Source organism: Sturnira hondurensis, unplaced genomic scaffold, assembly GCF_014824575.4.
Source record: "Sturnira hondurensis isolate 20B ecotype Veracruz unplaced genomic scaffold, ASM1482457v3 Scaffold0014965, whole genome shotgun sequence".
Taxonomy (NCBI): Eukaryota; Metazoa; Chordata; class Mammalia; order Chiroptera; family Phyllostomidae; genus Sturnira; species Sturnira hondurensis.
Genome location: NW_028087596.1, coordinates 143507 through 215595, shown reverse-complemented (window position 1 = coordinate 215595; position 72089 = coordinate 143507). Strand labels below are relative to the sequence as shown.

Here is a 72089-nt window from a genome sequence, read left to right as displayed (position 1 = left end):
TAAACTAAGGGGGGGAGAATGGTGGGAGAGGGAGTGTGCGGGTGGAGGGGAATGAAGGGGGGGAATAGAACAACTGTAATGGTATAATCAATAAAATATATTTAAAAAATAAAAAATATAAAACGACCACTTATTCTATTCAATCCCATCTCATTCACTAATGGGAAGAATACATCAGAAATGTGTTGTCTTATATCGTGTTCTTTTTGTTTTCTCACTTGTTATTTATGAAAGCTTGGCTTAGAATCAAGTGCTTTATCTACAAGACACAGATTTTTTTCACCATGGCTGCCTATAATAATCTCTCAATGTGTGGCTTTGCTGCTTCAGGACGCTGCAATGAAACGGGGAGCTCTGCTGGCCTATGGCTTAGCTTTTGTAGGTCCTCCACACATTCTCCTCTGCAGTATCCTATCATTTGACTTGCTGGGCTCATTCAGCTCACCCTCCAGTCACCCTGAGTTTACACTTCTTGAGAGGGCTGAGAGAGGCATATCACCTAATTACTTTTCTCTGTCTATTGAATACTAATAAACTAAAACAGCTTGAATTAAGACAAAGATAATAGTGAAAACAAACACAATTTTAATCTTGTTATTACATTCCACTATGTATGAATATCAGACACGTAATGTATAATCAGGGAAGCCAAATAAATCAGGATGGGCCCTGAAAAGTAATGATATCTAAATCTATCACCTGTGTTTCATGGTGATGAAGCATGTCCCTTGGGGGACTAAGTGACTGCTTCACTCAGCTGTTAACTGAAGTCATGATTACCCCAAGGAACATACTGGAGCACTTAAAAAAAAAGAGACTTTGCTCTTTCAATGGTTAGCTCAAATCACAGCTAGAAATTCTATGACATATGAGTGAAATCATATGGTTCTCAGCTTTTTCTCATGGATTTATTTCACTTAGTATAATATTCTCAGGATCTATCCATGTTGTTGTAAATGGCAATATTTAATCTTTTCTTATAGCTGACTAGTATTCCATAGTATAAATGTACCATAGCTTCTTATGACCTATTAACCAATATCGCCCCATAATTTTTTAAAAAAAGAACTATATTTATCCCAAAATAACTCATCTTCCTTATAGCCACATGTGTGGCCTTAATTAAATATTGACAAAAAGACAAATTTTACAACCCACTCAAAGACAAAAACTTTGAGTGGGTTGTAAAATTATAACAGAAGTTGAATTTTAGCTTTATCAATTCTCTCTTGTAAATGTCCAGGCACTGTTTGGAGGAGAGTGCGATCCTAATAACAAAAAAAGGGCTCACTGGGATGAATACTATAAAAACTCGGAAGTTTTAGGCCTGAATTACCCTGAAGGCAATTACTCCCTTGCCAATGGAATTAGCCTGTTCTTGTTTCAGAGGGAACAAATCTTCCCTTGCTTAAAGGCTCTGAAATAATCTTACCTGGGGTCTTGCAAATGTGTGTTTATTCTCAAGACTTTCTTGTTGCCATTCTGTCCACCACTAGAGTTATATCACAGCATAATCCAGGAAGGTAAGTAAAAAGTCTAACTAGAGAAGATACAGTTATTCATCAAAAAAATTTCAAAGTTTTTTGGATTTATATTGGTAGAAATCTGGGAGTATTAATTAGAATCAGATCTATTTCAAATTAGGATAACTAAGCACAAACTTAAATTCTATAATTTACAATAAATTCTATAAATACCACATATCATTTATAGTATATGCCAATAAATGGTACCTGTGGCTTGTACAGGGCTCAGTTCTTTGTTATATTATCTCACTGAATTTTCCCCAACCCCCAGTAAGATTGTAGCTATTTTACCCATTTTATAGATAATGAAACTGACTGAAGCAAGCTTAAATACTAAAAAAGGGTATATAAATACCGTTTGCTGAGTAGCATTTATATTTGAAAATATATGTAAATATTTTATTTGATTAAAAAAGTGCTTTATTTTCTTTTCTGAGAAATCAAGACAAGTTAATGATCTTGTCTGAGCCCAGGATAATTTATTCTTATATTCAAGATATAAGTTTGTAGGCTATCCGCAAAGGTAAAACAAAGCCAATATTTTCTAGCATTTTATGTTCTTATAAAATGTGACCTATGGTCTTTTATCATTTTTCCCCTTCACATTCAATGTTTTTTTTCCTCTCCCATCTCATCTTACAATAAATTCTCCCCCAAATGCCATGTTGTATGGACTAGGTGACATCACCTGACGACTTTGTCCCTGCCATTTCTATGTGCTCTTGGGTATTGGGTAGAATGGGTCAGTTTCTTAAGGGAAAGGCACATGTATAGACAACCAGGTTCCTATTTCCTCCTCTTCTCTAAAGGTGCTCAATATGTCAAAGAAAGCAGCAGTGACACCTGATCCATCACACACTTTGGAGTCTGAAAGACTTTGGATTCAATTCTACTGCAGCCACTTGTACCTGTGTGGATTGGGCCATCACTGAAACCCTGTGGGCTTCAACTTCTTCATCTGTACAAAAAGAACAATAATACTTGCCTCTGAATTTACTGTAAAGACATAATGTGATTCAAGCAAAACCTCTAACTAACATAGTACCTGAGAGATTTGTGTACCTAGTATTACTAATTGACTCTACCCTCTGGAATTAAAGCAGCTAGTATTCTATTTACTGTCTAGTTGCAATATAACTGTGTGTGTGTATGAAGGCAGGAGGGACAGGGAGAGAGAGAGAGACAGAGAGAGAGGATATCTGAGAAGGAAAGAGTACAGAAAGAAAAAGAAAAAAATATATATATAGGTAAGATGTTTTAGGATTAGAAGATTAACATATGTTTTTATTAAAGCAAAACATTTAACTAGTTAAGAAAGCTATGCCATTAAGCCTATGATGACATGGGAAAACAGCACAAACTTAAGGCAATTGTTGCATAATTGTGTTTCAAAATTCTTGGTACAAATGAGGGAACTAGAAATCTATACTTGAAAGTTAATTAAATTATTTTCATGTTCCATCTGCTCATATAATTAGTGCTAAATAAGACTTTTGAACCTCCAAAATACATGTTACTCACATTTAATTCATTAAAAATTGAGGGTCAATTCAGAAATATTATATAACTGTTTATAGAAAATAGTGATTAAAGGAAGGCACAACAAACATAAATAGTAGAAATTTACATAACAAACAGCATATGAATTTCCCTTTACCAGCAACATTCAAAAGTTGTTTGTTGTAAACCATAAAATGAAAACTCTCACACATTTGCAGAGCTTTCTGTTTAATTTAGGGTACTCAATGTGATTTTGGGGCTATTGACAGAGATTAGCAGTAGCTCTGGCACAGTTGCTTTGGCCTTTTTCCTAGTGGCCTTCTTGGAAAGAGATGCCTTCTGCTTCCTGCAGTCTGTGGTCCAATCAACCACTGGGCATCTGGTACAGCAGATGGGCTCTGCCTTCTACCTGGAATGGTGAAACAAGTACAACCAGCTCTTTCTCCACTTTTGCATGAACTTAGTTATATGTTCTACTTTCAAAGCATAAATATGTAGAGATTACTGAGGTGACTCTAGACACAAAACTTTCCTTGAAGAACTTTTTCCAATATACATCCAAATCTTGTTTCTGATGTTTCCCTGATCAGGCTGACATCTGCTCTGGCACAGATTGGATTACTTTATACAGAGTAATTCATTTTAATATGTGTTTCTTCTTCATTCTCTGTGACCTCTTTTATGTTCATACTCTGTTTTGTCAGCTACCCCAATCTTCGTGCCTTGTTGCAACTTTGGAACTTATTTCTTCCCTTAGACTTACTTTGGAATGATTCCAAGACTAGAGATTTAGTAATCATTCCAAATAAACTGAGGAACTTTTTTCAACTTTTTCAATATGCCCTAAATTCACCTTGAGAGTTTCTGATTTGATAAGTCCAAATGTTTGATAAGTCCAAATGTTGTCCTAGTCTTATGTCTCTTTCTGTCTAATTTCGTTCCAATTACTAACAATGAAATGACTACTGGATTATGAGAATATATCCTTTTCTTTTTATTTATTTTTTTTCTGTTGTTCAAGTAGAGGTGTCTCCGTTTTCCTCCCACAGCTATCCCCTGTCCCACCAACCACAACCTCACACCCTCAATTCTACCCTGCTTTGGTTTGTCCATGGGTCCTTTATGCATGTTCCTTGAGTATATTCTTTTCTTTTTTAATTTTTTTAATATGATGGTTCTTTTTTTAAGATTTTATTTATTTAATTTTATACAGGAAGGGAAGGAGAGAAGGAGAGAAACATCAATGTATGGTTGCCTCTCATGAGTTTCCTGCTGGGAACTGGCCTGTAAACCAGGAATGTGCCCTGACTGGGAATTGAACCGTGATCGTGTGGTTTGCAGGCCCGCGCTCAATCCACTGAGCTACACCAGCCGGGGCTAGTATATCCTTTTCTTAAATGTGAAGCATCAAATAACTGTGGTGTGATTCTAGTAGTAGCTGTATATTTTGTTTATGGCATTGAAGGGTGGGAGGTGAGGTTAAAGGGAATATATTATGGGTAAGAGATAGTAAAATAAGATGGTTTTAATATTTAGCTAAAGAATGCAATTGATAGAGACTGACTAGGCATATTCAATATAAATAAAACATAAATGGACAAACAAAACATCCTTACAGGCCAACAGTTTGTGATCTGTGGATATGCTCTCTCTGTGATCCAAAGATAGAATCACAAAATTCTCTAGGTAGCTCCTCAGGAGCTGTCTCTGCTACAGCTTTGGCAGAGGTTATGTTTTTCCCAGGGTAGCATTCATGGAATGACTGAGTTAGATGTGTAAAGGCTCATCAGCTCACCACAGCAAAATGTGGGTATGGGCATTCTTGCTTTAAAGATCCCCACCAAGTTGGATGAGGCTTTGTCCAACCTGTATATCATTTGAACTTCTTTCTCTGCATAATCATTCTTTCTCCCTCCTCCTTTTACAGGGGCTAGGTGCTAATAAACATCTTTCAGCATCTGCTTTCAGAGGACCTAACTGGCACACACAGCAAACAGGAGTATAAGATGAAGACAAAAAGAAACCACATAAAAATGTGAAATCTTAGTTTTATAATATGAAACTCCAAGTCCCATTCAGATTCTAGTATTGTTAGAATATAGTTAGGACATACTTGTGCTTAATGGAGCCTAGAAACAATAAACAATTACAATAAAATAAACCTGAAACACCTGGCCTATTTAAAATTTTATAAAGTAAGTTTCTGTAACAGAAATTTAAAATGTAAAAAGAATAAAATAAAGAGAAGAACTGAATTGTAGCTTTGATGAATTACTCTCTTTTCTGCTTTAGTCCAATTGAAGCCATCTGTCTTTCTCTCTTATGAGATGAAATCCTTGGTCTACAGTGAAATAGTCACAGGATATCTGCATCTGTCTCCATCATAATCTCCTTTCTTTTGTTTCAGATAAAGAGATACTCTTTCTGTCAGTGACTCACCCATCTGAATCCCATTTTTTTCCTCTGTAACTTTATTCCATCAATTTGTTCTTTTCTCCTTTTCCTTTAACATCCACTTCTCCATCTCTAAATATGTTCAATGCTCTCCTATGATAATTAAGTGCTCATGTGTACAGACATTCAAATGCAACAAAAATTAGATGTTTTTGGTTTTTTTACTTATCCATTTTCTAATTCTGATAGTCCTTTAAAGCATATATTAAAATAAACCAATTAAAACATTTGGAATACTATATTCCAAATTAATAAAACAAGATTCTCAAATATAACTCCGCATATTCAAAGGCATAAACCAATATTTTAGTGAAATTCAAGTGATTTAGGTATATTTTAAAAATAAACAGGGATTTCTAGCCAAGATGAATGCATAGGTAGATATATTGTTCCTCCTTGAACATGCAAAAGAAGGATGGCAATAAATTGAAACACAGTCCCCCCATAACTGCCAGAAAATAGAACTGTATGGAAATCCAACAACCCAGAAGTTAAATAAGGAACATTTATCCAGACAGGTAGGAGGGATGCAGACAGGCAGCCCAGGTAGAAAGGACACCTGGCAAGATGGTGGCTGGAGGACCTGGATAGACCCAGGCTGACAAGGCAGAAGTTGACAGACCGGGCAGTCCCAAATTTCTATGCAGATAGAACAACTGGGAAGCAAGACAGACTGCGCAACCCGGGGTTCCAGTGTCAAAACTGCTGACTGGAAAAACCTGTGAGGGTTGTGGCAGTGGGAGAAACTGCCAGCCTCATAGGAGAGTTCGTTCGAGAGACCCAGTGAGTCCTAGACCTTACACAAACTCACCTACCCCAGAATCAGCACCAGAAGGGCCCAGTTTGCTTGTAGGTAGTAGAGGAAATGACTGAAAGCTAGCCAAGAGCTCAGCAAGAGTCATTATCCCCTCTTGGATCCCTCTCCCACATACAGTGCTACAGTGCAGCAATGTAAGTTGCCCCACCCTGGTGAATACCTAAGGCTCTTCTCCTTACTATATAGTAGGCACACTGAGACAAATAAAATGGTCCAAATTAACAAATCAAAGGTCCAGAAAAAAATACAACTAAGTAATGAAGAGATAGCCAACCTATCAGATAGTAATCAGAATGCTTACAGAATTGATTGAGTATGGTGGCAAAATAGAGGAAAAGTGAAGCCTATGCAAAGTGAAATAAAGGAAAATGTGCAGGGAACCAATAGTGACTGGAAGGAAACCATGTCTCAGATCAATGGTTTGGAGCATAAGGAAGAAATAAATACTCAACCAAAATGCATTGAAGAAACAAGAATTCATAAAAAATGAGGAGAGGCTTAGGAACCTCCAAGACAACTTTAAATGTTCCAACCTCTGAATCATAGGCCTGCCAGAAGGAGAAAAAGAAGAGCAAGAAATTGAAAACTTATTTGAAAAAAATAATGAAGGATAATGTCCTAATCAGGCAAGGGAAGTAGATTTTCATGAAGTCCAGGAAACTCGGAGAGTCCCAAAGAAGTTGGAACCAAGGAAGCGCACACCAAGTTACATCATAATTTCATTACCCAAGATTAAAGATAAGGCGAGAATGTTAAAAGCAGCATAAGAAAAGGAGACAGTTTCCCACAAGTGAGTGCCCATAAGACTGTTGGCTTATTTCTCAAAATAAACCTTACAGGCAAGAAGGGGCTGGAAAGAAGTATTCCAAGTCATGAAAGGCAAGGGCCTTCATCCAAGATTACTCTATCCAGCCAAGCTGTCATTTAGAATGGAAGGGCAGATAAAATGTTTCCCAGATAAGGTCAAGTTAAAGAAGTTCATTATCACTAAGAACTCATTATATGAAATATTAAAGGGACTTATCTAAGAAGAAGAAGAAGATTAAAAATAAGAACAGTAAAATGACAACAAACTCACAACTATCAACAACTAAACCTAAAAAAAAAAACCCTAAATAAACAATTACAACAGGAATAGTATCACAGAAATGGAGATCTCATGGAGGGTTTTCAGTGGGGAGGAGGAGAGTGAGGGGTAGGAATGGGGAAAAGGTACAGAGAATAAGAACCATAAATGGTAGGTACAAAATAGAGAAGGGGAGGTTAAGAATACTATAAGAAATGTAGAAGCCAAAGAACCTATATGTATGCCCATGGATATGAAGTAAGGAGAGGTGAACTATGTGTGGGAGGGGCAGTGTAGGGTGGAGAGGAATGAAGTGGGGGAAATGGGACAACTGCAATCGCATAATCAATTAAATATATTTTAAAAATCCTTCTGCATAACAAAGAAAACAATAAACTGTGAAAGTAATACCCAGAATGGGAAATATATTTGCAAACCATATGCCTAAAAAAGGATTGATATCCAAAATATATAAGGAACTTCTACAATTGAGCAAGAAATCTGAAAATGACCCAATTTGAAAATGGGCAAAGAATTTGAATAAGATTTCTCCAAAGAAGACACACAAGTGGTTAATGGGTCTATCACAATTTACTCAACATCATCAGTCATCAAGGAGATGCAAATCAAAGCCAAATTGGATATGATTGCACACCTGTTTGCATGGTTACTATTTAAGAAAATAATAGGTAACAAGTGCTTGTAATATTGTGAAGAAATTGTAACCCTTTTACACAGCTATGGTTAATACTATGGACTTTCCTCAAAAAATTAAAAATAGGACTATCATGTGACTCAGTAATTTTACTTTGTTTTATGTATCCAAAAGTTGAAATCAGGATCTCAAAAGTATATTTACCCTACCATGTTCATTGCACCATTTTTCACAATAGCTAAGAGGTGGAAACAATCAAAATGTCTATTAATAGATGAATGGATAAAGTAAATAGTTTTATATATTCAATGAAATATTATTCAACCTGAAAAAATAAAAATATATACTACATGGATAAACCTTGAAAACATTGAGCTCAGAGAAAGAGACACAAAAGGATATGTACTACATAATACCACTTATATGAGGAATTTAAAATAGTCAAACTCATAGAAACAGTGAGTAGACTGGTGGTTGTCAGTGCCTCTGGCGAGGGGAAAGAAGCAAGTTGCTATCTAACCGATAATAGTCCCAACTATGGTAAGTAAATAAGTTTTAGAGACCAACTCTATGATATTATGCCTATAGTTAACAACACTAAAGTGTGCACTTAAAATTTGTTGAGGATAGATCTCATTATATATTTTTACTACAATAAAAATAAATACAAAAGTAAAAATAAAAACTTAATTTCTGTCTGTATGAATTGCTTCCCCTCTAGGATGGGAAGAGTTATGGCATCCATTTGCAACTATATAGTTTGTTGCTCTTCTTGTGTGATAATGATATGTGAGGGGCTCATTATTGATTATTATTTGATTTTAGATTGGATTTTTAGCAGCAGTGGTAGTTGAATTAGTCTTGGTCAAGGGGAGCCTAACTCAAGCATAGGACCTGTTCCTTCTACCATGATTACCCTATTCAAGGACTTGGTATAAACTACATGAACTTGTAGGAGAAAAAAATTTTGTTCCCTTCAGTACCTAGTCCTTAGGTAAGGGAATCTAAAATTAATAGAACTAGCTTTGCCCTGACTGGTGTAGCTCAGTGGATTGAGTGTGGGCCTGCAAACCACACAATCACGGTTCAATTCCCAGTCAGGGCACATGCCTGGGTTGCAGGCCAGTTCCCGGTTCCTGGCAGGGGACGCACAAGAGGCAACCATACATTGATATCTCTCCCTCTCTCTTCTTCCCTTTCCCTCTAAGATAAATGAATAAAATCTTTAAAAAAATAGAACTAGCTTCATTCCAAGATCTGGTCCTGAGTTGGTCACTCATGCATTTGACATAGTGTTTTTTCCTGTGAGGAGTTGCCCATCAAAAATCTATTTTTTCAGCCTACACACCCTCCATCTGGATAACACTGGCTGTTTCATTTCAAAGTCTAACAATCCATTGCCTTAAAATTTTTATATCAATTGAGAGGTATAGCTCAAGAAATGTTTAATATATACATATTTCTTAGAAAAGACAAACATATTACATTATATAATTCACCAGCCATAGATAGGATTTAAGTCACAACGGAAAAAATATAAATTACCTCAGGAAATTTTGCTCTGCCTTTATTTGAAATACATAAGAATTATTATTCCTCCCTCATCTCTAATGAGTTTAATGAGTTATTTATTGAAAATATCTCCCCAGACAGCCCAGCATGGTAGGCAAAATACAATCATAGGCATCCTAGGAATATTACTGAATTTATAAAGCTCAGTATACCTCAGCCTAGATTTTATATAGCTATTTCTTTTTTGGAATGAGCAAGGAATAGACCTCATCATAAAACAGCTAAAATCAGGGTATTAACTGTGCATCAGGACAGAGAGAGTTAATTAATTAGGTGAAAGTAAACCCTCAATGGTGAGTAAAAGTTGAAAAGAAACTTAGTTTTTATTTGGCAGAAATGTCGGCATCTCATTATATCTCATCATAACACAGATGCTTATGATGAAATGAATTGTCCATGTCAAATTTAAGAACACAAACTAAAGCTACAAGATAATTTTCTCAATTAGTTTTTTTAATTACACTTTTACAAATTACTGAATCTTAACATGTAAAGAAAGTGATAAATCCTTATTCTTGAAGGTTTTCTAGTACAGTTATAACCTTGGCTAATGAGATTAGGTGGTCTCATTGTTATGTAGAGGTGACTGAGTACAAGTACAGCTTACTTCTCTTGAAATCCTTGTTCATGCTACCTTCAACATCCCTAATATTAGCAACTATAATCCAAGACACAAGAGAAGCCTTAAATCATGCCTTGAAAGAATATACCTAAGTGTAAAGCAGAAGTATATAAAATGAAGACAGCCATTTATTATTTTGGTTCCCTTTTGAATCTTCTTTCAGTGAATCATTTGGAGAGACTGACTCAGAACTCTGTTTTCCTTTTCTTCTAAAGTAGAATTAAGGAAGAAAATAAAGAATTCTTTAATTAGTGGGATTACAGTATATATTTTATGGCCATCAGATTAGACAGTATAGAGCGATTATGTTTTTATCCAAGGTATTTCATTTAAAAACTGGACTAATATTAATTTTAATTGATTTTTAAGATATTTATCCCATAGTATGATTGAAGCTAGACTTACTTTTATCATAGAGTAGCAAGTAAAGGGAGAAGGGAAAATATTGAGTCCTCTAATTTATCCAGCACAATGCTTCATAGTAGAATAAGACTCCTCACTGAAACTTTGTTTTGACTGAATTACATTAACATGCTCCCTTATCTGGGGAGGAATTATTTAGATCCAACATACAGGAACAATATGTAGCAGTTTGGAATAGAAGAAACATGATCTTTTAAAGTCCTAGAGATGTGAATTCAATCCCTATTCAGATGCTTTATGACTATTTGCTCAGAGAAAAAAGAATCATTAATGTAATATGAGCAATACTTTCCTTATATGTAAATTAAATAATAACATTCACTCCATTGGGATATGCTCATATTAAATGACATACAACATATAACATAATCTTTAAGATAATAATTCGTAAACTAACTCAAGCCTGAGAATTGATTGAGGACTGCAACTGTTTTATGTTTCAAGGTAGACTTTTGTTCACTTATTCTAGTACTCTTTTACTATATACAAATAAAATAAGAATTTAGTGAACTTTGCAACTTTGTCAGTTCTAGGAATACCATGGTTAAGTAGCCAACATCACAGGTCTTTGAGAATCAGAATATTCTGATTGCTACTCTGACTCTGTTGTTTATTATAATAATTATGCTTTTGGCAGTTGAGTGCAGCCACTTGGCCTGTGGGACCCTGGGATCCAATTATCCCCATTGCCTTTAGGTTTCCCAGTTCATTTCCCAGAAGTGACAACAGCTCTGTCACTTCTGACCTATAGAGAAGAGTTATCACCACAGCTCTTCAAGGATATTGTGCTGAGAACATAACAAGCACCAGTACTGTTATAAGCATTTTGTTTTTATCATATAAATTACAGTAAGAATTGTTCATGAAATATGTATATTCCTATTTCAAAATATGAATAAATTTCATTGTAGATACAATGTAGATTATATAGCATAATATTTCTTTAGAGTGCTTGTTAAAAATTCTAATTGTAGAAATTCAACTTAATTGTTCCAAAACAGTGTGTACAAGCAGAATCTGCATTTTAGCAGGTTTCCATTTTATTTTTGTGAAAGCTAAAATAATATTCTTATTTTTTAGAATATTTTTGTAAACTATATTGCTTTTCTAATTTAATTACTTGGGGCAGTATCATCTTGACTTCCACAGTCCTCAGTTGCAACACTTTCAGATATTGTTTTCATTCCAGAATTGATAAAGATTAATTGATGACTGAATCACTCTGTCATAGAGATAAGGCAATGAAAAATGTTATATATTTGTATTTACACAAACTTGTATATGAATATGTATATGCATATGTACATACAGTATATATGTTTTGTGTAAGTTTTACTCCATTATTCTAAATATGGAATTGGAATAAACATCCTTAACTGAGATTAACTAAAAAGAACATCTTTTATCCATGTGAGATTTTCTTCTTCCAGTTCCTATTCCTATGTTGTCTATTGGTCTTTTCTTTGCTGTGTTTTATTTATGTTTCATATAGCAAGATGTTCACTATCTTATAGTGAACCTCAGGATTATACAGAGAAATCTTATGTTATCATTGACAGTTGCATATATTTTCTTTAATTTTAACATCTCCAGATTGCATCATTAGTTTCTGGCTCATTTTGAATAAGATACATTGATAATTCTGAACACATGTTATTTCTAAAGCACAAGCCATAGAAAATAGAATGTTTACAGAAATGCAAAGCATATATAAAAATTCTCTTCAAGTCTTCAAGTATAAATTCAAAATAAAACACTGTATCGAACATAAAAAACGTACCACCATTCCTTTGTTACTGTTATTGTAGTCTTTTGTTTTATCAATTCATATGCAAATTAAATAACAGACTAAAATGGACTTCAAACTGAAAGCATGACAAAAAAATGGTTGGGAGAGTGACTTGGTTGGAACATCATCTCATACACAAAACGATTGGAATTCAATCCCCAGTCAGGGCACATACCTAGGTGGTGGGTTGGATTCCCAGGTGAGGAGCATACAGGAAGCAATTGATCAATGTTTTTCTCTCCAATTGATGTTTCTCTCTCTCTCTCTGCAAAAACAATAAAAAAATATCCTCAGATGAGGATTAAAAATAAATGTATTATGTCATCTGCTTTAGAATCACTTACAATTACTTCCTTGCTTATATTTATAAAAATGTAGATAGAAGCAGTTATCAAAATAATTCATTGTGAGGCAGTATGTTGAACATGTCATTGCTTCCTTGTTGACCAAATGTTACAATACCAAAAATATTAATCATAATCTCACTGACTTAAAACCATTTTGAGTGCATTTCAAAACAGTTTATAGAGCTTCTGGTTTAAGTCCTACCAAGTAGGCATTAGAGAAGTTCTCAGTTCCATCTTCACAACAACAACAACAAAGCTGACAAATTTAAATCTAGTGACTTTTTTTGACCCATCAGAGGACTGAAATAACAGGGCAAACTCTTGCCAGTAGAAGTGAGTTTTTTCAAGGGATCACAAGGGAAGCATTCTAGGAGGCCCACCTATGGGAAGTTGAGGCTTTGTGTAAGATTTATTGTAGAAGAAAAATCAAAGGACTGCCCCTGGGACTGTTCCCAATGTCTCATCTTTATCTATCCCACTGTGGAAGAAGTTCAATCTTGTCTTCATCAGGCTCAGAAACAGAGCCAATGTCCAGAGATATGGTGCCATGTCAAAGTTTAATCCACATCAAAGCTTAGTCTAGTTCTGGGCTGTCTGGCTGACTGGCACTACTTTATCCAGTACCCAGGCTTGACTTGAAGCAGGCTTGAAGTCCATAAGCTACTGGCATAGGATGCAAGGGCCACATGGTTGCTATGGAGAGAAAATGCACAACATGAGAGTGAGAGACTTTTAAAGGCTGCCTTAGGGGGCACCTCGTTTAACATCTAAAACCCACACAAATTCTAATGGTAAAGAGCCAGAAAAGATCCCATTCGTGACACTATTAGGGGGAGGAAAATCTTGCAATACATCCTCTATAACAGGGATCCTCAACCCCCCCGGGGCCACAGACTGGTACAGGTCCATGGCCTGTTAGGAATTGGGTGCACAGCAGGAAGCGAGCTTGAATCATCCCAAAACCATTCCCCCCTATCCTGGTCCATGGAAAAATTGTCCCACAAAACTGGTCCCTGATGCCAAAACGGTTGGGGACTGTTTCATAAGATTCTCTGTAATCTAGAAAGACATTTTCCATAACAGAAGTTTACGTATCAAGGAGAAAAACTGATGATGTTACTTTGTCAGGAGAAAGGTATTTATCACTCCTCTGCCCCTCCCAGGCTTTGTGTTCCTCTTAAGTGGGGAGCCAAAAGCTAAGAAATGCTGATAAAAGTCACAGCCCATGGATAGAGGCTCATTTAAAGGCTGACATCTAATCATCAGGTTATGAAAGGCTTCCTCTTCCTCACATATTACCATCATATTGACAAGGTTACAGTTAAAGAATAAGCAGAACACAGAATCTCTCTGAGGAGAGGTACTTAGAAAAACCCAAAATCAACAAGGACTATGAAAGCCAGGACATTAGAAGAATCTGAAGCATATGGTAACACAGATATAGCAGGTGTTAGACACGATACAACTAAAGCCAATATATGTCCAAGAGTCAACAAAAAAATCCTACAGATTGCTATTATTGCTTATAATTGGATCTTAATTTTTTCGATATAGATAAATCCAAAACAAAACATCATAAAAACACATTTTAAGGAACAGTTTTGCAGTAATGACAGGAGAAAAAAGTAAGAATTTCCCAAGAATCCATATATATATATGGATTCTTGGGAAATTTTATTTATAGGACAAGCATATAAATAAAAGGTAAGAAATGAAGCAATAGTGCATATAATCCTAATAGTCTTATCTTACCTGAAATTGAATATATATATTGAATATATATTGAATATATATATTCAATATATATTGAATATATTGAATATATATTGAATATATTGAATATATATAATTTCAGGTAAGATAAGACTATTAGGATTATATACACTATTGCTTCATTTCTTACCTTTTATTTATATGCTTGTCCTTCCCATAAATCTTTATGAAATAAAAAATTAAGCTTTCTTGTGCCAAGGCACAATATTAACAAATTACTTCTACCTTCAAAGGAAACACATATAAACTACAAATAAAAAGTCATAGAATCTGAGCTTTAGAAAAAACTCACAAAGTCAGCTGACTGATGTTTTCTTTTTTTTTTTTTTTTTTTGATGTTTTCTATCATGGGGCAATACATCCTGGTGGTAGTTGAGAGGTCTTCGGGACTTACACTTATGCGAATAGCAAAAAATTATGTTACTCATTCAAATTATTCCATTCTTCTATTAATTAAAAGTTATACCAGACCCTGAGTAGTGTGGCTCAGTGAGTTCAGCAAGGTCTCACAAACCAAAGCCTTCAGATAAATTTCCAGTCAGGGCACTTGCCTGGGTTTTGGATCAGGTTCCCGGTTAAGGAGGTTAGAGATATGAGAGAGGCAACCTATTAATGATCATCTCATGAATCAGCATTTCTCTCCCTCTCTTTCTCCCTCCCATCCAATCTCTCTAAAAATAAATAACTAAAAGTTTTCGAAAGTTAAACTGGGGAAACCAAAAATATAAACATAGTAGAAAACAAAATGTGGAGTGTTTATATGTTAGATGTGGGAACAATCAAAGGTAACTCGAAAAATATAGCCCTTATTATTTTATAAACTAAATACTATATTAGTTACTATAGCCTTAAAATAAAAATGCCAAATATCTTCAAAAATAAAAAAGTGATTGAATAGCAAAGAATTTAATACTTTATAAGTTAACATTCTACAGAATTGAGCCTATTTTTCTAATTTCCTAATAAATACACAATATCTTAAAAGAATTAAAGGAAATAAAGAATTAACAAAAGAGTATCATGGAGAAAGATATATTTCAGTTGACTAAAATTTAAAGATATATAAATTATTCTCACAAAATTTAAGATGAATTACAACAGTTATGCCCAGAACAATTCTGGTTTGTTCATTTTTCCAGCCTTAAATACTAGTATTATGCCATTTAACTAAAAGAATTAGCAACCTGGAAAGCACCTGTTGTTTGTTGATTTGTTTATGATGGTCATCTGACTGTGTGAAGTGGTATCTCATTGTGGATTTAAATTTCATCTCTGTGATGGCTAGTGATGCTGAGCGTCCTTTCATATGTCTCTGGACCCTCTGTACATCCTTGCAGAAGTGTCTATTCAGGTCCTTTGGCCACCTTTTTAATTAGGTTGCTTGTCTTCCTAGAGTGGAGTTGTGTGAGTTCTTTATGTATTTTGGAGATCAAACCCTTGTCCAAGGTACCATTGACAAATATATTTTTCCTTATGATTGTTTCCCTTTTCACTTTGCTGATGCTGTCTTTGCCTGTGCAGAAGTTTTTTGTTTTGATGAGGTCCCATTTATTTATTCTTTCCTTTATATCCCTTGCTCTAGGGGCCATACCAGTGAAAATATTACTGTGTGGAATATCTGAAATTTTCCTCCCTATGTTCTCTTCCAGGACTTCTGTTGTGTCATGACTTGTTTTAAGCCTTTTATCCACCTTGAGTTTACTTTTGTGTATTGTGTAAGTTGGTGGTTGAGTTTCATTCTGTTTGCATGTAGCTGGCCAGGTCTCCCAAACCACTTGTTGAAGAGATATTTTTTTCACTCCACTTTATGCTCCTGCTCCCTTTGTCGAATATTAATTGACCATAGAGACTTGGGTTTATTTCTAGGCTCTCTATTCTGTTCCATTGGTCTATGTGTCTGTTCTCATGCCAATACCAGACTGTTTTGATCATTATAGCTTTGTAATATAGTTTAATATCAGGTACTGTGATTCCTCGAACTTTGTTCTTCTTTCTCCAAATTGCTGCGGCTATTCAGGGCCATTGATTGTTTCATATAAATTTTTGAAATGTTTGTTCTATATCTGTGAAATATGTCTTTGGTATTTTAATAGGGATTGCACTGAATCTGTAAATTGCTTTGGATAGTATGGACATTTTGATGCTGTTAATTCTTCCAATCCACGAACACATTGTATGTTTCCATTTGTTTGTGTCTTCCTTGATTTCTTTCTTCAGTGTTGTGTAGTTTTCTGCATACAGGTCTTTTATCTCCTTGGTTAGGTTTATTCCTAGGTACATTGTATTTCTCGTTGCTATAGCAAACAGGATTTTTTTCCTGATTTCTTTACATGTAATTTTTATTATTTCATAAGAAACAACTGAAATGTGACAGATATTGTTAATATGTAAATTTGGTTCTCCATCTATCTCAGAGATGTGACATAATCATTAGCAGCATTTTTAAAATCAGTTCATCCTTGGATTTATGTGAAATTTATATAAAGGATAAGTTTTTAGTCTTTAATCAATCTTCCTATATGTAATCCACTGATTCTTTATTAAAATGTTCTTTAAATACATTTTCTGCAACACAAGCGAAAAGGTAAATTATTTCAATGCAGTATGTTGTGCACTTAGAACTACTATGAATGAGAAATTCTCCTCAAGTCTTTGTACTACAGGTAAATATATCAATGGAAATATGGTATTCAAAAATCTAAATTATTGTATTAATTTGCTGGAACTACTGTAACAAAGTACCTCAAACTGAGTACAATAACAGAAATGTGTTGTTTTACAGTTCTCAAGGCTAGAAGTTTGAGATTAAGGTGTCAGCCAGTCAATTTCTTCTGAGGGGTGGAATAAAGATTCTGTACTATGTCTTCTGAAAAATTTTGGCATTTCTTTACTTATAAAAGCATAACCCCAAAATTTCTCTTCATGTTCACATGATATTTTATTTGCATATATCATGCCTGCCTCCAAATTTGCCTTTTAAGGATAATAGATGTTAAATACAGTTAACATCTAGGTGGTTACTCTTTGAAATTATGAAATTAATAAAATACTAATAAAATAATGCATAATTTTAATAATTTATCCACAGAGGGTGCAATTCTATTTATGTATATAATTTTCTAAGGTCCAATATTTTAAAACAATTAATGGTAATTAACATGATCTCCTGAATTTTATCTAATTATAAAATAACTCACAACTAATTCTAAATTATAATAATTCTTCCTAGAGTGAGATTCATTTTGTGCTTCTGGAAGGCAATGACATCTACAACAGAATATATTAAAGCAAATGAAAAAGCAAATTTTATTCTATGTGTTACTTAGTTCGTTATATTTTTAAATGACTGTGCCAACCCATGTTTATCAATAAGAGATATGATGTGCAAAAAATGAATAAAAAATTATCACCAAGAAAAAGCCTGTTTCACAAGCATAGAAATTGTTGTAGCATAATTAATGTGCATTACTTCTTCACTATGTGCCATACTCAAAGTATTAAAACATGTGTTTGTTTTGCTGATTAGGTTCCACTAATGAATGAGATCACATGGTATTTGTCTTTCACTGCCTGGATTATTTCACTTAGCATAATACTCTTCAGTTCTACCCATGCTGGTTTTTTTTTAGATTTTATTTATTTATCTTTAGAGAAGAAGGGAAGGAGAGAAGGAGAGAAATATCAATGTATGGTTGCTTCTTGTGAGTCCCCTGCTGGGAACTGACCTGCAACCTAGGCATGTGCCCTGACTGGGAATCGAATCACAATCGTGTGGTTCGCAGGCCCATGCTCAATCCACTGAGCTATACCAGCCAGGGCTTACCCATGCCGTTTTGAAGGACAGGAGTTCCTTCTTTGCTTCCACTGCATAGTGTATTCCATGAGACTTAGAAATAAAGAACAAATGAACAGTTACCATAGGGGAGGGCGGAGGAGGATAATGGGGAAATAAGAGGAAGGGACAAGCAAAGGAACGTGTATAGAGGATTCATGGACACAGACAATATGGGGAGGTATTGGCTATGGGATTGGGGGTAGGGGGTAGGACTGAGCATTGGGGGGAAAAGCAGGACAACTGTAACTGAACAGCAATAAAAAAGTATTAAAACATAAGGATATAATTTAATATTATTAAACACTATTTCTCTTGTACTTTGAGTTAGAGAAAAAGAAAGGAATAATTTCTGTTGCTTTGGATGAACTGGCCCCTTTGGATTTCTGTCCCTTTTGAAAAGTTGTATTGTTCTTTAGAATATTATATGCATTTATTGAAATTCTAATAATTAATTCAGCTCGTTAAAACTAATTTTTAATAAATTTTAAAGATTTTGTAGAGATTGTTACATTAATCCATCTGTATCTGAATTCTGAATATGAGATTACTACTTATGAGTAGGTATATAAGAGGAATTTTAATGTCCTCTCAGTTAGATGCCCCATCCTAATCAGAGAGTTGGTGAATATGTTACCTTATATGGTAAAGAGTACCCTGCAAATATAACTAATATAAGGATCTGGTGATGGGAATATAATTGTGAAATACCTCGGAAATGGGCCAATATAATCACATGTGCCTTTGTAAGTAAAAAGGGAGGCAGGAATATCAATTAAAGAAGGAAGTAGGATGATGGAAGCAGAAATTGGAGTGATGTGATATCTGGCTTTAAAGATGGAAGAGCACCATAAGCCAAAGAATTCAGGCAGCATCTAGAAGCTATAAAAAGAAGAAAATGGTCTCCCTGGAACCTTAAAAAAGAATGCTGCCCTGCAGAAACGTTGATTTTAACCTCATGAGACTCATTTTAGTCTTCTGACCTCCAGAACTGTAAGAAAATAATTTTGAGGTGTTTTAAGCCACTAAATTTGTGGCAGTTTGTTACAGCAGTAAAAGGGAAGTAGAACAGGTAATTTTTATGATTACAAGAGACTTAGATGAATAATAAAACCAACTCTTTAAATGATTTTTAGAACCATGTGACATAGCAATTGTGTCTCTGGACATTTATCCCCCAAAATGAAAATTATGTTCATAAATAAACTGGTACATAAAAATTCATACAAGGCTTATTTTAATAAGAAAATACTGGAAAGAACTCAAATTTTCTTAAGTGTGTGAATGTTTTAAAAAAGCAGCTGCAATCTTGCAACAGAATACTGCTCAGAAATACAGAGAAATAAGCTTTTGGTATACTCAATAATCTACATTGTATGATGCAATTCTAAGTCTATATAGAAGACATATATAAGGAAACTATAGTGGGGCATAAATTTAAGTAAGCTTTCTACATTTGACTCGAGTAAAATGATGACACCTGTAGAGAGTGATATGCTATACATATATAATAATACCTAGAGCAAAGACTAAATATATCATAAAGAGATGTATTCAGAAACACTGTAAATATATCAAAATGGAAATTTTAAAAATATTTGAGTAATTCATAGTAAGGCAAGAAAGAGAAGAACAAATAAAAATCAGAGAGAATGAACAGATAACCAAAAATAAAATGCCAGGCTTAATCCCATACACATAAATAATTACAGAAAATGAGTATTGTGCAAATATATTAATTAAAAAACAGAAATTAGAAGAATAGATTAGATAAAACATAGCATAATTACATACTCTCCAAAAGAGGCTCATATCAGTATAATGCTATAGATAGGCTTAAAGTCAAAGGAAAGAAAAAGATATACCAGTAATTTCAACTTTAATCAAAAGAAAGCAGAAGTAGCTATATTAATATCAGATAAAATAGACTTTGATGTAAAATAAATGATCAAGGACAGAGAAATACATTACATAATAATAAAAGGTCAACCTAACAAGAAAATAGCAATCTTAAATGTACATGCAAAAAGCAACAGCTGCAAAGTGTGTGAAATTTAAAAATCATAAAACTAAAAGGGGAAATAGAAAAATCCATGAGTACTGGAGACTCCAACAGTCCCCTTTCAAGAGCTGATAGAACAATATTTAAAAATCTGAAACATTTTATAAGGATCCCAAAATATAATCACCTAACACTATCGACTGACATATAACATTCCACCTCATCACAAAAGAATCCACACCTTTTCAAGCACTAGCAGAATATATGCCAATCGTGTTTGTATATCAGAAGACTCAACATAGTAAACGTGACAATTCTCAAAATTTTTATGTCCCAGCAAAATTTTTTTGTATATATATACACAAATATATATATATATATATATATATATATACACACAAATATATATATTTTGTGTATATATATATATTTACTTTTATAAATATATGTATTCAAGATTTTCTTGCTTAAATATATAACAAAATTATATGTATACAAATTATACAGAAAAGCAAAAATCCTGAATAGGATTTTTGAATTTAAAAAAGAATAAAAAAATTTTGAAAAAGGAGTGTAAAATGGGAAAAATCAGATTACTGGATTTGAAGATATCAGTAATACAAAACTGATATTGCTGGGAGCATTGACACATAGATCAAAGAAAGAAAAGAGAGAGCCACAAAATGGACCCACACAAATATGCTCAACTGACTTTTGACAAAGATTCACAATCAATTCAATCGAAGAAAGGTAGATTTTCAATAATGATCCTAGAGCAATTGGATATCCATGGGTTCATGTTAGATGATAATGGATAGATAGATGATTGATGATAGATAGATAATAGACAGATGATAGAGATAGGTAGATAGATGATAGATAGATGGATAGCTAGATGATACATAGATGATGGATAAATCCTTGACTTAAACCTTATAACTTTCCCAGAACTTAATGGGAAAAAGATCATAGATTCAAAATATAAAACTATAAAACTTTAAGTATAAAATATAGGAGAAAATATTTTGAACCTGCAGGAAAGTTCTTAGACATGACAGAAAAAAATTCTATAAAATAAAAAAATTGATTAATAGGAAATCATCAAAAAAACTTATACTCTGTGAAAACTATCAAAAGAATGAAAAGACTAGCTACATATTGGGAGAAAATATTTTTAAACTAGATATTTGGCAAGGGCCTTACATCTAGAACATAAGGAACACTCAAAATTCAACATTAAAAGAAGCAAACGCTGCACTAGAAAGTAGGCAAAAGATATGAAGAGATATTTCACCAAAGATGATATATATATATGACGAATGAAAAGATGTTAAATATTACTAGGCTTACAAATCATAAATTAAGGCCATGATACAGTATCATTATATACATTTTGGAACAAATAAAATAAAAAACAGCAACAATACCAAATGCTGATCAGGATATGAGAAAACTTGATTTCTCATATGTTGCTAGTGAGAATGATAGAGAGTGATAAAGCTACTCTGGAAAACAGTTCAGCAGTATCCTTAATTAAATATACACTAAACACTGCCCAACAATTGTACTCCTGGGCAATACCAGAGAAATGAAAACAAGTTCATAGAGAAACCTGTACATGACTGTTGATAGCAGCTTTATTTTTTGCAGATAAATTGAGACATAATTGACAAATAAAATTATAAGATATTTAAAGTACACAGCAGCTTTATTTGTAATAGCCAAAAAATAGAAACAACCCAGAAATCCTTCAACAGGGAAATGGTTAAACAAATTATGGTATATTCACACCATAGAATATACTCAATAATAAAGGGTTCCTAAATATTGATACATGTAAGATTCAGATGGAGCTCAAAGGGCATTATGCTGAGTGAAAAAGTCATTATCAAAAGGTTGCAGTTGTGCTCCATTTATATAAATGAATGAAAAGGAGATCTACAGGAAAGAGAGATAGACAGAAAGAATATAAGAAAAAAATCCCTTATAGAATTTGTTTCCAGTTTGTGGGCTTCAGGTGCCTGTGGAAGCCATGAGCTTATTTCAACTGGTTGGTTAATACAAATAATTATCAAGCACTGCCTGTGCACTATTATAACATTTCATATGCATATATGAGTTTTTGAATTATAGGAATGTATACTTCATATGAAGTGTATGAAGTATATGAACTTGACTAATAGTATGCATGTTAATTTAAAAATATGGCTATACTACTATTTGATCTTTTACACAATACTACAAATGCTACAGATAAAATATCTCATTTTCCCAATATGTTTTCTCATACACAGATAGGTTGGAAATTATTACTTTATATCACTGACATCAATAAATGTATCATGTTTGTAATGGTTCAATTTTCCAGATCAAATCTATGCATTGCATTCAATGTGAGGTTGAGGATTACAAGTAATAGATAATATCTGAGTTCTTAATCATCTATTTATAATCCTATACTATATTGTCCTAGAGGGACAGAGAGGAGGGGGGAGGGGAATAAGGGAGAAACCAAGGGGAAGGGCCCCGTTAAAGAACAAGTATAAATGACCCATGGCCATGGACCACAGGGTGAGGATTGATTGTGGGAGTGAGGGTGGGTAGGGCAGGGGAGAGCAATGAGAAAAATTGGGCAGCTGTAATAGAACAATGGTAAAAAAAAATCTGGAAAAAAAGCCAAGAGCCAAAAATATTTTCTGCTCTCTCCAAATTGTACACCATAGACCCGTGGTTTTGTCGCTCAAATTCTATGCATTATCTACATTTAAAGGATAGATTAATTAACACACACCTAAGTGGGAAAACAGACTTTTAGAGTTTGAGGATCAAACTAGAAGATAAAAATGAGGGAGGCATATTGCAATAATATTGTTGAGTCAAGTAACATGTCTTTATCTGCTATTGTTGATCTTTTTTAATTTTATAAATTTCATTAGGAATATTGCTATTTATCTATTCAATTTATTGGGTGATATTGGTGAATAAGATTATAGGTTTCAAGTGCACAATTCTATGATACATGATCTGTGTATTACATTGTGTTCCTACCAACCAAAGTCAAACCATCTTCTGTCACCTTATATTTGATCCCCTTTACTAATTACTATCCACCTCTTCTCCACCCCCTGGTAATGAGCATACTGTAGTCTACGTCTCAGTTTTTGTTTGTTTGTTTTGTTTAATCATTTGTTGCTTTCGGTTTTATGCCCCACATTTGAATGAAATTATACAGTTCTTAACTTTTCTGTATGAATTACTTTGCTTAGAGTGATATTCTCAAGTTCCATCAATGCTATTGCAAATGGTAGTATTTCATCTTTTCTTATGATTGAGAAGTATTCCATGTACCACATCTTCTTTTTCCAATCGTCTTTTGAGGAGCACTTTAGTTGTTTTCATCTCTTAACCACTGTGAATAATACTACAATGAACATAGGGCTGCATATATCTTTGTAAATAAATGTTTTCAATTTTGGAGGTCATACTCGAATAGGGTTTGCTGGTACATGTGTTAACTCTATTCTTAATTTTCTGAGGAGTCTCCATACTATTTTCCACACTGGCTCTACCAGTTTACATCACTATCAGCAGTGAACGTGAACGAGGGTTTCTTTTTCTCAACAACCTGTTCAACACCAGTTATTACTTGTCTTGTTGGTAATAGCCATTCCAACAGGTATGTTGTGGTGTTTCATTGTACTGATTTGCATTTCCCTAATAGCTAATGAAGTTGAGCATCTTTTCTTGTATCTGTTGGCCACATGTATGTCTTCTTGGGAGAAATGTCTGTTCAGGTTCTCTGCCCATTTTTTTTTAAATTGGATTGTGTGTTTGGTGTTGAGTTGTATGAAAACATTCCCCCCTTTAGTTCATGACCATGTGTCATAAGTTCTTTAGCTTCTACATTTCCCATATTATTCTTGCCTTCCCCCTGTGTATTTTCTACCTACCATCTATGCTACTTACTCTCTGTACCCTTCCCCCCTCTCTCCTCCTCCCACTCTCCTGTTGCTAATCCTCCATATCAACTCCATTTTGGTGGTTCTGTTCCTGTTCTAGTTGTTTGCTTAGTTTGTTTTTGTTTTTGTCTTAGGTGTGGTCATTAATAATTGTGAATTTGCTGTATACACTTTAGTATACAGTTCTTTATATGTTTTAAATATTAACCTCTTGTTGGACCTGTGGTTTGCTCCAACAAGGGACAAATATCATCTCCCATTCAGTTGGTTGCCTTTTTTGTCAGTTTCTTTTTCTGTGAAGAAGCTTTTTAGTTATATATAGTCCCAGTCATTTATTTCTGCTTTTATTTCCCTTGTCTTTGAGGTTAAATTAATAAACTCTTGTCTCATACCAATTCCATAAGTTTAGTTTGTATATTGTCTTTCATATATTTTAGGTCTTATATATTTAGGTCTTTGTTCCATTTTATTTTTTTATATGGGGACAAATTGTAGTCTAGTTTTAATCTTTTGCGTGTGGCCTTCCATTTTTTTTAACAACATCTATTGAAGAGGCTTTTGTTTCTCCACTGTACATTTGTGGCTCCTTTGTCAAAATTATTTCCCCAGGAACAAACATATGAGTTTGTTTCTGGGCTCTCAATTCTGCTCCAATTCTGTGTGTCTGTTTTTCTGCCAACACCATGCTGCTTTGATTATTGTCATTTGTCGGACAATTTAAAGTCAGGGAGTGTGATGGTTACAACTTGGTTCTTTTTTTTCCCCCTCAGTATTGCTTTGGCTATTTATTTGTTTGTTTGGTATTGTTCTTCTTTTGTCTTTTCCTGAAACCTCAAAGGTAAAGTCAGTCTTTGCCTATGGCTTAATGAGCTAGCATTTCTACATTTTACTTTCCTTAGTGAGGCTGGAGTTCTGAGGCTATAGTCTCTCATTTGTCAAAAGCTTTTTCAGGTAATTATGATGCACATAGTTGCAGTTAATTTAGTCTTACTTTGGTGACTTCTATAAGCTCCCAAAACATATGTGTGTATTTAAACAATTTCAAAAGCAAAACTGTAACATTTCTCAGAGATAAAGAATTATCTTATCTCCAAAGTAAAAAGAGAGTGCTAAGGATCTTTCTGTGTAAAGTACCTTGATATTCACTCAACAAAACAAGAGATCTCTTTCTCCAAAGGTCAGTTATACCCTCAGGAGTGATTCTCCTCTTTTCATCTTGATTAAGTTTTTCATGACCTTCCCTTCTAGAAAAATCAACAGAGTAATTTTTATTACCAAAATGTAAAAGATCAGATAAATTTAGCCATTTCTTCTTCTAAAGGCAATATTAGAAATCAAATATTAAGTATGAAACAAAAATTCTCTATGGGCATGTCTTTGTTTTGTCTAGTTGATATATTTCAGGTTTATCTGTTTTATTTTTGAGTCTCCAAGTAAAAATTTATACATAGAAAGAAGTTTTAATTTTCCAAATTAGTCTGTAAGGTCAGTGCAGTTTTAAAAGATTTAAAGTTTCATGTGGAAGAGTAAATGTGAAAGTGCAGCTGAGGCTTTTTTAAAAAATAAGAACAAATAGATTTATGAGTATATATAGAATATCAGCAGGTAATAAGATGCCACTTCAAGTAAGTGGGAAAGAACAGTCTAATCAATAGATATGTAGTGATCTATAAATTTGGCGATCTATCTGAAAAATAAAATCCTAAATATCTCCAATTTATATCACATGACATGGAAAACAATACATATCATCAAGCACTATAGTGGATAAATATTTGTCAAGAAGGTTGAAGCTGGAAAGATCTCTTAAAGTGAGGCAAGATGTGTGGATGGATAATGGATAGGTATATTTGCCTACAATATCATTTGTAACTTTAACGCATAAACTATAACTTAAGCAAAGTTTAAATTTAGGCAAATATAGAACATATTGCCATGCATATAATAGGCAGTAACTTAGTAACAAGAATTGAAAATATTAAGGAGATTAAATATGAAGAGAAAAAAAAGACAAAAGATTTGGAGAAGAATTTAACAGAAGACAATGTGCAAATACCCCCAACATATATGAAATATGATTACCTCACTATTTTTTTAATATATTTTATTGACTATACCATTACAGTTGTTCTATTCCCCCCTGCATTCTCCTCCACCCGCACCCTCCCTCCCCCACCATTCTCCCCCCCTTAGTTTATAACCACGTGTCTCCAGTTCTTTGGATTCTATATTTCCCCCACTATTCTTGGCATAGATGGTAGGTAGAAAATAGATAGGGGGGGAGACCTCACTATTAATTAAGTTAGATCAACAGTGAGTTACAATGCTTCATTCATTTGGTAATATACTGATCATGCATCTTGCATGCCTTTTCAGATTTTCTTTACCACCTAATTTTTTCTCTCTGGCAACACAATAGATTTTTTAAATTGACACAAGGAAGCTTTTACCAAAACCAGTAAGGTCCAACATAGAGGCACCTCTGATATCCCTTCATTGCTCAGCAGCAAGTATCCCCTCTAAACCATATAAATTGGTTTACTCTGGGCTCTCTGATGCTGCTTCCTGAGTGGCTGCCAGATAGCTTAGCTCACCTTTCTGCTAATATAAATAGCTTTCTCTCTAGTAATTATCCAATGTTTTTCTAATTTTGTAATAGTCATGAAGCTCAGAACTCATAATTTTGTATATAACTTGTGATTGCTTCATTTTTCTTCTCACCCTATGATAACATCCTAGCTAAAAAAAAATAATATATTTAGAGTGATGAACAGTTGGAACTGTTTTGGCACTAGAAGTCAAGTCACTTTTTATTATAAGCTGTTAATTGGAGTAAAAATTTCAGGTCTATATCCCTTAGCAGATATTTTCATTACTAGCACCTTTGTTACAGCTTGAACTAATACACTTAAGAATTGTCATGATTAGAATTTGGTCATATATTTGACTATTATGGATGTTACACTTATTTGGACCTTTATTTTCAAAACATTCTTGGAACACTTGTAATTACATTACATGTTACAAGTGTTAAAGGGGTAGGTGGCTTGTAACAAGTCTGGGGCTCCTTTATAGAAAGTCAACATAAAGCATTAACTGAAATGAGGTAAGCATGACAATAAATGAATGAGGTAAGGTGATGTGTATGCATGAGTCTTTGAATGTGCATGTGTGTATAGATTTTATTCTAGACAGAAATGGTTTGTTGAATGTTACTTGATTACTCTGATACCGAATTCAATATATAACAAAGTCTTCTTTCCCCCTCCTCTGCCATAGGCAGTTGTCATTCTATTCTCTACTTCTAGGAGTTTAACTATTTCAGATTTGTCATACAAGTTGAATCATTCAGTATTCATGTAATACACACACGCAAACCCAAACAAAAATCTATAGACATAAAAACTTTGGAGGAGATTGTGGTAATGGCTACATGAGTTTATGCTTATGTCCGAACTCATTGAATTGTATAAAGTAATTGTGTGCAGTTTTTTATATCAATGATATCTTAATAAAGCTAAAGTAAATATAATATTTTAAAATGTATTAATATATTATATAAATAATATCTTTATTTACATACAAAACAAAATCTTCTTTGTAGAGAGTACCTGGATTTTTAAAAATATGTTTTATTGATTACGCTATTATAGCTGTCCCATTTTCCCCTTTTCATTCCCCTCCACCCTTCACACACTCTCCGACCCACATTCCCCCCTTTAGTTCATGCCCACGTGTCATAAGTTCTTTAGCTTCTACATTTCCCATATTATTCTTGCCTTCCCCCTGTGTATTTTCTACCTACCATCTATGCTACTTACTCTCTGTACCCTTCCCCCCTCTCTCCTCCTCCCACTCTCCTGTTGCTAATCCTCCATATCAACTCCATTTTGGTGGTTCTGTTCCTGTTCTAGTTGTTTGCTTAGTTTGTTTTTGTTTTTGTCTTAGGTGTGGTCATTAATAATTGTGAGTTTGCTGTCATTTTACTATACATGTTTTTTATCTTCTTTTTCTTAGATATGTCCCTTTAACATTTCATATAATAGTGGCTTGGTGATGATGAACTTCTTTAACTTGACCTTCTCTGAGAAGCACTTTATCTACCCTTCTATTCTAAATGAAAGCTTTTCTGGATCGAGTAATCTTGGATGAAGGTCCTTGCCTTTCATGACTTGGAATACTTCTTTCCAGCCCCTTCTTGTCTGTATGGTCTCTTTGGACAAATCAGCTCACAGTATGATGGGAACTCCTTTGTAGGTTACTGTCTCCTTATCTCTTGCTGCTTCTAGGATTCTTTACTTAATTTTAATCTTGGCTAATGCAATTATGATGTGCCTTGGTGTGTTCGTCCTTGGGTCCAACTTCTTTGGCACTCTCTGAGCTTTCTAGATTTCCTGAAAGTCTATTCCCTTTGCCAGATTGGGGAAGTTCTCCTTTATTATTTGTTCAAATAAGTTTTCCACTTGTTGCTCTTCCTCTTCTCTTTCTGGTACCCCTATAATTCAAATGTTGAAATGTTTAAAGATGTCCCGGAGGTTCCTAAGCCTCTCCTCATTTTTTAAATTCTTGTTTCCTCATTCTTTTCTGTTTGGTTGTTTCTTTCTTCCTTCTGGTCCACTACTTTGATTTGAGTTACAGTTTCCTTCCCATCACTATTGGTTCCCTGTACATTTTCCTTTATTTCACTTAGCATAGCCTTAATTTTTTTCATCTAATTTGAAACCAAATTCAACCAGTTCTGTGAGCATCCTGATCACCAGTATTTTGAACTGTGCATCTGATAGGTTGGCTATCTTTCATTGCTTAGTTGTGTTTTTTCTGGAGCTTTGATCTGTTTTTTAATTTGGCCATTTTTTTTTGTCTTGATCTGCCTATTACAAAGTGAGAGGTAGAGCCTTAGATGTTCACCAAGCCAGGGCAATCCACCTTGCTGGATTGTGATGCTGTATGTGGGGTAGGGGTCTGAGAGGGAACAATGGTGCTTGCTCCACTCTCTGAAGAATTTCAGACACTTCTGCCGCTTCCCTAAAGCATACTGGGCCCTTCTGGTGTCGATTCCTGGGTGGGCGGGCTTGTGTACATTCTAGGACCCTGTGGATCTCTCCAATGAGCTCTCTTGTGAGGCTGGGAGTCTCTCTGGCACCTCAACCCCCCAGGTGTTTTTGAATGGTGCTTTGAGCGTTTATTTTCCTGAGCTGAGACCCTGGATTGCGTGCGTGGTCTGACTCACTCCCCAGTTTCACCTGGTTTATCTGCATGCAAATGTGGGACCACCAGGTCTGCCAGCAGCCTTGCGTGCCATGCCCCTCCACAGTCCATCACCTCACTGGGTCCACTAGCTGCTGCCTTGGGTGCCTGAGGTCCACCAGCCACCGCTTCTTTTGCCATGACCCCTTTCCACCCAGCAACTGACTCCACCCCTCCTGCTGATCTGGATGAATGTGTCTACTCCAACTTTGGTTGTTGGACTTCCATAGAGTTCAATTTTCTCTCAGTACTGGTTTGTTTTTTTGCATGTCTAAATTTTTGTTGTCCTTATTTTTGGTACTGGAGGAGGCACAGTGTGTCTACCTACGCCTCCATCTTGGCAGGAAGTCCAAGTACCTGGATTTTATTCCCACATATATTCTGCCACTCTAAGTAGTCTAATGCTCTTCCTCAATAAAATCACTTTAGGAAGCATAGAAGCCCTTAAATCTACTTATTTATTTTTTCATTTAGTTTAACTTTTTCTGTTGTTGCTAACTCTTTAACCAAGCCATTACCAGGTGACTAGTGACTTGCAGTGTTCCCAGGCCACACCACTAACCAGAAGGTGAACCCAGGACTCTGAGGGCAAGATCGAACTGTGGGACTCCCAGGGCCCAGCAGGACTGGCCTAGGTGCTGTGTGACTATCCCAGTGCTGAGGCCTGGGGAAAGGGGTCTACAGAGACTGGGGTAAGGGGAAAGTTTATTTTGCACCCCAAGTCAGTTAGGATCCCACCCCCTGTCTTTGCACTGCTAATCTCATTGTTGCAGGAGGCAGTGTGCATATGCCAGCATGCTGGGGTCAGGCCTTCTGTTCCCAGACCACCTTTCTAAGGCATTCTGTGCCCCCTATGGGGTCTGAGCAGCAGCTTGGCTTATAGAAAAGGGACACAGATTCCACAGCATCCTCAGTGGGTCCCAGCAGCCAGAGGACACCAACAGTTCTCCTATTGTCTGGCACCTCTCAGCACTTTAGGCTGGCAAACCAGGAGAAGGGTCCTAGCTTGGGCATGTGGCCTGGTGGATACACACTTTGCAGAGAAAGCAACAGGCTTCAATGGTGTCTTCATCATTGGCCATCAGCCAGAGCTCCTGCTCTTGGGGACTGAAGACCACTGAGGTGAGCAAGTCCCAGTGACAGAGCTTGGCCAGGAAGATGTTTTGATGGTGGTTTCATATGTAGCTATGCTGGCCCCTGCTTCATTGGTCACAGAGTACCTGCTACAATCTGGGGAGTTAAAGAAGCATTCATTGTTGGACTGTAGGCACCATGGGCATCCAAAGCCAGCTTCACCTCTGGCATGGTCTTCAGGTCAAACACCAGCAGCTTGATGTCCTGAGCCATGGGTGGCTGCTGCATGTGTTCAGCCACCACTGAGCCACTGGGCCTGGTGTGGCTCTTAGCTCGCAGGTACCTTTCATCTGAAGACAGGTTCATTCCAATGATGTGTCAGTCACATGGTCCAGGGTACCAATGATCACCTGCTGTGGCAGGATGTGCTTGATGCCCCCGATCTGGTGTGTCATGTAGATGAAGCAGCTCATGATGAAGATGAGGAGCTTTATTGGGCATTAGCAGTTCTGCTGGCCAGAGGCTTATAGTGGCCCTGGGCCAGCAGCATAGCCACCTTGGTCTCCAGAACACACTCAGCTTGCTGCTGCTGCATTCAAGGGTTCAGGAGCAAACTCAGGAGTCATCACAAGCCCTCCTTGGCACACTGGTTGGAGCCAGACTTTTTTCCTTGATGTTGTTCTCATCTTCCCTGCCCAGGTCACAGATGTTGTGGGGGTTCCACCAGTGTCCAGCAGGAAATCAGGGTTGTGAAAGTAGCCACAGTCAGCCACTGTGGACATTGTTGTGGTTGAGTTTCCAGAGCCCCTTCACTACACTGATATTCTAGGAAAACACATCCTGGAAAGTTGATGTCTCAGATGCAATGCAGTGTCCCCAAGATCAGATTGGTCTCTGTAAGCCAGTAGCCAAACACATCCTCGGGCTTATTACTCCACTTGGGACAGATGCAGGAAGTGATCTAAGGTGATGACCACAATGTCCCCAAAGGAGAAGTTAACAACATCCTAGGCAAACCAACAACAATGAGTCATCCTAATTGAACTGGAAGGACTGGGTATAGCTCCAATAGGGCACTCCAAGGGCTGAGTGTCTGTGTCTGTGCTGTGTAGAAGCAAGATGTTCAGGTAATTGTTTCAGATCTTCACCGTGCAGTCCTTGGAGCAAGAAGCAAACTGGTAGCCAGAGTGGCAGAAGCTGAAGTGCAAGACAGGGTGGGTCAACGTACTCCTTCCATCTGCACCTCCATGCAGAGCCCCATGTCATTAAGCTGCCTCAACTCCTGGTACCAGGGTTTCAGGAAGTTCACAGCCACCAGGCAGTAGTGATAGAACTGTTTTCCACATAGGAATTTGTCCTACGGCATGGTCCGCCATTCATTGTGCACCAGCCCCAGAAGGCATCAGGTCTGCAGGGCCCAGGCTCAGCAAGTTCTGATAGATCAGGATGTTGGGGAGCAGAGCAGTGGCATGGTCACCTAATCCATCGTGAAATTCTGCCCAGGCAACCCTTGGCTGCCCCCACCCATATGGGCTACACCTGCTTAAGGTGCCTGACTTTGGCCCAGGGGCCTATTTCCCCTCACCCTTAAATCTATGTAGAATTTCCTTAGAGCAATGCAACCACATTTATGGATAAAGTCAGAGATAATGATTATTTACATATTTGCAAAGAATTTGTAACAGAAAAATTTAAAGTTTTTCTTCAAGCTTTCTCTAATAAAAGGCATGCAAGTCCTCCAGCCAAGATTAAGGCATAGGCTGATATGCTCTGCCTCCTTCCACAACCCAGAGTAGGACAACAACAAATGTAAAAACAAAAACCAAACAGAACTGCCAGAAAATCAAACTGTATGGAAGTCTGAAAACCAAGGAGTTAAAAAAGAAATGTTGATCCAGACCAGTAAGAGGGGCAGAGACAAGCAGCCAGAAAACAGAGGACTCATGGCAGGACAAAGGCTGGAGGACTGGGGCAGACTGGGGCTGGTGAGGCAGCAGCTGGTGGACCAGCTGGTCCTATACTTGTATGCAGATAAACTGGGAGGAACAACTGGGGAGCAACCCAGAGTTCCACTGCAGGGAATTAAAGCCTCAAAACCTGTGACTGAAAAAATCTTTAGGGGTTGTGGCAGCAAAATAGACTGCCAGACTCACAGGAGAGTACATTTGAGAGACTCACAGTGTCCTAGAACATACACAAATCCACCCGCCCACCCACCCAGAAATCAGCACCAGAAGGGCCCAATTTGCTTGTGGGTAATAGAGGAAGTGACTGAAAGCTGGCCAAGAGCTGAGAAAGCAGCATTGTTCCCTCTTGGACCCCTCCCCAACTCACAGCGCCACAACCTAGCAATGTGGGTTGCCCTGCCATGAAGAGTACCTAAGGCTCCACCCTTTAGAATGTAACAAGTATACTGAGACCCCCCAAAAAAATAAATAACCCAAATGAAAGAACAGATCAAAGAAGAAATATGACTAAGCTATGAACAGATAACCAACCTATCGGATGCAGAGTTCAAAAACTGGTAGTCAGATGCTCACAGAAATTGTTGAGTATGGTCCCAAAATAGAGAAAAAGGTGAAAGCTATGAAAAGTGAAATAAAGGAAAATGCACAGGGAACCAACAGTGACAGGAAGGCAATCTGGATTCAAAGCAATGGTTTGGAGCAGAAGAAAGAAGTAAACATTCAACCAGAACAGAATGAAGAAATAAAAATTCAGAAAAGTGAGGAAAGGCTTAGGAACCTACAGGACAACTCTAAATGTTCCAACATTGGAATCATAGGGCTGCCAGAAGAAGAAGAGCAAGAAATTAAAAACTTATTTGAAAATATAATGAAGGAGAGCTTCTCTAAACTGGCAAAGAAAATAGACTTCCAGGAAGTCCAGGAAGCCCAGGAAGCCCAGAAAGTTCCAAAAAAGTTGGATGGGTGGAAGCATGCACCAAGGCACATCATAACTATATTACCCAAGATTAAAAATAAGGAGAGAATCTTAAAAGCAGGAAGAGGAAAGGAGAGAGTTACCTACAAAGGAGTGCCCACAAGACTATCAGCTGATTTCTCAAAAGAAACCTTGCAGGTAAGAAAGGGCTAGAAAGAAGTATTCAAAGTCATGAAAGGCAAGGACCTACATCCAAGATTACTCTATCCAGCAAAGCTATCATTTAGACTGGAAGGCAGAGAAAGTGCTTCCCAGATAAGGTGAAGTTCAAGGAGTTCATCATCACCAAACCCTTATTATATGAAATGTCAAAGGGACTTATCTAAAAAAAAGACAAAAAATATGAACAGTAAAATGACAACAAACTTACAACTAGAAATAACTAAAACTGAAAAAACTATAACTATGCAAACAAGTAGAACAGGAATAGTATCACAGAAATGGAGATCACAAGGAGGGTTATCAGCAGGCAGTGGGAGTGGGGACAATGGGAACAAAGGTACAGAGAATGAGAAGAATAAATGGTAGGTAAAAAAATAGACAAAGGCCAGTTAAGAACAGTATAGGAAATGTGGAAGCCAAAGACCTTATATGTACAACCCATGGACATGAACTAAGGGGTGGGGGGATGTGAGTGGGAGGGAGGGTGAAGGACAGAGGGGAACAAAGGGGGAAAATGGGACAACTGTAATAGGATAATCAATAAGATATATTTAAATAAATAAATAAATAAATAAATAAATAAATATTCTACTTTAATAAAAGGCATGCAAATCAGAAGAGAAAAACAGCTTTATATGTAATCATACAAAAGTATTTCATCCTTAGTTCTAATCCAGACATGTAGATGTTTAGGGAATTATTAAATGTTCTGTCTCTCTCATATATATAAAATGGTGTTATGATACGTGGGAATGTTATAAATAACTAAACTGACATGTTACCTGTAATTATCTCCAATATCATCAATGAAGTTAGCTGAGAAGTGAGTTATCAATGCTTAGGTCATTTTAAGTGATATGGTAAATTAATATTAATACTTCTGTTGTTATTATTCAAAAGAAAAACAGACTAGTTCACCAAATATTGCTGTAACATTTGGGAGGCTGCAGGCTTGCCAAGTTTATACTGATTACAGTTTGCTTTTATAAAAATATTATAAGTATAATTAATAACAAGAGTAGGTTCATTAGTATACTATATTATTATAATATCAAGTCATATTGCTATCCTTAAAATTCTGTTCTGCTTCAGAAAACTAAAAATGGAACTGCATTTTGACCTGGCAATTCCACTGCTAGGATTATATCTTAGGAACTTTGAAACACCAGTCCAAAAGAACCTATGCACCCCAGTGTTCATAGCGGCACTATTTACAATAGCCAAGTGCTGGAAGCAACCTAAGTTCTCATCAGGTAATGAATGGATAAAAAAAACTGTGGTACATTTACACAATGGAAGAAAGGAGTTCCTACCCTTTTCAACAGCATGGGTGGAACTGGAGGGCATTATGCTAAGTGAAATAAGCCAGGTGGTAAGAGACGAATACCATATGATCTCACCTTTAACTGGAACCTAATCAACAAAACAAACAAGCAAGCAAAATATAACTAGAGATGTTGAAATTAACAACGATCTGAAAGTAACCAGAGGGGAGGTGGGAAGGAATAATGGGGGCGGGAGAAGGGTTTTCAGTAACAACTATAAAGGACACATGGTCAAAACCAAGGGGAGGTGGAAGCAGGGGAGGGGGGTAGGGATGTCTGCAGTAGAGGGTGGAGTAGTGGGGGGTAAATGAAGACAACTGTACTTGAACAACAATAAAATATTTTTTAATCTGTTTTGGATATGTCTGTGTAGAGTCAAGTTGTAAACATAAAAACTGGATTTCAGCCATTTAGCATCTTGAATTTATATGATCCAGTGATTTGTGTTGAAGGGAACAGATTTTTATCAACAAGGTTCCAAACTTGACAGGGGCTGTGAGCACTCCTGCTCAGAACTCTCCTCTCTCATGAGACCTAGTACTTCCCTTGCTCCCAAAAAGTCTACAAGACAAAAACCATGTCCAGATATTCCCCATATCATTATCTGTTCTTAAGCCAGTCACACGAACTGATTTCCATCCTCTCCAGAATGTACACTCTGGATTTCAGAGTTGCCATCCTCTTGTAGCAGCTCCCTCCTTCAGGATCTGGGGTGTGCTCTCCTTAGTTTCCATGTAGCAGTTCAGGAAACCATGTGCTGTGTTACACTGTCCCTGAGGCTGGAGCCCAGGGATGCACATGTCCCAGCATGGTACCTGGCTCCAGGACTGGGCTCCTATCCTCTGCAGGGTCTAAGCCCCTAGTGGGCCCCGCCTTTCCTAGTTTCACGAATGCTCCCATCTATGTGGGGAGTGGGGCCAGATGGCCCAGAATTTCCAAATGCCAAAAACCCAGAGATAGAAAGCTTGCACCAGGATTCAAAGTCCCATTCCAAGAGCCCCCATACCAAAATAGTGATGTCCTTCAGAATTCAGAAGTTTGCAGCTCAGGATTCTCAATGACAATTGAACTGCACCTTTCATGAGTCTGCGCGCCACAACCCGAGTCCTTCTTGTAGTGTCTGTTTCTCTCCTTCAGAGTCACCTTTATTCCAGCCATCAGCTCACCTGTGTATCTGTGTTCTTGGTCAAGCAGGTCCCCAAGAGCTCCACCAGTTCTGCTGCCTTCTTCTACAGACAGACCTCCAAACAGACCTCTTGATATCATGGCAGACCTTGTGTTACTCAGTCTGCTCCAATTTCAAATGCTTGGCTCAGAACTTCCTGCATGGCTGAACATCCAGCTCTTCCTATGGTGCATTAGCATCCACCATTTTTGTCAGTTCTGCAGTGGCTTTGACTGTCTTTTGGCTGTTATCTTTGGTCAGGGCAAGAGTTCCCAGGCAGGCACAGGTATCCAGAGTGGGCACCCACCCCACAGCTCAGCAGATGCTGTATGAGCTCCACTCCCCCACCAACCATATCACTCTGCCAAGTCATTCTGCTCTGCACAGTCTTACAGTCACATATACAATTTACCCCAAGCAGCTTCTGCAGCTCCTCCTTTCAGGAAAGCATAGGCCATTTATCTGTCTTTATTATGTAGTGCCTTAACTGCTGTACTCTTCACTCTAAGGGCATTACCTGCCCCCCTTTGCAGGATTTGTGGGGGATGGTGGGGTTCCCCTATTTTCAGAAGGCCCATGCTCTGTACCCCATTAAAAATACATAAATTGCCTCTGCCTGCTCTCTTCACTTTAAACTAATTATTGGCACAAAGGGAGGGTACTGAGTGATATGAAACTGAGTAAATGAAGCCTTTATTTGTTATCTTAAAATAGCTCTAATGCCTTGGACATAATTGGAGGTTTATGACTAGATCACAGCATTGGGAAAACATTACCAAACCTGCCAAAAAAGCATACAATTCATGCCTTTTCCCTTTATTATAACAAGTTGGTTTTATAACAATATTAATTCTCTTCTGGTGAAGAAGCACTTGAAGAGAGTCATTGGAACTGACTAGTTTTTGAAATCTCTTAACCTTCAATCTTTCAATTTACCTTATTACCCTCGGTATATTAGAACTCCAAATAGCTAGGGAATAGCTATCAACATTTAAATGGTGAAATGAGTGAGCAGTTTTGTAAAATGGAAAAGAGAATGAAATATTAGTATGTGAAAAGAATTAGGATGCATGTGTCCACAATTGAAAATGCAGAATAACAAACATTTATCAAATATGAAGGCATGAGATCCATGTTTTAAAATGTCACATTTCTAATAGCCTGGAGAATTTATTACAAATTTCATTAAATTATCTCTCAGCAGGTTCACAAGCAGATTTTGTTTGCAAACAAACTTTTTTTTTTATCTCAGTGAGAATACAAAGATCCAAAGGGGACAAAAAAATTCCCCAAAGTGTTTCAGTGTAAAGTAAAAAGAAAACAAAAACTAATTTATTCAGTTTAAGAATGTCAAACAAAACATATATTTTATGTATATATTTTATGGTATTAGTTTAATAAGAGTGAAATTTGAGATATGTGTGTTTCCACTGGGGAGAAAAAAGTTTGCAGAATGAGTAAAGAAGTGAGAAACTTAGGTTCTAAATTTAAGTTTTTATATTGACACTGAAAAAAATTGAAACCTAGAAATAACATATGGTCCATATACAGTCACTAAGCTAGTAGACATTAAATCTCTTTTCTACTAATCAATTTCTTTTTCAATTTTCCTATGTATAAATTTAATGTCTTAACAATTGACACTGTTTTGTTATGATGTTTGTTAATAATTATCCCCCTTTTATCCATATTATTGATTTCAAACCTGGAATTCATACACTGATGACTCTAGGTTTCTTAAGGAGGAAAACTAAGCATGACTCTTACACATTCCAAAAAAAATTGGTTTGCCTAATTCCAAAGCTGTGGTCATTCCAGCCATGTCTAGGAATATTGGGGTATCTTGTTGTTAAATATTAGAATCTGTTTTCTCAAGCTATGCCCTCTCTCTCCTGTCTTCTGGATCTGCCTCCTTGATGGTTGGTGAGGTTTGTGACCGATGCTCAGAGCCAAGGAGGCTGAGGGTGTGCACAGCCATGGTCAGAACTGGCCCATTGTGTGGCAAACTGGGGCAACTCCTCCATACTGATCAGTTCCCCTCCACCAAGTAGTTGCATGTTGCCTCTCACCTGTCCTCATCCCTTTTCACATGGATAGCAAGCCTGGGTTAGCAGGTCTATTGGAAATGACCTTCAGCAACCAAGGATGTTGTAGATTGCTCTGTCTGATTCTAGGAATTGTATCTCGACCCCTTGTGGATAAGGGTGAGAGACAGTCTTTGGAATTCAAGCCACAGGAGACAAAGCTTGTCTCTAGTAGTAAACGCTGCCTCAGTTTCCTCTCCCTGCTCCCAAAGCTTGACCGGAAGTCAATGACAGGTAAGACCCCTCACAGTGGAGGGCAACCCAAGCCAGACTTGATCACTTGGGAGGCCTTCATGGAAGGACTCAGGGGGCTGCAACAAAGAGCAATGGGCTCATACACCCTGGCTTTGACAAAGCCCGAGTTCCCATGTTCTCTGGGAGAAGTGCTTCCTGGCTCTAATCCCCTTAAGCCTGAACACCTGATGGGGAGAGGTGCATCTAATTCCCTTGCTAGAGCGTGTCCTGGGGAAAAATTTGGCACCACAAAGACTTCCTGATAAATCTGTGAAATCTGCTCTGCTAAGAGTGCTTTCATTCATATGTTAAGGGTTTGAGCAGGAAACTCTAAAACTCCATTCCTGACAGACTCTGACTCATACTAAGCCCTCAGATTTCTTTGAAATGTTATCTACTGTTTGATCCTTGCCATCCTGTGTTCCTGTGTATTACAACCCAATAAAAGCCCCTGGAGGAGGGAGCTCAATGCCTTTTCCACCTGAGAAACTGGCCACTGCTCACGGCCTTTTTCGTCTGGAAAAATGGCCACTTCTCCTCCCCAAGCAGATCACATCATGTCTCAGTCATGATTACTCTCATCCGTGGCAGCTGGGGGGACTTGTGAGGAAAGTCACCTCCACACAAGATGTTTGTGCTTTGTCCTGTTCTGTGATGAATGGGAATGTGCAGATTTCAGAAAGTCAGCCCTTCCTGTTTGAAAACGTGAGACAGAACCAAGACAGATCACCCAGGACAGAAATGACTCTGTTGGGGTCAGACCCCATTTGTACTGAGCCCTGTTCTCCACCTGGACCACCAGCACATATTTGTCTAGTGAGCTTCCAGGTGCATCCGACCTGCTATTTCCCCACCCAGGTTGGGTGGCCTCCATAATGGCAGCAGCATCCCCCAGGGCCCTGTCATCAGCATATTACAAAGGCTCCAAGTGAACATGTCTACAAAGGCTCTGTGTAGATGACTCTCTCCTATTCTTTAAAGAGGATACTGTACTGTAAGCTTTTGACCTCATGCCTTGCATAGTAAAAAGAGTTTGTTTTTTTGTTTTTGTTTTGAGAGAGTTGTTTTTGTTTCCTTTTGTTTTTATTTTGGCCTTTCTTCTCTTTGTCTTTTCATGTAAACCAGATATTTAAAAGGGCAGGTGATGGCTAAAGGTGTAATGTGCAGCTTGTTTATATATTATTTGGGGGATGCTTGTACCTTGGATGGGAAATGGAATCTTGGGTTCACTGGGCCCAAGATTCACCCTTCACCCTTCCCCTCTGGTTCAGTTCCTATTCTTTCTCGTTTAAAATGTGTGGTTGTACTAACACTTTCCATATGAAAGAGCTCTCCTTATTTAAATAAAAAAGTAAAAAATTCTATTTTTCATTGGATTTTATTTCAATAGCTACTTATACTAGATCACATAATTTGAGATAAAATTAAATACAGAAATTAATTAATATGCTATCATTTTTATTTGCATTAAAATAAACAGTGAAAACTTCTATTTACAATTAAGATAGGAAGCTATTTCCACCAAACTAAAGTAGAGTATACATTTTTTTCAAGCACATGTGGGACATTTTTCAAGGCAGGATGTATACTAGAACATAAAATAAGCCTCAATATATTTATAAGGATTGGAGTTATACAGAGTATGTTCTCTGAGCGCAACAAAATTAAACCAGAAATCAATAATAGAAGGAAGTTTGGACAATCCACAATATTTGAAAATTAAACAAACATTTGTAAATATCTCATAGGTCAAAGAGGAAATTACTAGGCAAATTAGGATGTATTTTAGCTGAAGTAGAATGTCAACAATACATTACAATTTATAGGATGGACCTAAAGCAGAGGAAAATCTGTGTATTTATATGACTATATTAGAAATAAAAGCAATCTCAAAATCAAGAACCTAAATTTCCTTCCTAAAAATTCAGAAATAGCAGAGTAAATTTAAAAAATAATGGCCTTTTGTCCTGGCTGGTGTAGCTCAGTGGATTAAGCATGGGCCTGCGAAGCAAAGGGTCACCGGTTTGATTCTCAGTCAGGGCACATGCCTGGGTTGCAGGCCAGGTCCCCAGTGGGGGACACGTGAGAGGAAACCACACATTGATCTTTTCCTCCCACTTTTTCTCCTTCCCTTCCCCTCTCTCTAAAAATAAATAAATAAAATATTAAAATAATAATAATAATGGCCTTTTTAGGGTGGTAGACATGTTCTAAAACTGAATTGTGGTGATTATTGCACAATTTTGGATGTTTACTAAAAATGGTTAAAATAGATGGGTTTTATGTTATGTTAGCCATAACTCAATAAAGTTGTTTAAAAATTAAAAAAAAGAAAAACATCACTCATATGCTAACATCCAGATAATCTAAAAAATCATAACTTTTCTAGAGCCCATCAGAAATATGAAGTCCAAAGTTAAACTGGTAAACTGAATTCCAAAGTATAATATATCCCTCCAAGGAATATGGAAACATAAACCATTCACTTTTGACAGATGACAGAGCAGGTGAAAGCCATAAAAGTAGGAAAAAAGAAAATAGGTAAAATTGTAACATATTCTTTAGAACAATGTGGGCTGTTGTGACTTTTTAGAATTCTTGAAAGTTCCAAGCAGAAGAGGAGTCCTCATGCACTTGGAAGCTCTTTCCCAGATGACAAGACTGACAGATGATTGCTTTTACTGGATACATCACAGGTTAGATTTAGAATACCTGTAATTTCTATGTTCAAATAAACAATTGGCAAGACAGAGACTTTTAACTAGAAAACTAAAATCCCTTTTTAAGATTTTTTAATTTGTTTTTAGGAGGGGGGAGGAAGAAGAAAGGGAGGGAGAGAAACATCAATGTGTGATTGCCTCTCTCATGCCCCCTACTGGGGACTTGGCCCACAACCCAGGCATGCACCCAGACTGGGAATCGAACTGACTATCCTTTGGTTAATAGACCAGCACTCAATCCTCTGTGCCACACCAGCCAGAGAGAGATCTAAACTCTTGAAAAAAAGGATCAGAAGTATATTTTAGATTAAAAATTTCAAATATTAAAATTAAAATGTCAATAAATGAAATTAACATCAGACTGAACATAGAAAAATAGAAAATTTAAAACCTCATCAATAGAAAACAGAATCATGGTAAACAAACAGGGTGAAAATTTCAGAAAATATTGTAAGATATATTTTATATATGTAATAAAATTAAAATATATTTTGTATATGTGATAATTAATTACCAGCCACAAGTAAGTGTTTGGAGACTTAAGCAAACTTTCCAGATGGAATAAAAGAAAGTTTAGTCTAATTCGGGAGTTATACCAAGAACCCATGCTCACCCTACCAGCAGGTCCCTGAGAGACCTGAAAGATCTCCAACAATCTTGCCACAAGCAGTAAAGTAGTAACTCCATCCAATTACAGCTGAACGGGTCCATTCAAGGCTAATACACTCCCTTACAGTCAGGTGTGGGTGAGTTTTATGGCCAGAAATACCTCATATTTCCAGGCAGATGACCCTATTTCAAGTATTGTCATCTAATGTGCAAGTAGGCGGCTACATAGTCCTTTCACACAATAGCTCTGAATCAAGTGGCAAAAAACAAACAGAAAGGTAGGTATATATACACATACATTTCCATCTAAAGGGTTAGAGATGAAATGAAAATTTTGAGTAACTATTTGAGTTACTAGAGTTTTTCAAAACTAAAATAAGATACGAGCCATGGATTTACCAGATTCATCCTGGTTAATAGGTTGAGTATCCTCAAGCAAAATATAAATGCATTTTCTTCCTTTTACACATCATATAAAAACTAATGAACATGAAAGTTAAGAAGAAAATACTTAAGCAGCTTGAAGGGGGGAAAAGGACATTGTAAGAAAACCACTGAGTTCTATTGCTCTGGGTTCTATTGCCTGCCACTGATTAAAACTGACTCCCAATGCCAAAGTGTTATTGTTACCGAACAAGGGTCCGAGGGGGGTGGCAATACTTGGCCCACCGAGGGATGCCAAAAACTGCTTCAGAAAACAGAGGCCCCTCCCAAGGATTCTATACTAATATCTATTGGGCTCTTCTGTCCACCGCCAATTGGAAAGACATCTCTCAATGCCAGAGATTTGTGAAAAGGAAACAAAATGTTTATTTAATGCTATTCAGGCCTAATGCTTTCATTAAAATATTAAAGTCTTTCAGGGTATACACTTACACACACACACATACACACACACACACACACACACACACACACACACACACAGTGCTCCCTTCTCCCACTGTCCCAACTCCGGGTACCATAAACCAGGAAAAGAGCACACGTCCATTTTTTCAGGTCGCTGATACTGTGGGCTGTGTCGCTTGTCTAGGCAGGATCTCTAATTAATCCAAAGTCATGAGGCACCTTCCACTGGCAAGAGTTCTTTGTACCAAGTTCCAGTCAAAGTCTCTCCTGCTTTTCAGGCCACTTGGGCAAAGGGAGTGCCCCAAAGCCGTGTGGGCCTCTTCTACCAAAGCTGCACTCCACCAAAAGCGCATCTTTCTTCTTCACCTGGCTGCAGGGATCTCCATTCTGGCAAAGCTAAGTGGTCTTCCCTTTCACCTGGCCAAGAGGGGGTCTGCACTCTGCTGAAACCCCGTGGCTCTCTCTCCTAATGGCTACAGTGGTCTACATCTTTCCAAAAGAGCTTGGCTCTCCCCCTCACCTGGCCAAGAAGGGGTCCTCATTCTGCTAAAGCCACATGCCTCTCAAGCAGTGCACTCTCTCAGAGAAGCAGCCCCCAGTTACATCCTGGGTAGCAGCCACTCACTTCTCTCTCTGCCCAGAACTTGGCCACAGTTATTTAACATATCTATGAAACCAGTAAAGGTTATAGACATGTTAAATGACCATTCCAGAGGTTAGCTGCAAAACTGTTGTTATGCAAAATAGCTCTCAATGGCCCTGCACCATTTGTCCCTTCCCCCAACTGACACCTGGGTGGGGTGAGGACATCTTAATAATATTTCCTCTAATATTCCTATACACTTTGAGTTCTGGACACCATTCTAAATCTTTTCTGGGTCCCCCTTGGCTGCACCTTGTATTATTATGAAAAGGAAAAGAACTATTTATTCAAAAGTTATACAAATTTAGAATAATGGTGGAATTCTGCCATTAAACCCCACACTCTTCACAAACAGAAAAAAAACAACAACAACAACACCTACACAGTCCTGCCTCCCTTTGCCAAACTGGGCCAGTCAGAGGTACCAACTCTGAAGAAAAAAAAATAGAAGTCTGTAGCTTAGGCTGAACAGATTCCTCTCTGTATTCTGGCTTCTTCCAGTTGTCTTTGCTCAGTTGGCTAGGCCCCTGCTCTTAATACAAAACCTCATCCCTATGGTGGGTCTGTGAAGGACCTTTTGAATCCTTTCAAACCATGTGGCCAAGATAGCATGGCTAGCCTATGCCTGAGGTTAAATTCAGGTGTGGATCTTCCTCCATAACCCCATTTCCAATTCCTCCCACACCAGGTTACACCTGGCCTGGTCACTTCTGCCTTTCTCAGCTGCCATTGTTAGTTCAGGCATTCTTGTCCCCAGTAACATAGAGCTAACTGCCTTTCTGCTCTCCTGCAGGTGCAACAAGCCCCTGCAATTAATTACATGCCTTGTGGGTTAGAGTCACCCCCATCTCCATGGCTCCTAGCACCCTGTCCCAGCTACTTAACATTACTAAAACACTTGCCAAGTTCTTTAGATATGAAAAGTTAGCTCTCAATGACCCCAATCCACTTCCCCTTCCCCTAGTCTTGTTGTGGAGGTTTGGAGATTTTTTCTCTTTTTCTACGTGGGGGTAGGGGGTCTTCTCCAGTTTGGGGAGACCCTTATCCCAAACACTACAAGTTCTGGACCTTGTTCCACAACTGTTCCAATATCATCTTCAAAAGAAGAGGAATAAAGCTACAGCTGACTTTAAAAAAAATAGAAGCCTCAGGAAAATGGAAAATATTAAAGGAAAACAACTGTCAACATACATTTCTATTTCTTCCAAAAGAAAGTAAAGATGAAGTAAAGGAGCTTTCAGTTTACCAAAATGAAAAAATATATTACCTTTTTCCCCTAACTAGACTAAATATTAAATGAAGTTCTTCACATTAAAATAAAACTATTTTACATAAAACATGGTAATGTAGTGAGGAAGGAAGAAATAGCAATACGAAGGTTATAAATGTTGATGAATATTTTTTAAATCGACTATCCAAAGCAATAATACTACATCTAGAAGGGGTTAAATATACTTAAAACTAATATGCAAGGCAATCATAATTCAAAATACAAGAAAGTAGGAAAAAGAATTAAAGGACTCTAGAGCAATGTTCTCCCACTGAACTGCCAACAAAATTTAATTTTTTAATTGTGATCTGTCCAATTGGCTGCACACTGGTCACTTGTACCTATTTGCCACAGTAATGTAACCAGTGCAACTGAAAAACTGAATTTTTAATTTTATTTAATTAAGTACAATTCACATTTAAATGGCCACATGTGTCTAATGACTACCATATTGAGCAGTGAAATTCTAAAGATATTTGCATTCCTTGAGAAAGCATAAAATACTAATTCATACTACATTGTTAAAAAATACAATATTAAAGTTTTATTCTTTAGGATAACCACTAAAATAATAGCAAAAAAATCATAAATATCAAGCTAAGAGGAGGTAAGAATTAAGTAACTTTTGAAAACTTTTTAATCTAAAAAGGGGCAATGGGACAGGAAACTTGATAACTTGTAAAATAAATTGCAGCATGGTAGATATAAATATTAATACATTAATATTACAATAAATTTAATTCACTAAATACTCCAATTAGAAAGTCAAATTACAGAATCTCTTACGTGGCCTAGTACTAAAATGGATTGTGCATATACAGTTTTCTAAGCATGGCTTAACTTGGAAACCTCACCCCTAAGATTTTCATAATATCGACAATCAAAAGAACTATACTTTCCTTTTAAACTCCTAAAATGAACCTTCTGCCACTTTTAAAATAAACTTATTGACTGATAATTCATATATACATATAATCTTTTTGACTACTCAAATAAAGGAGAACAGAAAGGAAGGAAGAAAAAATGAAGAAAGGAAATTATGGTTTCCAACATAACTGTGATCCAAGATCAACTATTTATGACTGTCAAATCTCCTGGCCCAGACTAAATTTATTCTAAGAACCAATACATTGTTCCTTCTATTTTTTTAATAGAGGCTTTGCCAACAAATCAAAGTAATTCACACCTGCTAGTTCCCAGAGAAAGAGGGCAAAAAATGATGAATTGACCCTTCATGTTCCAGACGGAGTTGTTTTTTATAGTCATGTTCCTTTTGATGCTCTAATTGAGGACAGTTTATTGTATCATTATTATTACTTTTAAAATAATTTTATTTGTATATTCCTTCACATTGTTCTTTCACAGAAATTAGCATGAAGATTTTAAAAACTTAACTTCTAAAGTTCTAAGGTGGCTGAACAGCTAACTAATTTTATAGGAAAATAGAAGTTGTGTGGATTATATTTTCTGTTATTTATTAAAGTCTGATGGCTTATAGGCCAAGTAACTTAAAGCACTAAAAATACTAATTTTTTAAAGGTAAAACTAAATAATTAACACATGCTGCAAAAGATAGAAAAGTATTTCATCATCTTCATTAAATTAATGTCTTCATTAAAAATGCTAACTTTTCACTTTGTCTTCATATTTTTCAAAATAGTATGCTTTGCCATGTATAAAGAAACAATGGAGAAAAATAGGGAGAAGATTGAATGTGGGATGTGGGGGAAGGGTAGGGCAGGGGAGATTAGTGGGGAGAAATGGGGACAACATTAATTGAACAACCATAAAAAATTTAAAAATATTAAAAGATGCTATGTGAGCAATAATTGAAACTCTCATTAGTGTAATGTACTCCTCTCTAATAGAAAGAAAGATTACACAAGAAAAGTAATGGTTAGGTTATTTTGTAACTTTTAATCATTAGAATAACCTAAACTCCTGTAATATTAACATTTGTGGTGCTTTGAATTTCATGTTGAATTCCCTTCCTCCACTACTGATGTAGATTAAATACACACACACGGAGCTTTAAAAGTCAATTGGCTTACTGCATTTCACTAAACCACCATAGTGGCAAAGTTTAATTTCAAATTCATATCTCCATGCCTTTTAATTTGCTTTTTCTTACATTATTTCATACCATCTCATAATAATTTTTCTTATAGGGAAAATTTGTAAGATCAACCTGATTTCCTCATGCAAGCTAAATACAAATTTAGCGCATTTTACTTGAGTAATGATATTCCCCTTCAATTTTGTTTTCTTTTAACATTTTGTAGATCTGGCTGTCCAATGGATTCACTTAACAGAGTCTGATAAACTTAGTTACAGAGAAGTGTACTTCAAGGGTAGTTTAAGCTCAATCACAGTTTTTCTTGTTTTCCAGAGATAATTTCTCTTTTCAATTTCCCTCTCTACTATTTGTTGTGGACCACTCTACCTGGTTTCAGGAATTGTAGCTCTACCTCCCATGGCTAAGGATGAGTGAGTGAGTGCCTTAGCGAGTTCCTCCTGACCTTGAAATGCAAGCCACAGGAGACAAAGCTTGTCTTTGGTAGCAAACGCTGCCTCAATTTCCTCTCCCTGCCCCCAAAGCATGGTCTATATTGATGACCAGTAAGTCTCCTCACAGCAGGGAGCAAGCCAGACATAATCACTTGGGAAGCCATCAAGGAAGGATTTGGGGGCTGCAACAAAGAGTGAGCAATGGACCCTTGCCCCCCAGCTATGTGACATAGCCCAAGACCCCTTGTCCTCTGGGAGAAGGGCTTCCTGGCTCTAATCCACTTAAGCCTGAATACCTGCTGGGAAGGGGTGCAGCTCCTTGCCTTGCCAGAGTGGATCCTGGGGGAAAAATCTGGCATCACAAAGAATTCCTCAAAATCCTGTGAAACCTGCTCTTCTACAAGTGTTTTCATTCGTATGTTAAGGGTATGGGCAGGAAACCCTAAAGTTTCTGCAAAACCCCCTTCCTGACAGACTCTGACTCAGACTAAGCCCTCAGATTTCTTTGAAATGTTATCTACTGTTTGATCCTTGCTGCCCTGTATTTCTGTGTACTACAACCCAATAAAAGTCCCTGGAGGAAGGGGCTCAAGGCCTTTTTCTCCTGGGAAACTGGCCACTGCTGAAGGCCTTTTTCCTCAGAGAAACTGGCCACCTCTCCTCCCCTAGCAGATCATATCTTGATAGTGTTTACTTTCATCCGTGGAGGATGGGAAACTTGTGGGAAAAGCCGCACCCACTACTACTTCTATATTTTTATCTTGTTTTTATTGGTTTGGCTCATTTTGTGGAGATAAAATCAGAAAAGTCAGTGTCCGTGCTGCCTGTCAGTACCAGAACCAAGAAGCAGAGACAGGGATTGAATCTCTATGGTGCTTTATTCAAATGGCTGGTGATCTGAGAGGATGGTGGGTTTGTACCCTAACAGACCATCTTACATTTCCTTTCAAGTCAGTCTTTTTTTAAAACTAAAACAATTATTTCAGCTATATTGAAGTATGATTGACAAATACAAATTGTGTATATTTAGGTTCTACAATGTGATTTTTAAAATGTACAATGTGACAATTTAGTATACCTATATACTGCAAAATGATTATAACAAATGAATTAACATATCTATCACCTTAAGTGATTATCCTTTTTTAGGTGGTGAGAAGATTGAAGACTATTCTCTTAGCCGCTTTCAAGTATACAATACAGTATTATTCATTATAATCACCATTCTGTATGTCAGATTGCCAGGACTTACTCATTTTGTAACTGAAAGTTTGTACCCTGTGACCAACATTTCCCCATTACTTTCACCCCACATACCCTGGCAATCATGCTATTTAATGGTTCTATGAGTTCAACTCTTTTAGATTCCACATATAAGTTAGAAAATACAATATTTGCCTTTCTGTGTCCAACTTATTTCACTCGGTATAATCCTCCAGTTCATTTATGTTATTGCAAATGGCATCATTTCTTTCCTTTTATGGCTGAATAATATTTCATTGTATGTATATATGTAAACATATGCATTGCATCTTCTTTATTCATTCATCTATCACTGGGTACTCATGTTGTTTCCATATTGTGTTCATTGTAAAAGATGCTGCAATGAACATGGGAGGGCACATATTTCTTCAGGATCCTGATTTAATATCCTTTCAATATATACAGAAATGGGATTTCTGTGTCATATGGCAATTCTATTTCTAATTTTTAAGGAATCTCCAGAATTTTTTCAAATGGCTGCATCTTTTACATTCAAACCAAGAGTGTAAAAGTTTTCCCTTTTTAAAAATATTATTATTCACTCCTCCTGTTTCTCATCATAGCACAACATCAAGGTGATAAGGAGAACCCCATTTGGGAACTTTGCATGCACAAGCTCTGTCTCAGCATCTCTAAAAGTGGAGACAGGTTCAGAGAAGATGGCAGTGAGGTAGGTGGGAGTGGAGCCCAGTTCTCCCTGTGCCCAGCTGGAACACCTACCAGATATTTTGAGGAACAGAGTGAACAGCCAACAGAATCCCAGCTTATATAAAATTTGGAGGTCAACAATTGCAGAGGACATTGAAAAACAAATGGTGATTGTGCTGGGATGGTGAGATCCCTGACATCTGTGTGGGGACCAAGGCTGCTGCTGCCTCTGGCCTGGAACCTGCCACAGAAGGTGGGGAGGAGAGTTAGATCACCAGCTCCCTCCCCTACCAGAGCAGGTAGGGTAGCCAGGCCCCAGGAGGGACCTGGTTGCGGAAGTCGCTGGGGGAAATAGAGACAAAGTGTGAGACACACAAGGGCAGTACATATCCACTGGGACTGTGGACACCAGCACCAGAGAAACTGAGGTGCCAGGCAACACCTGGAGAAGGGAGGAGTTGGACCATGTTGGACCCTGATCTGGACCCAGTCTCCGGACTGGTTGGGAAGTTGGGCTGTGTGAAAAACTGTGTGCTTGTTAAAAACGGTGGACAGCTGCTTTGTAAGGAGTTTTCCAGCAGAGGCTGGCTGGACCCGAGAGTGATTTCAGCTGCACATGCCCAGAGACCAGGTGGCTCAGTGGATGCTTGTTTCACGCTGTGTACCTAGAGGCTTATTGGAGCCTCACACTCAAGACAGTGGCTGAATGAAACAGCGCACCCCAAGATTGGCTCATGGTGTGAGCAGATGAGTGGTTGATTTGAGCCTGGCAGCTCATGAGGACCTGGGCCCGAAGCCAGGAAGCTGTGAATATTGTGGCCCAGACCTGGTCCCCCTGCTCTCAAAACCATAGGAAAGGAGAAAAGCAAAGCCCAGCCCCTCTTCCTGTAGCATCTAGGAAGACCAGCAGAACTTGCTGAACAAGTTTAAAGTCAGCAGGAGGCTTATCTTTTACTTTTTACTTTTTGATTTCTCTCTCTGTATTTTTTTCCTTTTTTTTTTCTTCCCCCAAGTGAGACAATAAGATGTAGAATTACAAAGGGTACAGAGACAGATCAAAAGGGGGAGCACAAGGCTAACTCCAAAAACTGAGAAACTGAGATGAATGTCACTTTGCTATCCTACAGAGCTGCTATTTTATTGTTTATTGGTATTTTTAATTTATAGTATTTTTCTTTATTTCTCTTCCTTATGTTTAGTTTTCCTCATTTTATTTATCTGTTTAATTTCATTGTTTGAATGGTTTTTCTTATTCTCTCTTTATTGTATTTTAATTTTCTTCCTTTTACTTCACCCACATTCCAATAATACACAACTCTTGATTGGGTACTTTCTATTCTGGGTATCCAAATCATATATTTCTTATCATATTATTGTTGTTCCAGTACTATTGTATATAATTGTTCCATACAATTGTACATACTATGCAGCAACCCTCCATGATCTTAGCCCACTTCACTTTAATACTAACAATCATTATTGTGGTTAACTCTGTTCTTTCTTACACTGCACCTACTTTCTTTACTTTAATCTCACTATATCTCATCACCTAACCTTGCACAAGTGCTCTGTTTTCTAGATTCAGCTCATAATCCTCCTCCTCTATAACAAGTCTTATCTCTCTTTCACTTTCATAAAAAGTGGATAGTTGGGTGAAATATCACAGATAATGCTATACTTATCTAAAAAAAAATCCTCTCTCTTCTCTACTTGCTGGTACTTTAAGTCCCACAGAACACTCTCCTGCTGTCTTTAAGCCACTTTGCCTACCTCCTGCCACTGATCAATATAAGAATAGTTGGCAGCTGATAACATCAGTATACCTGCCAGAGGGGAAAAACCACCAATAAAGGAAATACCAAGAGGTAAAAACCAAAGTACAACAAAAGAGCCCATACAAATGGAAGAAAGGGCAAACCTAGAGTGTCCAGTCAAGGAGATCAGAGACCACAGTACTAAACCTCATAGAATTCCTACCGTAGAAGTTCATCCTACAAAGGCAGGATGTCTTTGCTAGTTCATCCTAGGAAACCAAAACATCAGGAAGCACAAAAACAAACAAAAAGAGTCAACTAAAATAGGGAAACAAACAAACAAACAAACAAACAAAAATCCCTGCAATCGAAAGGAATGAAAGACTTTCCACTAAAAGAGCTAAACAAAATGGAGGTAAACAAACTATAAGATATAGAATTCAAATTAATGGTTATAAAATGCTCAAGGAGCTCATAGAAAACTACAAGGAACTGAGTGAGAACCACATCACCATGAAAAAGGAAATGGAAACTATAAACAAAAACAAAAAAGAAATGAACAATAAAATCTTCAAAATAAGAAAAACACATTAAAAGGAATTACAAACAGGCTTGGTGAAGCAGAGGATCAAATAAGCAAGCTGGAGGACAAGGTAGAGAAAAAGCACCCAGATAGAGTAAGAAAAGGAAAAAACTCAGGAGGAACAAATAGGTGGTAAGGGAGCTGCAAGATAACATAAAATGTAATAATATCTGTATAATAGGAATGCCAGAAGTAGAAGAAAAGCAAGGGATAGAAAACCTGTTTGAAAAAGTAATGATGGAAAACTCCCCTAATTTGACGAGAGAAAAAGTGACACAAATCCAGGAAACACAAAGAGTCCCAATCAAAAGAATCCCAAAGAGGCCCACTTTAAGACACATTATCATTAAAATGGCAAAATTCCAAGACAAAGAGATAATCTTAAAGGGAGCAAGGGAGACATAAAAAGTGACATACCAGGGAACCCAGATAAGGCTAGCAGCTGATTTCTCAATGGAAGCATTTCAAGCCAGAAGAGAATTGCAAGAAATACTCCAAGTTATGAAAACCAGAGGCCTGCAATCAATATTACTCTACCCAGTAAGACTCTCAATTAAAATGGAAGGCAAAATAAGGAGATTCCCAGACCAAAGAAGTCTAAAATATACACCTCCACCAAACCAAGTCTGTAAGAGATGCTAAGGGGCCTGCTTTAAAAAAAGGAAGGAAAACAGTGAGAGAGAGAAGAACACAGGTACAAAAAAATGTCAGTGAATAAGTACCTATCAATAATACCCTTAAATGTGAACAGATTAAATGTTCCATTAACAGACATAGAATAGCTGAATGGGTAAGAAAGCATGACCAACAAATACGCTGCCTAAAGAGAGACCCACCTCAGATCAAAAGGCCTACACAGACTGAAAGTGAAGGGCAGGAAACAAATTTTCCAACCAAACAGGAAAAAAAGCTGAGATAGCAATACTCAAATCAGACAAAATAGACTTCAAGAAAAGGGCCATAAAAGTAGACTAGAAGGTCACTTTATAATACTTAACGGGAAGAATTCACCAAGAAGACATAGACATCGTAAATATATATGCATCCAACATAGGAGCACCCAAACACATAAAGAAAATCTTAGGGGACTTTGAGAAAGATATTGACAGCAACACAATTATAGTAAGGGATTTCAACACCCCACTGTACAAAATGAATATATCTTCCAAACAAAATATCAACAAAAATATTGTGCGTTCAATAATGCCCTAGATCAAATGAATATATATATAGCCTTTCATTCCAAAGAAGCAAAACATGCATTTTTTCCAATGCACATGAAACATTTTCAAAGATAGACCACATAATAGGACACAGAAGAAGCCTCAACAAATTCAAGAAAATTGAAATCATATCAAGCATTTTCTCCAACCACAAGGAATTGAAACTAGAAACTGACCACAAGAAAAAAACCTCAAAAACACTGAAACTCATGGAGATTGAATAGCATGCTATTAAACAACGAATGGGTAAAAAATGAGATTAAGGAAGAAATAAAAAAATTTCTGGAAACAAATGAAAATGAACTCACAACAATGCAAAATTTATGGGACACAGTGAAGGTAGTCCTGAGAGGGAAGTTCATAGCAATACAGGCTTACCTAAAGAAGATAGAAACATTTCAAATAAACAACCTAACCCTATACCTATAAGAATTTGAAGAACAAGGAAAAAGACAGCTCAGAACAAGTAGAAAGAAGAAAATAACTAAGATCAGAGCAGAATTAAATTACATAGAGACTAAAAGCACAATTCTAAGGATCAATTCATCCAGAAGCTGGTTCATTGAAAAGATAAACAAAATCAACAAGCCTTTAAGCAGACTCATCAAGAAACAAAGAGGGAGGACCCAAATAAACACAATGAGAAGTGAAAGAGGAGAGATTATGACTGATACAACAGAAATACAAAGGATTGTAAGAAATTAATATGAAGAACTGTATGCCAAGAAATTTGAAAACCTAGGTGAAATGGACAAGTTTCCAGAAAAATATAATCTTCCAAAACTCAGTGAAGAGGCAGAAAGCCTGAACAGACCAATAACAGCAGATGAAATTGAAGCAGTAATCAAAAAACTCCCATCACACAAAAGCCCTGGACCAAATAGTTTCCCAGGAGAATTTTACAAAGCATTTAAGGAAGAGCTAACCCCTATCCTTCACAGATTATTCCAAAAAATCCAAAATGATGGAAGACTTCCAAACTATTTTTATGAAGCCAGCATCATCCTAATTCCAGAACCAGACAAAGACACCACAAAGAAAGAAAACTTTCGGCCAATATCGCAGATGAACATAGATGCTAAAATCCTCAACAAAATATTGGCAAACTGCATTCAGCAATACGTTAAAAAGATCATACACAATGCCTAAGTGGCATTCATCCCAGGGATGCAAGGATGGTACGATATTCACAAATCAATAAATGTAATACGTCATGTAAACAAAACCTAAGAAAAAAATTACATGATCATACAAACAGATGCTTGAAAAGCATTTGATAAGGTACAGCTCCCATTTATAACTAAAATACTCAGCAAAGTAAGAATAGAGGGAGCATTCCTCAATATAATAAAGGCAATATATGAGAGACCTACAGCCAACATCATACTCAATGGGCAAAACCAAAAACTTTCCCAGTAAGATCAGGAACAAGACAAGGTCATCCACTTTCACCACTTCTATTCAACATTGTATTGGAAGTCCTGGGCACAGCAATCAGACAAGGAAAGGAAAGAAAATAAAGGCACCCAAATTGGAAAAGAAGAAACAAAGCTGTCATTGTTTGCAGATGACATGATTGTGCACATAGAAAATCCTATGGGCTCCACCAAAAAACTACTCAACCTAATAAGTAAATTTAGCAAAACAATGGACACAAAGTCAGTATTCAGAAATAAGAGGCATTTTTGTATACCAACAATGAAATATCAGAAACATAAATCAGGAAAAAAATTCCATTTGATATAGCAACAAGAAAAATAAAATACCTAGGAATAAACCTTACCAAGAGGGTAAAAGACCTATACTCAGAAAACTACACAACACTGAAGAAAGAAACTAAGGAAGACACAAATGGAAACATATACCATGTTTGTGGATGACAAGAATTAACATCATAGAAATGTCCATACTACCCAAAGCAATTTATAGATTCAATGCAATCCCCATTAAAGTACCAATGGAATATTTCACAGGTACAGAACAAACACTTCAAAAATTTATATGGAACCATATATGGCATGAAGAGCTGCAGCAATTTGAGAAAGAAGAACAAAGTAGGAGGGATCACAATACCTGATGTCAAACAGTATTACAAGGCCACTGTAATTAAAACAAACTGGTATTGGAATAAGAACATACACATGGATTAATAGAATAAAATAGAGAGTCCAGAAATAAACCCAAGTCTCTACAGTCAGTTAATATTCAACAAAGGGGGCAACAGCATAAAATGGAGCAAAAACACCTTCTTCAACAAATTGTGTTGGGAGAGCTGGGCAGCTATATGCAAAAAAAAAAAAGAAAGAAAGAAAGAAAGAAAGAAAGAAACTTGACAACCAACTTACACCATACACAAAAATAAATTTGAGGGGCTAAAAGACTTAAATATAAGTTGTGACACCATGAAAGTCCTTCAGGAGAACATAGACAAGAAAATCTCATATATTCCATGCAGCAATATTTTCACTTGATATATCCCCTAAGGCAAAGGACATAAAGGAAAGAATAAACAAATAGGGCCTCCTCAAATTAAAAAGCTTTTACATGGCTAAAGAAAATAGCATTAAAATTAAAGAGATTCAACCATACAGGAAAACATGTTTTCCAATGATACCTCAGACAAAGAATTGACCTCCAAAATATATAAAGAACACACACAACTCCACTCTAACAAGACAAGCAACCCAATTAAAAAATGTGCAAAGGACTTGAACAGACACTCCTCCAAGGAGGACATAGAGAAAATCCTGAGACACATGAAAAGATTCTCAATATTGCTAGCCATAGAAGAGATGCAAATTAAAACCACAATTAGTTACCACTTCATACCAGTAAGAATGGCCATCATAAACAAATCAACAAACAATAAGTGCTGGACAGGTTGTGGAGAAAGGGGAACCCTAGTGCACTGTTAGTGGGATTACAGACTGGTGCAACCACTATGGAAAATAGTTTGGAATTTTCTCAGAAAAACTAAGAATGAAACTGCCTTTTGACCTGGCAATTCCATTGCTGGGAGTAAACCCTAAGAATCCTGAAATACAAATTCAAAAGAACCTATGCATCCTAATGTTCATAGCAGCACTATTTATAATAGCCAAGTGCTGGAAGCAATGTAGGTGCCCATCAGTTAATGAATGGATCAAAAAACAATGGTACATTTACACAATGGAATTCTATGAAGCAGAAACAAAGAAGGAGCCCCTACCCTTTTCAACAGCATGGGTGGAACTGGAGAGCATTATGGTGAGTGAAATAAGCCAAGCGGTGAAAGGAAAATACCATATGATCTCACCTTTAACAAGAACCTAATCAACAAAGCAAACAAGCAATCAAAATATAACCAAAAACACTGAAATTGAGAACAGGCTGACAGTGAGCAGAGGGGAGAGTGAGGAGATAATGGGGGAAAAGACTGAAGGGTTTACAAGAACAATTATAAAGGACACATGGACAATAACAAGGTGGGGAGGAAACGGGAAGGAGTTGGTAAGGGCTGAGTGATGGGGAAGGGTGGGAGGAAAAGTCAGAGAACTGTACTTGAACAATAAAAAATGTTAAAATAATCAAAAATCAAAAATCAAATAAAAAAAGAAGTGGAGGCAGGTCAATATGGGCAGCCAAAGTCCTGGTTAAGCTCACAGGCCAGGCCCTGTGTTTTCCAAAATCAGATAAAACATCAAGTACTTTGGCATCAGGAGAAATGAAAAGATTGCCATCCACCTCACAGTTCATGGGGCTAAGGCAGAGGAGGAAATCCTGGAGAAAAGTCTAAAGGTGAGAGTACAAGTTGTGAAAAAATAACCTTTCAGATCCTGGAAATTGTGGTTTTGGAATCCAGGAACACATTGATCTGGGGATCAAATATAATCCAAGCATTGGTGTCTATGGCCTGGACTTCTATGTGGTGCTGAAGAGGCCAGGTTTCAGCATCACAGACAACAAACACAGGAGAGGCTGCATTGGGGCCAAACACAGAATCAGCTAAGAGGAGGTCATGTGCTGTTTTCAGCAGAAGAATGATGGGATCATCCTTCCTCATGCCAGCCTTTTTATAACGAGGAACAAGGAGATTTGAGATTCAAGGGAAAGAAAATGTAGGTAAGGGATTTGGAATTCAAGAAAGAGGTAAATCAGATAAAAGCTGTAGTCTGGCAATTTCCCTAACATCCTTTCATCCACTGACTGGTGACTTTCTGTCTGGGTCCTGTATCCTGTGTCCTGTGTCCTGGGTGATTCTCTTCATCTGTGTCCTGGGCTGTGTATGTTTCTCTTTGTACCATAATGGCTCAAATACCATCTTGATTGCTTGTAATCTCATTGGGACACAAAGGTGAAATTGCTTGTGGTCTCCTGGAGTCAGGGTGGGCCATACCTTCAGTTCCTGAAGCAATAAATTTTTACATGCATTAATTATTAAGCCTATTGTCATAAGCATCTATTCATGACATAGTCTTTCCTATAAGTCAGCCAGTCACCTGCTCAGCTAGCTGCCTGCTGAGCAACCTGGCACCAAGGAACAGACAAGAGTCACACACAGAAACTGCTATTCACTCAACTTTTATTGAATGTAAGTTCACTCAAAGTAGAACATCAACATACATTAATATTCTACTTACACTTTAACAATATAAGAGGAATATAACACAGACACACAGCAATCAATTGGGGAAAATGAACCAGAGTCTTAGTCTGCAGGTCTGGGAGAGAGCACGGTGGACAAGGGAGTTGTCAGTGTCTTGCAAAGAAGGATCTCTTGAACCAGGTGGGTAGGAGGGCAGGTGAAGTCCAGCAGGGCAGAGCCTCCAGTTGCCAAAGCTAAGGTTGATCAGCATGGCACGGAGCAGCATTCTGCTGTGTGGAGCTTGATGGTCTCAGCAGTGGTCTGGAAAGTGTCCCAATTATACCTTTAAAGTGGTGTACTCCACCCTTCTGGGTCTTTTTGACAAATGTCTTGACACCCTTCCTGGCAAGTGTGGAACTTCCCCAGGAGCCTATCTCTGGGTGTTCCCGCTTTGCAGACATGGCTATTCTGACCATGCGTGCAAATATCTTAAGCATGTCTTCTTGCCAGACATGTCTGCTTTGACCACATGGGCAGATTTTTTCCTTGCCAGATGTGTTTACTCTGACTTAGGTAATTTCCCTCTTAAACTGAAGTGTCATGGCTGACTGGCAGCCATTTTAGTTGACATAAGTGACTCCACTTTGTTCTATATAGTTTATGCTATCTTGATTGGACAAATGCCAATTTATTGGTCCTGCCCTCCACACTTACTATTACCTAAAACTAAAATTTTCCTACTCTTGAGTTCCCCCATTAGAGAGAGTTTACTTACTTAGAAAAAACAGAAAACACATCAACTTCTTCTTGTGCTTGACAATTCTTTAGATGCTTTAAGATGTAATGATGTGTCTGTTTGATTAGTTCTTCTAGAGACTGAGGTTCACAGCTTCTTTAACTTGTTCACCACACAGACCTTCCAAATGTACTGAGTAGTCTTGGTTTTCAACCATCTCTTTCAGTGAAGCACCTACAACTACATTTAATGCATTATCTCCAGAATGATAAATATGAAGTCAAAGTACAAAAGGAAGTTATCTCAATTTGGATACTAAATCACTAAAAATGAAGTTAAAGATGTTGTAGCTTTTTGTTTTGTTCTTTTATATTTGTAGGGGTTTTTTTGAGCAGCATGTTTGTTCACTTCCTCACTTATCAAAACTAGTGACTAAATAAAGCCTCCTGCCAATCTCAATCTCACATCATTTGGAAAGTATATATGCTTTTTAAAATAAAAAATATAAAAGTTTATATACAGATCTCCTGTATTGTACCCCTTTGGTTTCAACTCACCGTTACAGTCCTTATGACCTCCATGTCCCCAGTTTGTTGGTCAATATCATATACAGAAACACAGAATAATCTCTTGTGCCACAAGGCTTTGTACTTACTGTTCTCTCTGACTGAAGACATTTTCCAACTTCAACAAGCTTGATAACTTTTATTCATTCTTTAGTTCTTACTCCTAGAGGGCTCCAGTGAACACTCAGAATAGGTTCCTGCCAATTATATGTTCTTCTTGCACACTGTCCCACTCACTCATTTGTAACTTGGTCAACCTTGTGTCCCACACTAAAGAGAGAGATCTAGGAGTACAAGTGCCACCTTTGTCTTATTCATGTTTCAGTACAGGTGTCCTGAAGATGATCTGACACCTGGTAGGCACCGCATAGGCAACTACTGAGCAAGAATCAATGTGAATTCTTTTTACTCTGAAGTACACCAGCATTCTCTTTCTGTTGTCACTCACCAATCTCTTGAATAATTATTAAGGTAATAAGATGCCTAAACAAGAAAGATATAAGGGTGTTATAAAACATCTTGTTAATTAACCTTTTTTACACAATATTACAGTTATGCTATGAATATTCTTATTTATTCTACTTTCTCTAGTTGTATTTGATAATACCCTTTGCCAAAGGCAATCATAAAATTAATATACTGTCTCCACAATTTTTTAGTAGTATTGCTTGAAAAAACATGAATCTTTGAAATGGAATATAGCGAAAAGAACATAAATTTAAGGATCAGTTAAATTTTCACTAGCTATGTAATCTTGAAGTAGCTATTACATTTTTAATCTATAAGAAAAAATTTACTAAAGCATATATGAGGGATTATTTTAGGAACTAAATAATATTTAAGATCTGTGACCATATCCACCAATTTCCCACCCAAATTCAATATTAACAAAACCATTTTATCTAAATTTGGCTTGGAAACTTAAAAACTATCAACATTAAAGTTACCATCCTACAGTTTTCAGACATAATCATTTTTAAAATGAAGAGATTATCATCTCTTTCCAGACTTTCAGTTCCTTTCCTGTTTTCTCTGATTCTTGAAAGTTTACAAATATAGATACAACTTCAGCAAGGTTATCAGCACCACAAAACTAATATGCCTCTATCAGGGATATTGAATCTACTTAAGAAAGTGAGTGAGCCTCAAATATTGACCCCTGCCTTTCATGAACAGGTTGAAGAGATATCTACCTGAGAGAACATAACAAAAGAAAAGTAGTTTTGCAGTTTTATTTTTAATCCTATATCAGATTGTGTTACCCAACAATTTGCCCTATCCTTCCTTTGTTCATTTTATGATTCCCAAAACTGCAAACATATTCTGATGCTTTAGAATTTCTCAAAACCCCCAATTTATTCTTCAAATTTCCTGAGGCTATTCTTAGATATACACAAAAATATCAAATATTTGCCCCCTTTGTAAGATTGAAACATTTTATTTCACAATTTGAGCTTAACAAAATAATCTCTAGGTTAACAAAATAATATCTTTAAATGACATTTTTATTTTGAAATCTTTCAATAATTACAGAGTGCATATGGCATCTTAACAACCCTAATTTCAGCTCTGTTTCTTCCACAATATTTAATTGTATGTTATTTTGTACAAATATTTAGAGTATTTAACTTGTTTATTGAAATACAATATTTTTAAAAATACACAAATTATAAATATATGGCTCAATGAATTCTTACCAAGTGAATGGGTCCATGTAATCAACACCCAATTCAGGAGGCAGAACATTTCAATAAAAATACCTTTATTCAGGAAAAATGGTGGCGGAGTAGGACAGAGCGACTCCAGTTCTTGTACTCCTGGGAGAAAATCCTGGCAGCTCTACTGAGGAACAACGCAATCAATTCCCCAACTAACAATTCCCCAGCATTTATGAAAATAAGAGACCAGAGATAGCGACGAACAAGACAGCTACATGTTGGTGGGGTCTCAAAGACACGAGCAAGGACAGAGGCAGCCAGGCTGGCAGCACTCTGCCAACCCATAAAGACCTTGGACCTGCTGCTGCCGCAGTAGTCGGGGCCCAAAGGCTTCCATCTGCGGCCAGCGTAGAGGGTGTCTGCCACTGAGGACTCAGCAGGAGCCCCGCACCCAGTGGAACCTTGGGCTGGCTGCGGGGTCCTTGGAAGAGAGATGGCTCCCTCCCTCCCCATCTAGGTGGGGCTGGGTGGCAGAGACCTGTCTGCCTAGGTTTGCAGGGAGGGTGGCAAGGAGAGGGGGCCCTGTTCAGTTGCGATCTCTGTGGTCCCAGCCCACCAGCCTGCCAACCCCGGAAATTTGAGAGGGGCATTGTCCTGGGGTTGGGGACTGAGCTGGGCTGAGAGGCAGGCTTTATGGAGAAGTTTTTATTGGAAAGTGGACTGAGGTGTTCCCCTGTGAAGGCAGCTTGACTTGCTTCTCACCCAACCACAGGACTGAGAAGGACCAGTACCAGATCCCATGGGGCCCAGGCAGCCTGTTGGGTGGGCAGACGCCCGCATCCCAGTCTGGTAGCCTGGATGGCCCACGAGTGTTTTCCCGGGTCTACAACCCAGCCCACAGAGAGGTCCTGCAGAAACCAGAAAAACCGGTTTGGACAGTTTGAAACCAACAAGGGAGGAGGTAGTTTTTTGTTCTGTTTTTTCTTTTAACTTTTTTTTCAGTAATCATATATATCTTTTTAATTTTATTGTTGTTGTATCTTTCAGTACATTTCATCTCCTTTCTTTTTTCCTGTTTTAGTCCTCCTTCCTTTCACCCCAAACTTACTGCTTTTTCCTCACTTCTCTTGCCCTTTTTTGTGTGTGTTTCTTTGTTTGTTTGTTGCTTTCTATACCACTGTAAATATTCCACAACACATCTCTCAGGTCTTAGCCCACTTTACAGATTCTTGCATTCTATTACTGTAGTGATTAACTCTACTTGCTCACACACTACACCTATTTACTATTCTGTACTCTTACCTTACCTCAAAATCTGACCACCCACAAACTCACTCACCCACTGTTTTCTAGATACAACTCACAAGCCGTCTTGCCTCAACCAGAGACTTATCTTTGATCTATCCTTTCTAAAAGTGGCAAATTGGGTTGAAGAATACAGTTAACACTATATATAGCCTAAAGATCTTCTATCCCTTTGCTATTGGCCATGACTGTAAATATCATGAAGTACTCTCCTGCTGTCATAAACCATTTTGCCTCCCCCCTATAGCTGATCACACACACACAAAGAAAGGAGGAGGTGGAAGTGGAGAATATCAAGATATCTGCAGGAGACTGCATCACTGAATTTCACAGGTATTCTACCACAGACGTTCACACCATAAACCCAGGGAGTCAGAACAGATCAATTTAAGAAGCTGAGGCTAACAAGAAGAGTCTGATGAACAATGGGAAGACAAAGAAAAAATGCCCAAGTGAAAGAAAAGGTGGAAGTCTCAGAAAGAATGTTGGATGAATTAGAGGCAAGTCAGCTATCAGATATTGAATTCAAAGCACTAGTCATCAGGAAATTCAAAGAGCTCACAATGAGGTACCAGAAACTAGAGGGGAGCTACCAGAAACCAGAGGGGAGCTACCAGAAACTAGAGGGGAGCTACAATGAGCTCTCTGCAAACGATATTAACATGAAAAAGGAAATAGAAACTATCTGCAAAGGCCAAGAGGAAATGAAGAATACAATTTTGGAACTGAAGAACACAGTAGGAGGAATGAAAAGCAGATCGATGAGGCAGAAGATCGGATGAGTGAGTTGGAGGACACAGTAGAAAGAATCTCCCAGATGGACCCGGTAATGGAAAAGAGAATCAGAAAAAATGAGGAGAGTCTAAGAGAAATGCAAGACAATATGAAACGTAATAATATCCGAATAGCAGGAATACCAGAAGGAGAAGAAGAAGAACAAGGGATAGAAAACCTATTTGAAAGAGTAATGTTGGAAAATTTTCCTAATTTGATGAAAGAAAAAGTTATGCGAATCCAGGAATCACAGAGAGTCCCATTCAAGAGGAACCCAAAGAGGCCCACTTCAAGACACATCATCATTAAAATGGCAAAACTCCAAGACAAAGAGAGAATCTTAAAGGCAGCAAGGGAGAAAAAGGAAGTAACATACAAGGGAGCCCCAATAAGGTTAGCTACTGACTTCTCAATGGAAACACTCCAAGCAAGAAGAGAATGGCAAGAAATATTTCAAGTAATGAGAACCAGAGGCCTACAACCAAGGCTACTTTACCCAGCAAGGCTCTCAATCAAGATAGAAGGCCAAATAAAGAGCTTCCAAGACAAAAGAAGTCTAAAAGAATATGCCTCCACCAAACCAGCTCTACAAGAAATACTAAAAGGGCTGCTTTAAGGAAAGGAAGGAAAAGAGAGAGACAGAGAGGAACTGTGGTACAAAAATGGCAATGAATAAGTACCTATCAATAATAACCTTAAATGTAAATGGATTAAATGCTCCAATCAAAAGACATAGAATAGCTGAATGGATAAGAAAGCATGACCCACACATATGCTGCCTACAGGAGACCCACCTCAGGACAAAAGACCATCACAGACTAAAAGTGAAAGGCTGGAAACAAATTTTCCAAGCAAATGGACAAGAAAAAAAAGCCGGGGTAGCAATTCTAATATCAGACAAAATAGACTTCAAAAAAAGGGCCATAAAGAGAGACCCAGAAGGTCACTTCATATTGCTCAAGGGAAGAATCCAGCACGAAGACATTAACATCATAAATATATATGCACCCAACATAGGAGCACCCAAATATATAAGAAAAATCCTAGAAGACTTCAAGAAAGATATTGACAGCAACACAATTATAGTAGGGGATTTTAACACCCCACTGTCAAAAATGGACAGATCTTCCAAACAAAATATCAACAAAGATATAGCAGCATTAAACGACACTCTAGAAGAAATGGACTTGACTGATATATATAGAGCGCTTCATCCCAAAGAAGCTAAATACACATTCTTTTCAAATGCACATGGAACATTTTCAAAGATAGACCACATGATAGGACACAAAATGAGCCTCAACAAATTCAAGAAAATTGAAATCATACCAAGCATTTTCTCTGACCACAAGGGACTGAAATTAGAAACCAACCCCAAAGGAAAAAACCCAAAACACCCAAAATCATGGAGACTGAATGGTATGCTATTAAACAACGAATGGGTCAAGATTGAAATTAGGGAAGAAATCAAAAAGTTTCTGGAAACAAATGAAAATGAACTCACAACAACCCAAAACTTATGGGACACGGCCAAGGCAGTCCTGAGAGGGAAGTTCATAGCAATACAGGCTTACCTAAAGAAAATAGAAACATTTCAAACAAACAACCTAACCCGACGCCTGCAAGAACTCGAAGAACAACAACAAAGACAGCCCAGAGCAAGTACAAGGAAGGAAATAACCAAGATCAGAGCAGAATTAAATGACATAGAGACCAAAAGCACAATTATAAGGATCAATGAATCCAAGAGTTGGTTTTTTGAAAAGATAAACAAAATAGACAAGCCTTTAAGTAGGCTCATTAAGAAAAGAAGAGAGAGGACACAAATAAACACAATCAGAAATGAAAGAGGAGAGATTACAACTGATACCACAGAAATAGAAGGGATTGTAAGGAATTACTATGAAGAACTGTATGCCAAGAAATTTGAAAACCTAGGTGAAATGGACAAATTTCTAGAAAAATATAATCTTCCAAAACTCAATGAAGAAGAAGTAGAAAGCCTGAACAGACCAATAACAGCAAATGAAATTGAAGCAGTAATCAAAAAACTCCCATCACACAAAAGCCCCGGACCAGATGGTTTCACAGGAGAATTCTACAAAGCGTTTAAGGAAGAGCTAACCCCTATTCTTCACAGACTATTCCAAAAAATCCAAAATGATGGGAAACTCCCAAACTCTTTTTATGAAGCGAGCATTATCCTAATTCCAAAACCAGATAGAGACACAACAAAGAAAGAAAACTTTAGGCCAATATCACTGATGAACATAGATGCTAAAATCCTCAACAAAATATTGGCAAATCGCATCCAACAATACATCAAAAAGATCATACACCATGACCAAGTGGGATTCATCCCAGGGATGCAAGGATGGTTCAATATCCGCAAATCAGTAAATGTAATACACCACATAAACAAAAGCAAGGACAAAAACCACATGGTCATATCAATAGACGCGGAAAAAGCTTTTGATAAGGTACAACACCCATTTATGATAAAGGTACTCAGCAAAGTGGGAATAGAGGGAGCATTCCTCAATATAATAAAGGCCATATATGAAAGACCTACAGCCAACATCATACTGAATGGGCAAAAACTGAAAGCTTTTCCACTAAGATCAGGAACAAGACAAGGTTGTCCACTTTCACCACTTCTATTTAATATAGTATTGGAAGTTCTAGCCACAGCAATCAGACAAGAAAAGGAAATAAAAGGCATCCAAATCGGAAAGGAGGAAACAAAACTGTCACTGTTTGCAGATGACATGATAGTGTACATGGAAAATCCTATAGACTCTACCAAAAAACTGCTCGAACTAATAAATGAATTTGGCAAAACAGCGGGATACAAAGTCAATATCCAGAAATCAAAGGCATTTCTGTATGCCAACAATGAAAGAGAAGAATCAGAAAGCAGGAAACAATCCCATTCGATAGAGCAAAAACAAAAATAAAATATCTGGGAATAAACCTAACCAAGGAGGCAAAAGACCTGTATGCAGAAAACTACACAACACTAAAGAAATAAATCAGGGAAGACACAAACAAAGGAAACATATACCATGGTCATGGATTGGAAGAATTAACATCATCAAAATGTCCATCCTACCCAAAGCAATTTACAGATTCAATGCAATACCTATTAAAGTTCCAATGGCATATTTCACAGACATAGAACAAACACTTCAAAAATTTACATGGAGCCATAAAAGACCCCAAATACCAGCCGCAATGTTGAGAAAGAAGAACAAAGTAGGATGCATCACAGTACCTGGTATCAAACTGTATTACAAGGCCACTATAATCAAAACAGCCTGGTACTGGCATAAAAACAGGCACATAGACCAATGGAATAGAACAGAGAATCCAAAAATATACCCAACTCTCTATAGTCAATTAATATTCCACAAAGAGGGCAGTAACATAAATGGGGTAAAAATAGCCTCTTCAACAAATGGTGTTAGGAGAACTGGACAGATACCTGCAAAAAAATGAAACTCGAGCACCACCTTACGCCATACACCAAAACAAATTCAAGGTGGATAAAAGACTTAAATATAAGCCCTGACACCATTTAAGTCCTAGAGGAGAACATTGGCTGGAAAATCTCAGATATTTTACGCACTAACATTTTTACTGATATGTCCCCTAGAGCAAGAAATATAAAGGAAAGAACAAACAAATGGGATCTCATCAAAATAAAAAGCTTATGTGTGGCTAAAGAAAACAGCATTAAAATAAAAAGACAACCAACTGTATGGGGAAACATATTTGCCAGTGATACCTCAGACAAAGGTTTATTCTCCAAAATACACAAAGAACTCACATGACTTTACTCTAAGAAGACAACTAACCCAATTAAAAAATGGGGAAAGGACTTGAACAGACACTTCTGCAAGGAGGACATACAGAGGATTCAGAGACAGGTGAAGAGATGCTCAATATAACTTGCTATGAGAGAGATGCATATTAAAACCGCAATGAGATACCACTTTACACCAGTGAGAATGGCTATCGTAAACAAAGCAATAAACAAGAAATTTTGGAGAGGGTGTGGGTAAAAGGGGACTCTTGTCCACTGTTGGTGGGAATACAGACTGGTAAAACCATTATGGAAAACAATATGGAATTTTCTCAGAAAACTAAAATTGGACCTGCCTTTTGACCCAGTCATTCCACTACTAGGATTGTATCCTAAGAACCCTAAAACACAAATCCCAAAGTACATATGCACACCAATGTTCATAGCAGCACAATTTACAATAGCCAAGAGTTGGAAGCAACCTAGGTGCTCATCAGTAAATGAATGGATAAAAAAAAGTATGGTACATATACACAATGGATTTCTATGCTGCAGAAAGAAAGAAGGAGCTCCTACCCTTTGCAACAGCATGGATGGAACTGGAAAGCATTATGCTGAGTGAAATAAGGCAGGTGTTGAAGGGCAGATACCATATGATCTCACCTTTAACAGGAAGCTAAACAACAAAGCAAACAAGGAAGCAAAATATAACCAAAGACACTGAAACAGAGAACAGGCTGACAGTGACCAGAGGGGAGATTCAGGGGAAATAGGGGAGGGATTTAGAGGAACATATATAAAGGATACATGGTCAACAACTGAGAAGGGTGGAAATGGGAGGGAGGGGGAGTGCAGGGGTTGGGATGGGATGGGAGTAATAGACAGAAAACTGTACTTGAAAAATAATTAAAGAAAAATAATAGTAATGGTGAGAAAATAAAGAAAATACTTTATGGCTGGATGACGAAAAAATAAAAAATAAAATAAAAATTTGAGTGTGGGATGTGGGGATGGATTGGGCAGAGGATGTGGTTGTGGGAAAATGGAGACTAATGTATTTGAACAATAATAAAAACCAAAATAATAATCTGGAAATAGTATAAGAAAATAAATTAAATACTAATTAGTATGGAAAAAGAAAACGTAGATGAGCAAGCTTCCTTCAATTATCTGCATGGCGATTTCCTTTACATCAATCTCCATGTAAACTATTGTCTTCTTCAATGTTCAAGTCTGCATTTTGTGTTAGTACTTCATATTCGTTTAGCTGCTCTAGTCAGAGTCCTTTTCATCTTTGACATTTTCTTGACATGCAGAATCAGCCATGAAAACTAAGTGTCTCTTCAAGAAGCTAAAGAACTCTAGATGTACTACCACCACATTATCAGTCTCAGTCTACTTGCTTACCTTCATAGGTAGAGATTTTTAATAACCATTTCTTATTTTGGACCTGATATAAACTTCATTCATTAGCTATATGGTAGGTGAATAAATGGATGAATAAATAAATGAATAGCATAAGGAAGGAAAAGTAGATTTGCACTTTGTTGCTCTCTAACAATAGATGGCAAGATATGATTGCCAGATTTAGCAAAAAAGAATAGATGATGCCCAGTTCACTCAAACCTTCAGATGAACAATGAATAAATATTTTAGTGTAACTATGTACCGAATATTGATGAGCATCTTCTATTTTATCTGGATATTATTGAATTAAGACACAGATTTCAGGTCTATATAAGGGGAGGGGGAGTAAAGGCTCCTAGAAACATGGTTGGTTCAGAGAATATTTCAAGGTTAACAAGATGGCAGACCTTGTTAGAGCACAAAACGAATGTCAGAGGATCTTTGCACGTACCTTGAGCTTGGTAAATCCTTTCGCCCATCCTTATTAAGCACTGTGTTTTTGGTTTTGTTGTTGTTATTGTTTTTATTTTAATCATCATTATATTGTTTTCATTACTCTTTAGTCCCCTTATACTCTCCTATCCCCAGCAATCACCACGCTGTTGTCCATAAACATGAGTTCTTTTTCTTTTTTGCTCAATTCCTCCACCCACTAACCTCCCCACTAGGTGTCATCCTGTTCTTCATCTATGAGTCAGTTCCCATTTTCCATGTTAGTTCAGTTTATTTATTAGATGCCATGTATGAGTGAAATCAAATGGTATTTCTCTTTCTCTGAATGGCTTATTTCAATTAGCATAATGTCTGCCAGATTTATCCATAGCATCTCAAAGGGTAAAATTTGTTCCTTTTAAAAAGTGGAGTAGTATTCCGTTGTGTAAATGTGCCTTAGTTGTTTTTACAACTCTTTTACTGATGAACACTTGGGCTGCTTCCATATCTTGGTGATTGTAAATAATGCTGTAATGAACATAACAGTGCTTATGTTTTTTGAAATTAGTATTTTCAGTTCCTTCAGATATACAGTATTCCCAGAAGTGGAATATTTGGGTCAAAAGGCAGATACATTATTACATTTTTGAGGTATCCACACTGCTTTCCATAGTGGCTGGACCAATCTGCATTTGCACCAATAACGCAAAAAATTCCAATTACTCCACATTCCTCACCAGCACTTGTTTGTTTGATTCACTGATGATAGCCATTCTGTCAGGTGTGAGATGAGATTTCACTGTGGTTTTAATTTGCCTTTCTCTGATGACTAGTGACACTGAGCATCTTTTCATAAGTCTATTGATCATCTGTATGTCCTCTTTGGAGAAGTGTCTATTCAGGTCCTTTCCCCATTTTTTTTTAATTGTCTTTTTGGTGTTGAGTTTTATAAGTACTTCATAAATTTTGGATAGTAACCTCTTTTCAGATGTGTTGGTGAATATGTTCTCCGTTTGGTGAGTTATCTTTTTCTTTTGTTGATGAATTCATTTGCTGTGCAAAACTTTTTAGTTTAATGTAGTCCCATTTTTATGTTTTCCTTTTTATCATTTGCCTGGGAGATATATCTGATAAAATATTACTATGCCTGATATTTTGCTGGCTATGTTTTCTTCTACAGTTTGTATGGTTTGGGGTCTAACATGCAAGTCTTAATCCATTTTGAATATATTCTTGTGTGTGGTGTAACAAAGTGGTCTAGTTTCATATTTTTGTACATAACTATCCAATTTTCCCAACACTATTTATTAAATAAACCATATTTAGTCCATTGTATGGGTTTGCTTCCTCCATCAAATATTAATTGACTATAAAGTTGTGGGTTTATTTCTTGGCTCTCTATTCTGTTCCACTGATCTATGTGTCTATTTTTATGCCAGTACCATGCTTTTTTATTACTACAACTTTATAGTATAATTTGATATTAGGTAAAGTGATTCCTCCAATTTTGTTCTTCTTTCTCAGGATTGCTGTTGCTATGAGGGGTCTTTTATGGTGGTATGTAAATTTTAAAATATTTATTCCACTTCTGTGAAATATGTCATTGGAATCTTGATAGGAATTACATTGAATCATTAGATTGTTTGGGTAGTGTTGACATTTTAATGATGATATTTCTTCCTATCCATGAACACGGTATGGGTTTCTACTTATTTATATCTTCTTCAATTTCTTTCTCAGTGTCTTATAATTTTATGAGTACACGTTTTTTACATCCTTTGTAAGGTTTATTACTAGGTACTTTTTGTAGCAATACAAAATTGGATTGTTTTCTTAATTTCTCTTTCTGTTAGTTCATTATTAGCATATAAAAATGCAACTGATTTCTGGATATTAATTTTGTATCCTGATACTTTGCTGATTTAACTTATTTGTTCTAGTAGTTTCTTGGTGGAATCTTTGGGGTTCTCTATGTACAGAATCATGTTATCTTCTATCTTGAATAAAGACAGATTGCCACATCTTTTTCAATTTGTGTGCCTTTTATTTCTTCTTCTTGTCTAATGGCTGTGGCTAGGACTTTCACTACTCTTTGATTAAGAGAGGTGAAGGTGGACATCCCTGTCTTATTCCCAATCTTAAGGGGGACATTGGAGTTTTTGCCCATTGAGTATGATGATGGCAATGTGTTTGTAACATACAACCTTCATTATGTTTAGGTATGTTCCCTCTAATCCCACTTTGTTAATAGTTTTTATCATAAATGGGTGCTAGATTTTATCAAATGATTTTTCTGCATTTATTGACATGATTGTGTGGTTTTTATCCTTCATTTTTTTTATATGGTGAATCACATTTATTGATTTGATAATGTACCAACCTTGCATTTTTAGAATAAATCTCACTTGATCATGGTGGATTATCTTTTTGATGTATTGCTGTATTCAGTTCATTCTTATTTTGTTCAGGATTTTATATTCATCAGTGATATTGGCCTATAATTTTCTTTCTTTGTAGTGTCTTTATTCAGTATTGGAATTAGGATAATGCTGGCCTCATAAAATTCATTTGGGAGCCTTCCCTCCTCTTGAATTTTATGAAATAGTTTGAGAAGGAGAGGTGTTAATTCTTCACAGAATGTTTGATAAAATCCACCTGTGAATCCATCTGGCTCTGTGATTTTGTTTGTTGGAAGTTTTTTGGTTTCATTAGTGTAATCTGTCTATTCATATTCTCTAATTCTTATTTTTGTTTTGAAAGATTGTACATTTCCAGGAATTTATCCAATTGCTAAGTAGTCTAGACTTTTTAGCATATAGTTGTTCATATTTTCAAACAATCTCTTATATTTTTTGTGTCAATTGCTATTTCTTTTCTTTAATTTCTGCTTTTATTTATTTACATCTTTTCTCTTTTTTCTTAATAAGTCTGGTTAAATGTTTGTTAGTATTTTTTATCTTCTCAAAAATTCTTGAGAAGCTCTTGGATTCATTGGTCTTTTGCATTGATATTTTAGACTCTATTTCACTAATTTCTGCTTTGATCTTCATTTTTTCCTTCCTTCTACTCAATTTGGGCTTTGTGTGTTATTTTCCAATTCCTTTCAGTGCAAAGTTATATTATTCATTTTAGTTTTTTCTTTTTTTTTTGAGATAGGCCTGTAATGCTATGAATTTTTCTCTTAACATTGCCTTCCCAGTGCCTCACAAATTTTGAGTTGTTGTGTCCTCATTTTCACTTGTTTCAAGCTATCTTTTGATTTCTTCCTTGATCTCACTGTTGGCCCATTCATGTTTAATAACATGTTATTTAGCTTCCATGTGTTTGTTTGTTTTTCAGTGTTCTTGTGGTCGATGTGTCGTTTCAAAGAATTGTGGTGAAAGAAGATGCTTGATATGATTTCAAACTCCTTAAATTTATTGAGACTTATTTCATTTCTCAACATGTGGTCTATCTTAGAAAATGTCTCATGCGCTCTTGAAAATTACGTATATCCTCTTTCTTTGGGGTGAAATGCTCTGAGGATATCAATTAAATCTATTTGATCTAGTGTGTCCTTTAAGGCCACTGACTCCTTGTTGATTTTCTGCCTGGAAGATCTATCCACTGATGTCAGGGGGGTGTTAAAATTTCCAACTATCACTGTATTTCCTCCAATCACTCCTTTTATGTCCATCAAGATTTGCTTTACATATTTAGGTGCTCCTATGCTGGGTGAGTAAATGTTGGGTTGTTCCCTTTATCATTATATAGTGTCCTTCTTTGTCTCTTACTATAGCCTTGGTCTTAAAGTCTATTTTGTCAGAAAGAAGTACTGCTATCTGAGCTTTTTTCCCCTACCATTTGCATCAAATATATATTTCTAACCCTTTACTTTTAATCTGTGTGTATCTTTTATCTAAGATGGGTCTCTTGCAGGCAACATACATATGGGTCTTATTTACTTGTCCATTCAGCTACCCTATGTCTTTTGGTTGGGGCATTTAAACTATTTACATTTAAGGTGATTAATGATAGATACCCATTTATTGCAATTTTATTGTTAGATTATTTTCTTCTTTTTTCTCTTTTTCTCCTCCCCTTCCCTATTCTTTTTATCCTTTTTCCCTCCTTCTTTTTCTCCTCCTCCTCCTCCTCCTCCTCCTCTTCCTCTTCCTCTTCCTCTTCCTCTTCTTCTTCCTCTTCTTCTTCTTCTTCTTCT

At 36.9% G+C, this 72089-nt stretch overlaps 2 pseudogenes; one reads left to right on the top strand and one right to left on the bottom strand.

Annotated features, from left to right (window-relative positions):
• Positions 1–30585: 30585 nt before the first annotated feature.
• LOC118999594 (F-box/WD repeat-containing protein 5-like) lies at positions 30586–36354 on the bottom strand (annotated as a pseudogene).
• A 10920-nt stretch (positions 36355–47274) lies between these two features.
• On the top strand, positions 47275–56719 carry LOC118999593 (60S ribosomal protein L11-like; annotated as a pseudogene).
• Positions 56720–72089: the final 15370 nt, after the last annotated feature.